General features: G+C 43.5%; 1 protein-coding gene and 2 long non-coding RNA genes across 5 annotated transcripts in view; 2 read left to right on the forward strand and 1 right to left on the reverse strand.

Annotated features, from left to right (window-relative positions):
• The window catches only part of LOC108493239, a 7,059-nt gene extending 23 nt beyond the window's left edge, over window positions 1-7,036 (forward strand). The window contains exons 1-6 of one of the 2 annotated variants that reach the window (XR_001873416.1): window positions 1-361; window positions 1,234-2,502; window positions 3,166-3,246; window positions 3,891-3,984; window positions 4,065-4,280; window positions 6,790-7,036. The exon at window positions 1-361 is cut by the window's left edge and continues 23 nt beyond it. This is a non-coding gene — a long non-coding RNA (uncharacterized LOC108493239). The other variant, XR_001873415.1, reaches the window with a different exon arrangement.
• A 2,077-nt stretch (window positions 7,037-9,113) lies between these two features.
• On the forward strand, window positions 9,114-20,802 carry LOC108493241. Its single transcript, XR_001873417.1, has 3 exons — window positions 9,114-9,272; window positions 12,207-12,437; window positions 17,234-20,802. It is a non-coding gene; the product is annotated as an uncharacterized LOC108493241 (long non-coding RNA).
• A 12,436-nt stretch (window positions 20,803-33,238) lies between these two features.
• Window positions 33,239-59,723, reverse strand: YWHAZ (tyrosine 3-monooxygenase/tryptophan 5-monooxygenase activation protein zeta). 2 transcript variants are annotated; one of them, XM_017806410.1, is made up of 6 exons: window positions 59,605-59,723; window positions 57,084-57,387; window positions 41,682-41,805; window positions 37,911-38,074; window positions 37,726-37,821; window positions 33,239-34,296 (listed from the first exon to the last, which is right to left on the reverse strand). In XM_017806410.1, exons 2-6 carry the CDS (start codon window positions 57,375-57,377, stop codon window positions 34,237-34,239), a joined length of 738 nt encoding a protein of 245 aa, XP_017661899.1. In that variant the 5' UTR covers window positions 57,378-57,387; window positions 59,605-59,723; the 3' UTR covers window positions 33,239-34,236. The 2 variants fall into 2 exon arrangements, with proteins under 2 accessions (XP_017661899.1, XP_017661900.1); XM_017806411.1 differs by lacking the exon at window positions 59,605-59,723 and adding an exon at window positions 58,480-58,611.
• Between the last annotated feature and the right edge of the window lie 2,519 nt (window positions 59,724-62,242).

A 62,242-nucleotide genomic window follows, 5' to 3' on the forward strand; every position in this document is an offset into this window, starting at 1 on the left:
TAAAGCAGATGGCCAGAGTCAGCAAGTTCTTATAGTGAGGTTTGATGTGTTAAAATTTAAACTGTGATTTTTATAGGAAAAAAACCTTCTCTAGTTTAAATACTGGTTTATAATGCCCTCCCTAGGATGTGTTGTGCATTGTTTCTGCTCTCTCCCTTCTTACATGGTTCTGCTCTTCAGCATGTCTCCTTTCCCCAGACTGTCCTTTTTCATACTGCTGTTTTCTCTGTCATTGGCACTTGGGCATATTCTTACATGTTTCTTCTTCTGTTGGCATGTTCCTGATCTTTCTTGAGAGTTAGGTTGCTCCATTTCTGCCCTCGGCACTCCTGGACAATGGCAAGATAGAGCCCAGAGCACGGTAAGGCATATCTCCTTCCTTACCCAACTTAATTCTTTAAATTTGCAAGTTCTGTTCAGCAGAAAGGGCCTTTCTGGTGATCTTGCAGTTAGCCTCTTAACACCGTATGACTTCAGAGTTCTCTAACACTGAATGCTAGTAAGGCAGTAAAAATGCAACCTCAGCCTTAGATGGATATCCAGGAAAGTTCAAGTTATTGTTCAGAAGCACTGGAACTTTCTAATTAATCATGTCCAATATTTGTTCTTTTGGCAAAATAGTACATGTGCATCTTGGGTCTTGTCCTCATAGATTGCACTGCTTTGGCTTTGACCTGAAGCAAGGATGTAACTGTTAGTTTTGATATCCACTCCCTCCCACCACCACCCTTATAATCTCAAAAGTATTAAATGGGGCTTTATTTATCCTTTATAAGAGAAAACCCTTTTGAAGTAGGAGATAGGTATAGTTAGCTGTGGTGCCCAAAACAATTATCTTGTCCTTCTCCTGTAGCAAACTTAGTTTTCAAGATGTGGCCTAAGTGTTTTAAGGCAACAAGAAGGGACGATTTTGTGGTCGAGGCACAAGGTCTTCATTAAACTTTAGATTCTGGTCCTGCAAAATTCTGCTAGTAATTTAGGATTAAATCCCGTAGAGGACTTGGATGCTTGTGCTCAGTTCTGCCAGTTGCCCACCCTGCAGTCCAGAGCCCCGATGAGATTTAGGGTCTGTGAGGGATCCTGGCAGGAGAGCCCTTATATTATCCGATATTTTCATCTGGGTCCCTCCAAGATCCACTGTAGCTCTGCTGCTCTCAAATTCCATATGGTGGCTGATAAAAGTTGCTGTAGCAAGCATGTCTCATCAGCCCAGTGCATGTCCTGTCGTTGCAGGTGTTACATGTGTGTGGCTGGGCCTGGAAGTTGTCCTTCTTAGCAGACACTGCTTCTTTGAAATGCCAGGTTTGAGGTTTAGCTGGAAGATATAACTCCGTGTTTCCTTTGGCAGCTTCAGGGAATCTAAGTCAAACAGGAATTGAATGAGGGGCAGTAACTGTTTAATTGTAAATCTTCAAAGTGTTTTTGCAATCAAGGTAAAAGTAGTTACCTGATGCATGTGTTGCCTCCTTTCAACTCAATATTCATAGAACTAACAAATAGGGAAAAGAATAATTTTTGCACAATATTTTTCACTGACAGCAATTGATTAATATTTCAGGCTACACAGGTACATGTTTTCTAAACATAAGCCCTACTAAAGTTAAATAAAGATCCTTTGTAACTTAAAGCTCTAGGCAGATACAAGATTTTTCTTTAGTGCCAGTGGTATTATGATTTGTGAATGCAATTATTTTTTTTATTCTAGGCTATCGTGGAAGTAGGGGAGTTATTGAAATTTGTTCAGACTTCAGTAAATTTTCTCTCTGTTGCCTAGGAATTATGACTTTTTGATACATGATAGATTGAACTAAACTGTTGAAAATTATACAAAACCAGCTTTATAGTTAGCCACAGGAAACATTTTTAAATTGTATCTGTCAAGTGCCAATATTGAAGATCAATTTTTTATTATTTAACACGGCTGATAGTTAATGTTAAAAACAAGGGTTTATTATTCAGAATACACAAACTGTTTCTGACTTCAGGAACTGCTTGATCATTTTCACATCTCAGCGTTTTCCTTTTCTGTTCAGCCACAGAGCAATGCCATGTGCTAAAATGACATTGTGAAAGCTAAAACCTTGATGGTGTGTGTTAAAGAGATAAGGAAGAACATGTACCTTTTGAAGGGGAGTGCCAGTTTCTTTAAACTGAGTGCCGGGCTGATAACACTGTTTGCTTTTGGTAGCCTACTTAGTCCAGATAGTCTTTTCAGTGCTAGATAATCTTTTCAGCCCAGCCAAACTCAAATTCTGAGTAATTTGTTTAATTAAAAAAATGAAAAAAAAAAGGAAAAACCCCACATCAAGACCTTAGAGCTTGGTAATTTGAGTTTTCTTGAATGTGGGCAAAAGCAATTTTGCTTTCTTATTTTTGGGACTATTCTTCATTCATACAAAGAACTGTATGTCTGTTTCCTTTACTGAACTTGTGAAGGAGAAATTACTTTGGCAACGAACAGGGAAAGAAGTGTCATTCTCAGGCAGTCATGACACGGGAAAGGTAACAGTTAATTACTTTATAATGTGCCTGAGGCAAACAAAGCAACAGGTTTGTGCAGTGGAATTGTTTTTTCCAATGCCAAGTGCAGTTGAGGAAATAGGAAGGTACTGAGCTAAGTTTGGTCAGGACTGTTGCAGCATTTTCCCCCTCATAACACTTGAAGAGTATACTCTGTTTCCCTCTCCTCTCTCTAAGAACTGGCTAATTATTAAGCCTTGGGAGATACTGTCAGGATTGGAAAGATGGATGTGCCGAGGAAGAGGTACCAGAGCCAAGGCTGGGCAAGGAGGTGCTCTGGGAAGACTGACTGAAGGAGAGAGACAGTGGAGAGCCAGAGCAGGGCAAGTCCATGCCCAGCTGTCACAGACTGCTCTGATGACAGGCTCAGCTGCTCTGGGCCTCCTGATGGTTGTCCTCTCTCACCCCTTCTTCTTTCCCAAGAGTGAGCTTTGTGCTGCTCCATCCGTGTCCCTAATACGGCCACCTCTGCTCAGCCACATCCTCTGCCAGACACAGCCCACCCCCCTCACTTAGAAAACCACCAAATCAAGGTTTTGTGAAAAACAGGTTTGTGTTTCCCTCTGCCCTTTACTAGCTAGAATCAGAATTGGTTAGCTCTGAGGCTTGCTCCCTTCATCAGTAGCTACATTATTTCTTCCTTAGGAGCCAGAGTAGTCCAATAAAAAAAAATATGAGTATCATGCTGCTGTTCCTGATTGTCCTCAAAGTTGCACATAGTGACTGGTAAGTGTTGTGTACTTGGGAAACAGTTATTGCCATATTTCTAAGCACCTAGACTGCAGACTGTTAAAGATAGAGAATTTGAGGGGGGAGATGGTAGGGAGTGCAAGGAAGAGACAAGAAAGAAGCGTGGTAGGTGTTCTAACTCCATTCCCTCCCCAAATGAGAACACTGTATCCTCCTGACTGAGATTTTTCAAGCTTTTTCGTAGAAATTCTCCAAGGATAGTAATTCAGTAATCTCAAAGGCAGTCTATTCCAGGGCTTTACTCTCCTTAACTTGGAAATTATTTTCTTAATCTCTGACCCAAGTTCCCATTTTTGCAGTTCCTTCTAATTCTATCCCCAGTAAAAGTGCAGGACATTTTTTCCCTTTTTTTTTTGGGTTTTGTTTGCTTGTTTGTTTTTTGTTTTGGGGTTGGTTTGTTTGTTTTTTGTTGTCTTTGGGGGATTGTTTGTTTGTTTATGGGGTTGTTTGGTTGGTTTTTTGTTTATTTTGTGGGTTTTTTTGGTTGGTTTTTTTTGGTTTTTTTTTTTGTTTGTTTGGGTTTTTTGTTTTTGTTTTTGGTGTTTTTTTTTTTTTTATTTGTTTGTTTGTTTTTCTTTTTGAAGTACCTTTATTCTAACAGAGACATGTCTGTCTTCCAGTATATGCATTTGAAAGTGTTCTGGTCTGTGGTGCTGGCTCAGGAAGCGGGTCAGACTGGAGTGAACTCTGGCATGAACAGATAGTCCGTTTCAGGTGGGCATTGCTGAATTAGCACGTCTATGGGATAGTGATTTTTGTGCCAGCATATGCCAACCTGTGATTCTCTATTTCAGAGGGAGCTGCTATTGCTGTGCTACTTGCGCACTGTGTGCATGATGAAGTGCCAGCCCTTTTGTGTTGTGGGAATTTTGTGTGTATATTCCCTTTACAAAAGGCTGATGGTGGTAGCATAAGAGCGTGTTACCTGAGAGAAAACATGGACCTTCACTGGACCAGCTGCAGTTCATTTGCTTACCATGAGAACCGAAAGGACCAAATAGCAAAATATGGTCAGTTTGGTCAGTTTACTCCTTTAGCTTATAAACTTATCTACTCCTTTAGTTTATAAACTTCTTTATCTGCTCACTATGACTTGAGATTTTCCTTATGCAGGACAAATTTCTGTGTTTCTTACAGATGATGCTTTGCCCCAAATTTTTCTCACAGGTCTCAGTCCAGGTTCTTTAACTATTTTATTGTGATCCTGCCACCTTTGAATTAGTAGCCTGTGATTTTCTAACCCAGATCCTGCCAATATTCTCTGTACCTCCTGTAGCGCAGTCCTGCAGGCCCTGACAGCCTGTAACTAATTATCTCTGTTCACATGGTGAGCCAAAGAAAACTGCAGGGACTGTCTGATAACGAGTTGCAGAGAGGAAAAGCAAAAGTCAAAACGAAACTGAGGTAGAATGGGATTCACAGACCTGAGTGAAACTGAGGGAGGACAGAGAGGCAGGGTGGATGGCAGGGCTGGGCTGTGTGTGGCCACACAGTGCCTCCTGCAGCCTGGTCTGAGCACTGGGGCTGGGTCCACGTTGGCAGCGTGGCATGGGAAGGATGTCTGCTGAGGAAGGAGTGTGGAGAGCATGGAGACACAGCTCATGCACAGCATGAGGAGTTGGCTGGTGACAATAAACCTTTATGGGACCCTCAAAATGAGAGTCATACGTGAATGAGCTTTCGTTGAGTCTGTGCTGGCTTGATTGAACTCTCACTTCTCACCTTGGTCAATACCTATTGGCTCCACAATGCTGCGCCCACCTAAGGATCTGCTTGCCAGGCTGCCTTCTCCCACTGCCAGCACAATATCTGTGCTGTGCTCACATTTCCTGAGTGAATTTGCATCAGTGGCAGGAGGATCTGGGCAAGCATTTCCTGGAGTTGGACACAAGACCTGAGATCTGAGGCAGGAGGAGACCTGCACATAGCAGAGAGAAGATGTGAACAGGATTGAAAGGATCTGTATTTGAAGGAAGCTGGTGACATGGAGAATAAAGGGGCAATTGGAGAACAAAAAGGAACAGATGACAAAACATCCAAGATCTTGTGCAGGGCCAGGAGTTGTACTTGATCTTTGTGGGTCCCCTTCCAACTCAGAGTGTTCTAAGGTTCTGTATATGAGTTGCCATGAAACCCTGACCCAGGCACAGATGACAGAACCTGCATAAAGCTTCTGCCTGTATGAGTAAAACTGACAATTGTTTGGGCAAAGTGTTCCACCATGAGGAGTTTATTTCAGTAAATACTTCATGTCACGCACTTTAACGCAGTTTTAGGACATTGCAGCCCAATGTACTGTATAGTCAAACTGTGGCCCTCACTTGTGAAAGGAGCCAGATTGCTTGCCCATAGCATGACATGGACTTTCTGGCCAAAGCTGACCCTGTTCCCCTCTCCATTACTGACACCACAGCAGTTTTCCTCTTGGTTCAAAGGGATTGTACTGGCCATCAATATCTGCCTTATCAGGCTGCTCTTACCTGTACGAGGTGGAAAGTAGGGTGCTGCCATTGTTACATATCATAATAACTGTTCTGTTGAGGTGAATTTTGTGGTGTCTCTGGCTTCCAAAGCATTTTGGGTTACAGTTGGGACCCATTATGGCCCCAACTGGTGTTTTTGCAGACTTGGGAGTGTGGCCCTCCCCAGCCATCCTTTAGAGGGCACTGACTGACATTTTGTGGTTCCACTGTTGGCTGAACATACCCAGGGACTGGTTGGCACTGAGAAGAGAAGGACCATTCCCTGTTCTTGCTCCCTTCTTCCCTTGTCCTCAGGGCTCTCTCCTGTTCTCCAGCCCATGAAATCCTGACCACTTCCCTCTTAAGGGCCAGTTGGTTGTGTGGTTGGATTTTGTTTTTTGCAGTGAGTTAGTTTGGGATGTTTTAGTGACTTAGATCTATTCCCAGAGTCAGAGCTGATACAAGATAGCAGCAGGGTGTGTGGCCCTGGGACAAAGGGAGTCTGTCCCTGTGCTGATAAAATGCTAACTGGCCTTATGGACTCCTGTGGAACTATGTCGTTTGCAGCACAGTTCTGGAGGAATAATTAACATTAATCTTTTGGTCACTCTGTTTTGCCCCCAAAAATGGGGAGAGTAGAAGCAAAGGAGAAAGATTAAAGGGCTGAGTGTTGGTGAAAGGACTGGAGAGATGATGTGTCAAGAGGGACTTGAGGTCCTGGGGCTGGGAAGCGGATTTCAATGACTGCCCAGAGGAGGGGGAGCAGACCCTCCAGAGCAAGGAGTATTTCACCAAGAGCTATAAGAGGTGCCTGGGGCAGGAATAAATGTCTAACATGTTTGGTGTGTGTCCTCTTTCGCCTCACAGAAGGGCAGGGCCCAACTGGTGTGGCAAACAGGTGGTGGGTCTCTGGCTAAGCACCGTGGTCTCTCTGAAGACCCAAATTCCCATCCCACTGCTGCCAAGTTATCAGTGTTAGATAAAACATTCTTAGTTTTTTTTGTTCTGTAAGGTCATCAGTTTAGACCCCTAGGGCTATCTCCATCTCTCTTTCCAGGTTTGCATCTTTCCCCTTGCGCTTCATATGAATCTGCAAGAAAGAAAGTGAGCAGAGGAAGAAGAGCTCTGGGCTGGAGGTGGAGCAAGAGCTCTCCTACCAACTAAGATAACCACAAAGCCAAAGTGCTCATCTGGAGGTGGTCCTTGGCTGGGGCTGTTCTTCTCCCAGCTGAGAGCGACTCTGCTCCCCCTGGCAAGGGAGTCAAACCTGTCCAGTCACCTGCAGCCCCAAGGGACAGGTAAAAAAATGCCAGGTAAAGCAAAAGTTAACAAATTATGTAACACTGAACAAATTCCTTATCTTTCCTAGGAAAGATGACACTTTGACACTGGGGAGCTGAAGCAAACAGACTTACTCTCAAGCATGTGTTGGACTAGGACTGCTTTAGTCCCAGTCATCCCAGCAGAGGAGCAGAGCAAAAGCACTGGATGCTGTAGCCTGTGGCACATGCTGCTTGCTTGTGGGTGGCTTAGAGGCATCTGAATGTTTTGGTGCTTTTCTGCTTCTAGAAATGTGCTCTGAGCATCCATACCTCAGTGTCCATCCATAACTTGCATGCACTGCCCAGCTTATGGGCGCTCTGGTAAGAAATCCCAAACCCTTAGTTGTGATGGTATGTTGTTCCCATGCAAGCTCACTGGGGAGCCTCCCAATAACTGCTTGGTGAGGGCTTCCTTCCTCAGGCTGACATGTTTGGTAGATGTCGTAAGAGAGCCAGACATGGGTGACTGGGCCCAGAGAAATGAATTACCAGCAGTCTATTCCAACACCAGCCTTGCTTAGCCTTGGCCAGAACTGGGTGCCTGCAGGTGTGATGTGGTGCAGCATGAGCTCTGTTCCACACTGAGCCAGGGGGCTGGGAGGAGAAGAGTAGGGCAAAGCATGTCATCAGGGCTGTTTGTAACTCATCCCAAAGGGGACAGGAAGAAAGGGAGCATGGAAGTGATTACATCTAGCCCAGCACTACAGACTAAACTCAAAATAAGAGCTTTAAAAACATCTCTGACACTCTCTTTGCTTGGTCTTCATAGTCTGGGAAGCGTCCTGAGTTGCTCTGAGGCAAACCCTTCCATCCTGGTTCCCATTACACTCACATGCAGCCTTGCCCCAGATCTGCACTTGCTCTGTCTGTACAAGTGACAGACCCCCCCTGAACAAGCACAGAATGTTAGCTGTCAGCCGCTGAGGATGTGGCCTACGGACAAGCAATATGCTAAACGCTAAACGTGTCTGCTTAAAGTGAAAGGCGAACCATTAAATGGCCAGTGATTCTTAACTGTGGTAGCATGAGTGCAGTTAAACCCAAAGAGAGAGGAAAATTAAATGGAAACAGCTACTAAAAATGTCATTGCAAAAGCAATTCAAAGAAATATACAAAGAAAAAGGAATTGTCTTTTCATGCGCTGCAAACTGCCGGTTTTTAAAAGCATCAGGAAACAAGCTGTTGAGTGGTGAGATGGATAAAACCAGGCTTCCAACCTCTGCTGAGCTGCCTGGCCCATGAAATCTCACTGCCAGCAATACTGCTGCTGTGCCAGAGGTGGTGGCATGGCCACCCCAGCTGTGCCTACGTGTTGAAGGGTGGCCCGTGCATGTGCTGAGTGGCACGTCATTTGAAACCAAACCCAGCTCCTACAAGGTGAGCTCGGCCTCCCTTCTGTGGACAGGGCTGCTGATGTGGGTCTCTCTTCTCTGCCCAGCCACCAATTTTCAGTAAATTTATCAGAACTCCAGTGTATCTGGGGCATCTTGGCCAAATTTGATCAAGGTTACCCTAGGGATACTGAGGACAAGAACAGGCAGTCAGGCCCCAGGATTATACAAGCCTCTTGCCTTTATGAAATGCAGATTAAAAAGCACTCAGAAAAGTGGTAAATGGCTCTGGCTGTTGCAGGGTGTCAGAGACTGAGCTGGGTGATGCACTTTGTGGCACAGAGGCACTCAACACTTTTGCCAAACATGACACTGAATTGGGCATGCAGCACTGGAGGGGATCCAGTCAGCACAGGGACAGCCATCCCAGTGCAGATCTTCACTGGGTGGGAATCTGCTGCTGCCGTCTTCCCCTCCTCTCAGCCTGGGTTATGCCTATTGCAAGGTGTAAAGGTGTTCCACGGGTCAAATGCCCCAGTGCTGAGAGCAGGATGCTCAGGTACTTCAGTGGTCTTGAGTGAGAAAGTCTTCAGGAACATGCACTTGGATTTGGATAGACAGAAATGCAAAGGCAAACAACAGGGCTTTGATAGTTACAAGAATCTGACTTAAACATGGATATAAACTGGTTTCTTCTAGTTGTTGGTTTGGGGTTTTTTCCCCATATATTTTTCTCCAAAAGAACAAGCCTCTTTCATCCAGCTGCACCTCTCGGCTCTGCTGCTGATGTTTTCATGCTCTCTGCCTGTGGTACATGCTGCATGGGCATGACCAAGCAAGTATCAGTACAGAGCACTGGCAAACTCCCAAGGGATCTGCAGTAAACAGTGAGTACGGAGATCCAAAATCATCTTCCATATCATGTTAGCCAAGAACAAAGCCCAATGGCACTGATGCTAGCTAGCATAGCTGAGCAGGGAGGGATGGGTGAGTTCTGACTCCTCCATGTCTTTTCTGACAGCACTGCTCTGTGGGGCTCATGCCTGGTTTTGTTCAGCAGTCCCTGTGCTCCTTTGTGTTGGAGCCAGCTTTGCATGGCAGCAACACAGCTTCCCTGGAGTGAAAAGGAGGTTAACAACAGCCTCTGCCTCCTGCAACAGTGCCACTGCAGTCATGATACTGGTCTTCAAAAACAAGTTGTCACTCTTTTGGCTGTTGTGCATAAAAGCAATCCCCCTCTCCGTCTTCACAAGAGCTGGCTGGGCAGTTCAGACTTAACAGCTTATTTTCTCCACAGGGGCACAGCCAGGATATTGCCAGATTGTAATTCAAAAACTCCCCAAATCCAGGTGGAAGTAATTGCAAAAATTGCCACACAAGCTAAGGAGAACAGCTCCTTAGGAGCACAGGCTGGAGGCCAACCAGCTAGAAAGCAGAAAGACCTGGGGGTCCTGGTGGGCAACAAGCTGTCGATGAGCCAGCAGTGTCCTTGTGGCCAAGAAGGCCAAAGGTACCCTGGGGTGCATTAGGAAAAGGATTGCCAGCAGGTCAAGGGAAGTGATCCTGCTCTTCTGCTCAGCCCCGGTGAGGCCTCACCTAGGGTGCTGTGGCCAGTAATGTTTTCCAGTTCAAGAAAGAGAAGGAAATACTGGAGAGAGTCCAGTGGAGGGCCATGGATGTGATTCACAGACTCACAGGTTTAGTTAGGGTTGGAAGTGGCCTCTGGAGATCATCTAGTCCAGTCAATTAGGAGTTTGGAGCACCTCACTTATGAGTAAAGGCTGAAGGAGCTGGGACTGTTTAGCCTGGGGAAGCTTGGGGAGACTGAGAGGGGACCTCATCAATGTTTATAAGTATCTGAAGGGAGGATGTCAGGATGATTGAGCCAGGTTCTTCTTGGCGCTGAACAATAGGATGAGAGGCAGAAACTTATGCAAAGGAAGTTCCACTTGAACATGAGGAAGAACTTCTTTACTGTGAGGGTGACAGAGCACTGGAACAGGCTGTCCAGAGATGTTGTGGACTCTCCTTCTTTGGAGAGATTCAAAAGCCACCTGGACACAATCCTGAGTAATGTGCTCTGGGGGATGTCTGAGCTGGAACTAGGTGTTCTCCAGTGGTCCTTTACAATTTTATCCATTCTGTGATTCTGTGAAGTATCCGCAGCTACCCCTGGGCTATGGGAATGTGGAGCTGAAAAACAGGACTGGCTTCCCATGGCTCTTCATTCTCACTTTCTGAATAATCCTGTCTATTTTGAGAGTAGAAACAATCCTGTGTTCTGCTCCAGAAGGATCAACACCAGGAAGGCATGATCATCCCAACATAGACAGCTCTACAGGAAGCTCTGCTGCTAATCAGCTTTGGCTTTTCTGATTTCCTGTATGACTTTATGTGTTTGCCCCACCTTTACTTCTTTGTGATAAATGAAGCCTTCTGCCACTGTAGCCAAATGGTGTGATTTGGGGGCTGGAGCATTGAAATAGAAGTCTTTCTCTTCTGCATTTTGTTACCTTGGAAAGGGGTTTGCCTTTACACTCCACCTGATGTTCAGTTACCTGTACCTGGCACCCATCTCAGCTCTTCAGTTTTCCGGCCTATCCCCTTTCTATCTTTGTTCTTATCACTGGGTCCACATGAAAGCCAGCATTTTTTATAGCCAGGATATACCACAAATTCCCACTGCCAGGGAGTGAACAAGAGCCCTGACATGTATTGCTTGGTTTATGAGAACATGGGGTTGTATGGTGAGAAACTGCAGCAGGCAGGTGTGCAACTCCCTTCCCTGAAGGAAGGAGTTTGCTGTTACCCTAAACAGAGCAAGTCTGAGCAGCCAGCATCCTGTGCTCCTTCCACACTGTCCCCCGGCTGTGCCATGGGGGAAGAAAACATGGTGGAAGATTTTCTGGATATGCTGAGTCCTGGCTAAGACAACAGACTGCCAGCACTTCGTGCAGGCAGGGCACAGATTTGCACCATTTCCGAGCACCTCTGAGCAACCTGCAGAGAGTACTCAATGCCAGCCAAAGGGTCCTGGGGAGAGCTGAACCCAGCTGCCCGTGTGGGTGAAACCCCTCGCTTCCCTCACTGCCAGTGCTTCCTGGTGGTGGGGCACTCTGCAGCCTCCCTTTCCACCCTTGCACTGCTTACACCACATGAATCTGCAAATTGCTTCTCTTCATCCCCCTTTTCCCCTTTGCAAGATGGTCAGAAGAAAAGCCCCACCCAACAATTTCCTGTTCTCTGAGTTACTTTTTTTTTTTTTAGTTTATTGTGTTGTTTTTCACTCAGCCTTCTGCCAGATCCCTAGCTGCTTGCCTGAACAGTTTGAAGCCCCTAGATTGCTGCCCCACTCCCTGCTGGCATAGAGGTTTGTGGCCAGGTTGTGGTTGCAGAACATGAATTACCAGCTCTCAAGAGCCCGGCACAGTTTCCCATGTCCCAGCCCTCCTCCTGCAAGCAGCTACCAGGCAGGTTGTTTTGAGCCACAGCCTACTTTTTAAGTGTTTCCTATTGTTATTGTGGAGATTCTGCCTTACTTTTTCTCAGTCACTGAGGAAATCAGCTTTAAAGACAAACTGGTAGCAGAGAGGTACAAGCTTGGTCTTATTTAGTGCAGAATATGCCATGTCCCATCAAGGGGCTGGAGCACATGCTGCCTCCGTGTGCTGGTCATGAACTGGATTGTGCCATGAATCTGCACCCAGGGATGATTTCCATACTGAACACCAGTAGCTATCACAACTAACATGTCAACAAGGGCATCGCTTGAAAAGAAGCTGTGTCCTGTATTTTTGGCACAGTAACCCTTTCTTTTCCAGAGTGGCAGGCAACCAGCCAGTGCTGTGATGGCCACGCTCTGCTGCGAGTGGGATTATGCTGTTGGAGTCCTGCTGAGAAGTGCAACTGATCTGTATGTCTGCAGCTGTGGTGGGCTGGAGGAGGTGTACTGAGCACTCTGTACTCAATCAACGAGATCAGGTCCTCATGCCTGTGCAGATGACCTTCACATCAGTGGTGGGATGAAGTTTGGCTTGGTAGTTAAACCAGGAGTGAGTATCTTGGCTAAATACAGATGTTAGGGTAGGGACACAGGATTTGAAGCAATCAAGTCAGCAAGTTAGAATAACAGAATAGAATCGAAGAACAGTTTGGATTAGAAGGAACCTTCTCTGGCCATGTCTTCCAATCCCATTGCCATGGTCAGGGACATCTTCAACTGTATCAGGTTTCTCAGAGCCCTATCCAAACTGACCTTGAATGTTTCCAGGGATGGGGCATCCGCTACCTCTCTGGGCAACCTGTTACAGTGTTTCACCACCCTCATCATACAAAAATCCATTCTATTTCAAATTTCATCCCATCTGCTGAGCTTGGCCTGACCCTAAACTAGGTAACACATTACCAGAGCTCCCTAATTGCTGTCCATCAGTTGTAACTGATGTGTTGCTTGTGCCACCAGCAATGTGTGTTAATCTGAAACCCAAAAGAAGGTGGGAACCCATTGCAACCACTTTGGAATACCAGGCTGAGTCTTTGTCCGTGTCTGTGTCTGTCCCATATCATGAGGATCTTGCAATGAAGTGCTCTTATACATCTGTGTCTCCCAACACCTTTGAGAAAATATGCAAGCAATAGAATGCTGCTCAGGCTGTTTCCTTCACTATCTTCTGTGAACACAGTTACACCCTTAATGAAGCAGTCCCAAGAGGAATGAATATATGGTACCCTCTGTTACCAGCTTTGGTGTAAGAGCCAGCCCATGGAGGCTCCTCTGGCTCTCCTGCCATTCTTTAGTCCAATATTGTAGTAGTGGCACAAGGACTTTCTCCCTGCTGTGAACAGGGATTATTGTAGCCAAGCTACATTATACATCATCATCTCAAGTGTCGGGAAACCAGTTAAAAACAATGACCTTCTCTATCTCCGGGCTCTTCCCCTGTGCCTTTTAGGTAGTTGCACCAGGAGAAACTGTGTTTCCTAAAAGAAGAGCCTTGTTCTCCACTGCTGTTTTGACCAGGATCGAGTGTCAGTGGTAGCCTGCCTGCTGTGTCCCTAGGGAGCGCTGTGCTTTGGGCCTTCCCTGCCTGAGCAGGGGGTCAGAGGGCTGCTGGGGATTTTCTGCCGTGCCCTGCCCTCCTATGTCACTCTGAACAGGAGCCAGGAAGAGCTGGCCAGAGGCATTGGTGCCAAGATGCAACTCCCAGGCACTAGTGGTGCTGCTATTTATAATTTCTCCTGCCTGTGCCATAGGATAGCTGTTCTGCTAGGCTAACTGTATTTTTTTTTTACCACTGATATCTCTTGCTTTGTCATTGTTTCCTTTCATAGGAAGCCTTTTTTTTTTTTTTTTTTTTTTTTTTTTTTTTTTTTTTTTTGTGAAATGCCTCACTAATTTCTATAAATAAGAAGGGTGAGGCACATACTGGAGCAACTTAAAATGTCTGCAGTGAAAACCAGTGTCACAGACCAGAGGTTTATGGACTGTGACTCACCACTTCATCCCTCTGAAGAACCATTTCCAGAGATGGCAGTATTTGTCACTTGATGGCTCCTCCTTTATGAGTTGCTCGTGGCCTGATCCGGAGGGTTCTGGCTGCTTACACTGACTTCTGTGGGAATCTTCATGTGCTTTATTGTCACTTTGCTGGAGCAAGGCTGGAGTGCTTGGTGTGTGGGGTGACAGAGCCTTCCAGGTGGACCTGTCTAGTCACTGTCAGTTTCTCTGACAGCAACAAGGATCAAAACATTTCTCTGAAATCCAGTAACAATCCAGGAGGGAATGAGATCCTATCTGCAGGAGCTTGCCTGGAGAGCTGAATGGAAAATGATAGTCCTATGACACCATTTACAGAAGGCTGGTGCAAGAGCTTTATGGCTAATTAACACTTCCTGCCTTCTTTTTTGAAAAACAGAATTATAAATTACAGGTGGGATTGATCCAGAAGATGGGATCCAGAAGCTGGGATCTCAGAAATTGCATATGTTTCTGGAAACATCTGATTCATGTCCAAAATTTGCTGTACATACAGCAATTTGAAATACATACATTTGAAATACACTTCACTGTATTTCAGGACTGAGTGTGGGAAAATGGGCTCAGATTCCCCCAAAGTTCAAGCTGTGTGGGTCTGGACACCTCTCTTGTTTCACCTGTACAACTACTACTTCAGGGGCAGGAACCTGTCTGGAGATGTCCTGAATATGTAAACCAAAGATATTTAATTATTAATAATAATTAATAATGAAAGAATCAGAAAGCAACTTGGTGTTTTTTCAGGTAATAGCTTTCATATCCCTTATATTAATTAACTTTCACAAGTGTACTTTGAGAGCCCTCTCTGAGTGGCTCTTTGCCATTGCCCGTAGCAGGATAGAGAGCTGCTCTGCAGGTGCACGTATGCCCATCAGCAGGCCCATTTGAAATTCCCTCAGATAAGTGAATGACTGCACATCAGAAGTCAGAGCAAGATCTAACTGATGTTTATTTGACAGACTGAATTCAAGCTGCTGGTTACAATACATCCTTAGAGGTCCTTTCTCCCAGCAGCTACAGAATCCTCCCTGAAGACCTGGGCACCTTATTCCTCCAAAACAACAATGTATGGTGGAAAGCCACATTTGGGGTGTGTTACTTAAAAGGGAGTTTAAGAAAGCTGTCTCTCCTAACTTGTCCTGTGATGTCACACATGTAGGTGACCACAGCAATCCGAGCAGCTTATTTTTCTGTGAAAAAGCTGATTGCTCCTTAGGCGAGCTCTCCTTCAGCCTCCACTTTTTAAACAGTTAGTTGCCATCCCTGTTTTCTGAGCAACAAATCCATGCAACACAGATGCCAGGTCACGGCTCCCCTGGCTTCCTCCCTGATGCTTCACACCCTTCAGAGGTTTTAGAAAGAAAGTAACAGCAGAACAGGGAAGGCTGTGCCGAACCGCTGATCTCGTTTTGCTGATCTCCAAATTGCCATGTCCTGCAACCTTCAGTGGCTAAAGGAAGCATGCCACTACGCCTTTTAACTCACTTTATTTTCCCGGCAGTGCTGCCCCTCTGCCCAGGGGAAGCTTAGGTCCCTTGGATCTCCTACCATCTCCACTTTCTTGTGGCACAAGGTGGGGACTTCCTTTTCTTTCTGTGTTAAAACGTGCAAAACGATGGTTCTCAAGGACAGCGTCACCTCTAAACCACGTGGTGCTCTGGAGGAATGTTCAAGATAACTCCCAATTGGATAGGAATAACTGAATCAAAAAGCTTCAGCCTGCTCCTACCAGCTCGGAGTCCATCCCCCCAGGCATGTCCCCAGGGCACAGCCCGTCTCTCTGCAGGCTGACAGTGTTGTGCAGGGCAGCTGTGCCTCTGGGCTGGACCTGGGCTGGGTGCAGGCAGAGGACAGGCTGGCATTGCTGCTGCCATGGCAGGCGAGGGAGGCTCAGCAGCAGGGTTCCTGGCTGGCTGGAGCTGCCTTTTGAGGGCCACCAGCTGCATATCCCCTGTACCACAGTGCTGGGGATGAGATGGAATGAGATGTGTGGGAGCAAAAGCAGCCTGTACTCCAAGCACTGTGCTGTGGGTGCTGGGTGATCACCATGTTCATGCTCGTAATCCCACTACCAGCTTGTGGACAGTGACTAAATAACCCCAGAGGCAATTTTTACCTTTCACAGCACACGAGCTCTTTTTCAGCAAGATGACGTGGCCCTTGGGAGGTTCCGGCACGGCTGCTGAAAACCACTGCTTCCTTCCCCTCTCCCCTCCAGCTCCACCCTGTCCCGTTCCCTGGGGCAGCCGGCTGATCTCCCCAGTGCTACCTCCAGCCCCTGATAAATATACCAAGTCTCCATTCCAATTTTGTGCTCCCAGTCCCTTGCACCCCCAGGTGAAGGACCTGGATGGAAAAATGTGGCCTGGATAATACCTGCTAAATGCACGGAGAGGTCTCAGTGTGGCATAAGGCTGGGGAGGAGTGTTTCAAGGCCCTTGACAGCACATGGTCATCACAGCTGAGCAGCACTTGGGCACGTCACTGTTGGTCCCACTCCAGGCAGAGGTGTTGGAGTAAAGGGCAGGGATGTGGCTACCCATCTCTCACGTGATGATTTCTTGTTATGCTGGGGAATGTACCTGGCTATTTTCCAAAGGATGCTGGAAGCTTTCTGAAAGCAAATACATGTGCTCCATCAAGAGTGATGCTACCTCTCTTCTTCCAAAGGGGAGAGAGGTGAGCCCCAATTAATCAATTAGCACTGATTAACCAGGAGGAAGAGGAAAGCTAGCTCAGATAACATATCCCTGCACACTGAGTAGCAGAGCAGAGGGTGGTTCAGGTCAGGGTGCTTCTCAGTGATAGCCTTAGACACATGGGGTAAACTGTTCCTGGCTGCTTTTAAGTAGAGTAAGCATGAAAGCATCAGGGCTGGGCAGGGTTGCCCTGGGGGAGGAAGGGATGGGGAGCAGGGGCAGAGGGCCAGGGTCAGTGAGGCACAGTCACCCCATGGGCTTGCAGATTGCAGGCAGCTTGCAGGGCTGCCTTTGGGACATACCTAAGTTCTCCCTTGTTCTCAGACATTTGTACTTTATCACTTTGATTCCTGGTTTTCAGCATTCTGACCTGCAGAGTGGCAAAGGCAATGCTGCAGCCCCAGGTTTGCTTGGTTGTTTTCAATGCTGCATTGCAAACAGACCTCAGAGGTTCCTGTCTGTAGTGCAAAACCACAGGAGCTCCTCCAACCTCAGGTCCTCAGCCAAGCTCCCAGAAATCCGAGTTGCCTCTGCAGGTCTGGCCCCATTTGTTGGGATGTATCAGATCCACTTCCTTACAGACTAACAGCTGGGATGCACTTCTCTTCGGCAGGGAACTCTGCTGTATTTTGTCCAGTTGAAATTGATGCCATTGCTGGAGGAAGGTGATGGCTGCGTGGGTGAATGGGACCTGACTGCACTCCTGAAGAGACTCATGAAGGAATATGGGCAAATCCACTGCCTGCCCAGACTGAGACACCTCTGAGAGCCAAATTTTTATCCTTCACAACCTGAGCTTTGAGTGCAGCTGTGGCCCTCAGGTCCTTGGCTAAAGTCTTATTTTGCAAGGGAACGGCAGAGACAGACCTAGTGAAAGTGTCTTTCCTGTAATGGGGGAATCTTAAGGTGAGTTCAGCATTTGCTGAAAGGAATAACCTGGTATCTCTTCTACACTGCCTTATGAACAGCACAGAAGTGCTTACTAATTTTAATACAGTATTTTGTCACGTCATTATTAGTGGGAGCAAAACTTACAGCTGTCAGTGAACTCTTGAGACACTTGTAATCCCTCGTACCTCCAGCAGAAGTTGCCCGTACCCAGCACCTCGGCAGAGGCAGCCTGAGACAGCCCTGTGCAGCCCTTCCTTCCCCAGCGTGCCGGGCTAAGGCTGCTCGGGAAACCTGGGAAGAATAACACGGTGTATTTGCTGCAGTATTTTAAGCACAAAGACATACCAGGCTATGATTATCTTCCATGTGGATGTGAACACATGGAACATAGTGTAATTTATGGTTATGTTAACACTGCAATGCATGAGCTGCTAAGGTGGCTGAGGATTGAATGTCAGCAGCAGCCTGCAGGTTGGATTGCAGCAGGCATTGAAGTTTGAGGGATGCTCAAGGGCAGGTTCCTCTTGATCCTTTGATCTGCATGGCATTTGGTGAGGTCTATGTGGAGATGGTCATCTCACCCTCTGTTTTCAGCGGGATAGATTGCCCTGGGCTTCCCCAGGAGTGTAATAGGCAGGAGTGGGTGGGGACTGAGAGCAAGTCACAGGAACAGTCCTTGCAGTGCTGTGTGTGCCTCAGCCTAATGAAAGCCTGATAATTAGGATTGCCATTCTCTTTATTTTTAATTATGAGGTAGCACTTTATTGTGGAGGGCAAAAGTAACCCTGTAATTAGCCTGTGTGATTACTCAGTGATTAGCCAGTCTCTGATGCTGCAGACACTCAGGAGAACCCTTGGCAGGCTGTCACAGGTCTATGTGGGTTGGACGGGACCCTTGGCAAAATTTCCCCATCCTCCTGCTGAGGCCAGGCACAGACCAGGCAGGGATGAGGACAGCATGAGGCTCCAAGCACAAGTGGATGACCTCTGGCAGTGAGGTACAGCCATCCAAGAGACTCTGGCTCAGCTTCTGTGGGCTGCTGAAGCCTCATCACCCCACATCCCCAGTGCACTGAATCCAGCTTCTTTCACCGCACAGGCAGAGGCTGGGTCTGCCAGCTCCAAGCCCCAGCCACACTGACACCCCACGCTCACTGGGAGCAGCCTCCTAGGGCATTGCTGAGCACTGCAGTGACAGCAACATCCAAATGGTTGAGGGCATCAGCCGAGAAACTAATGTGTTTATAAAACAAATTGTTTAAGAAAGAAAGAATCGAGGGGTGCAGAAGGCTGCTGTGAGCAGCCCTGTGCTTCTCAGCCATCTGGCCCTAGTCCATGTTGGTCCCTGGGGTTGTTCCTCCCCAGGAGCAGAAGATGGCATCGCCTCTGCCCGGGCAGGTTGCAGCCTTGCCTGCCTCGCTTGGATCTGAAGGACCAAAAAGTTTACGTGGTCACTGCAGCGAGAGCCAAAGGGGCTTCACTGGGCACGAGGGAGGAGAGCTGTCCATTGGTGAAGGGAGTGGCTTGGCATCAAGTGGCTGCCCAGTGCCCTGCAGGCTCATAGCTGGGCTTAAAACATGCTGAATGGGTTAATTTTTCCTTCTGCTGACAAGCCCATGGCAGGTGGAAACCCTGTTCTCAGCTCAGCCTCCACTGCTGCCTGCACCCCACACTCTGCTGGGCTCGCGTGGGGGTTTCTCGTCCCCTTCTCTCACCCCCGCCACGTTTGCTTCTTTAGCTGAGCCATTCTGGGGGCTGGCTGGTATTTCAGTCACTGAAGAAATTAGTAACTGATTTATGTAACATCTCGCGTGACTGACTGCAGGGTCTTCACAGAGATGCAACCGCGAACAAGTACGCTATGGGCAGAGTAAGAAAAAGCGGCCCAGAACCTCCCCCACAGTGAACCGTGGGCCAGGCCAGATGCCACTCCACTGTCTCGCAGTGGCACCTGTACCTGTGCACCGTGGCTGTGTCCTGTTTCACCACAGCTCAGCTCTGCAGGTGAGGGCCAGCAGCCACGTTACCGTGTCCTTCCCAGGGCCAGCCAGAGCAATTTCCTGCCTTGAAAAAGTGCTTCTTGTCCCCTGTTTGTACAGGTCTCAGGCCAGGCCCCATCCCAGCAGCTCAGCACTCAGCACCGAGTTGTCTCACCCAGGGCCCATTCAGGCTGGCGTCACCTGCCAGCAGCACCTCTCCTGCCACCTCTGCTCGGGTGCATCGATGCCCAGCAGACGGAGGAGGCTGCATGCTGCCAGGCAAGCTGCATTTCAGCAGCAGCTGGGTGCTGTCAGCTCTTGCTCCTCCTGGCTCCCTGCTGAGACTTTGGTGTCTGTCTCTTACCTCCAGTCATTGGTGCTCATGGTGGGGCAGGAGAGATGGTCACCCCACACATGTATGGGGAAACCTTGGCAGAGCAGTGATGGGACACTGGATCTCAGTGTTCCCTGACTCTCCAGGGGTTGAAGCTTTCAGCTTGGATGGTCCAGGGGCTATTTTGAGCATGTGTGTGTCTCTGGACTGCTGGTGGCAGACCTGACATCCCCGTGCAGGAATGGAAACTCCACTGGTTCAGCAGGGGTGGGCAGGAAGGCTGAGCAATGTGCCAGCATCCCTCTCAGCAGCTGTGATTCAGTAGTGAAGTCTAAGCAGGAAATAACAAAGAAATGCTTGCAAATTAAAAGTGCTTTTGATGTGAATAGAAACGGTTATAACAATCTGGATTTTTTTCATGTAAATAAGGCTCAGAAAATGTGTTTTTTCAAACTGACATGCAGCCAGCTCTAGTAGGTGTACCCATCTCAGGATAAAAGGAACAGAAGCCGCTCACTTGATGAACCTGAAAGCTTTCTTAGAATTACAAAAGGAATAAATGATCTTAATAATATTAACTCCTGGGTGGTCACCTGAGTCTTTGTGAGCAGTATTCATCACATCCCAGACAGTGTAGTTTTAAGCTTGCACAAAAGACAACTTCAGATGTTCTCATGATCTCCTTTTCAGCAGTGTAAGTTATTGCTAATACTCAAATTTAATTCCACCATGAGCATGTCCATTTCAGTAATCCTTGGTGTGGGAAGACAACCACTGCCCTCGCCAGTGAAGGAGCGCCCTGTGGCAGCTTCCCTTGGCCTCTGCCGCAGCCTCAGCCCAGGAGCATCCTCCCCACCGGTGTCTTGGAGGGGGTCTGGTGGACAACAGCTGGTGAGAGGAGAGGAGAGGAGGGGCTGCAGGAGCTGGGACACTCACCTTTGCCACAGAAACAGCTGGACAGGAGACGTGGCCCTTCCTCGTGCCTCCTGCTGGTACCAGTCACGACAGTGCTACTTAGAGTGGCTCTCGCCCAAAGTCACGGCAGCTTAGCATGGCATAGGCCAAGCAGCTGCAATCCTAATGTCAGCTGTTGAAGCTGCTGTATGATCATGTTTATAAACAATGAAAAACAAAGTCTGGATTGTACTTTTCCTTCCAGAAGCGTGTTTTCAAAGGCAATTTCGCAGACTGTCTTTTGATCTCAGGTGAGGGATGCCACTAAATTTTGCCATACTGACATTGGTTCAGCAGCTGTTGCCAGTCTTCTTGATTCAGGAAATCATGGTTCTTCACCAAAGGACTTATTAAAATGCAAAATGATTTAGGCTTTTTTTATCTTACTGCACATGTACTTCAGGAATTTAGGAATATTAAGAACCCCCAGAGACTACTTTCTTCTCTCTGGTTACTATGGTTCATCTTGACAAGCAGCAACACCCCCACTTGCAGGCACCTGCTGGCAATGCCAGAGTTTTGGGGAGCGACCATGGCAAGTGGCAACAGCCCTGTGTTGTTTCTGGAAAAGGTGGTGGAGTCAGAGCACTGCAGTGGGGTTGTGGTGGGTGAAGTGTTTTAAGAAAAAACATCACATGGCAATAGAAACTGAATTAATTCCCCACTGTCCCTTTCCCATTCCCTCTCCTCCAACTGAGCTGGTAGGAGACAGCAAATGCTAGAAACTGTAAAATTCAGTTTATTCACCCTGGATCCTAGCCATGTACTGTGGAAAGATTCTCAAGTGAAAATGCAACAAGAAACACTGTGCCCAACATTCATAATCTAAACATATTGGTTGTCTCTGTACAAACCTTGCAAGGCCTCTGTCTCCAGCTTATCCTAGTTATCTCAGCACGCCCCTAAAATTATAATCCTGTGGCAAACATTAAGAGATCTCACCAGCACATTGTTTTCATCAAGTAACAATGCAACACAAGGATGAGATACATCCACTGATGAAAACCCTTTACATGTATTGTCTATGAACAGAAAGTTCACCTTCCTCTCTCCTTAGGGGAAAGCTAGATTTAGAAAAGTGCTTTTCTACTCCCTAACCTAGTTTCTTTTCAGGTATAGAAAAAACTGTAAACATTTTTAGGCTTAATAACTATTTATATCTTATACAGGAGTAGAGACTGTGGAGGGCAGGATCCAGCACTGTATGACCTCTGCTTCACACAGGAGTGGCTCATGGATGAATCAGCCCAGTTTAGGTCATAAATGCTCGCACAAAATACACCTTTGCTCCATGCGATGGAGAAGCATGTGGCTGTTGCAAGTCTGCAGGCTCAAGCTCTGCATGAAGGTTGTGGTTTCCTAATGGGCTGTGATCAGAAAGGGTGGTCCTGCACACTCCTGTTGCTGACACTGGTGTCTTTGTGCATAGGTGATCAGGGGCTCCATCCAGTAGAAAATACAGCTTGGTTTTCAGCTGCATCAGCTTTCTGATTGTGAAACCACACAAAGAGGTGCATAGGATAGCCCAGTCCTCCTGGGAAAGAAACACAGTAGAACTGTAAATCTTTCTCTCCAGTGTAAACTACAACTTTTGCCACGATGCTTTTGCTCTCCAAGTGCAGCTGCATGAGCTTCCTGCCTTGTCAAGCTTCCAATCCAGTTTCTCTGAAAGACACCAGCAAGGCCCCTACTGATTTCAGAAACAGCCAATTCCCCACTGGGGATGAAGCACATCACAGCAGCAAGGACCAGTCTCTCTGTGCCTGGCCTATCCCTGCTCCGATGGGCAGCTGCACAGGGGGACCACGGCTCCTTTTGCCTCACAGGGGAGAGGAGGTCAGTGTCCTGACATGCACCACTCCGAGCAGGTAGCATCAACATGCTGCAGACAGCTTTGAATTAACAAGAAAAACAAGCCCAGGTCCCATTTGCAGATTTTCTAAATGCTTTTTCTGCTTGAATACTTACTCTCCGCAGCATTTGGCTTTGCACGTGTGATAGGTTGAAATATCAAAGGTTTATTATCTGCACAGCTCCTCTGTTTATTCAGAGAGTATGATTTTGGTGAAAAACAGCTTTCTGAGGCCCTGGGGTGTCTGCAAGCACAGGGGCTGCCCTGCTCTGCTGCCCTCCTACCCCAGCCACATAAGCACAGAACTGAGAGAAAACTGCTTTCCCCACTGCTTGGCAGCAAGGGAACTTGTTATAAAAACAACAGGGTTAGGAATCTCCCTGCTCCTCAGACTGTCATATCCAGCCATGCAGAGGGTGCCCTTTCTGGGAGCTCCTTGTGCACACCAGCTCGGGAGTGCTGACAGAGCTGCCTGCTCCCAGGGACAGGGACCTTTAAACACATGGAGCCTGGCATTGGCATGGGGACAAAGGGCAGTGAACAAGGCTGCACGCAGGAAACAGAGCAGGCATGTGTAAGACACAGAGGGGCAGCTCCTCTGACTTCATCAAAAACATGAGTTCACTTGCCCACCAAAGGAGAGAAAGGCATCTCCAGGAAATCCCTGTGTCTGTTCCAAACAGGGTTAGTCACCCAGGTAAAATATCCCATTCTTTTGTGATGACTTTAGAGGGGGCCACAAGGACTTTTACCACCCTGCACATTAAAGCCTGCTCCTGGAGGCAGGTGAAGGGGACACTCCGCTTTCTCCATCTACAGTACCAAGTCCAAAGGTTATATGCTTTACAGTTTGTCACCGTGGCCTCTTTTATGCTTTGATGCTGAGGATACTGTCCAAGGGTCTTTGGGCTCAAAAATGCTCCATTAGGCTGGATGTGATGTTGAAATTGGGGAGCATGACATCTTTCTAGTATGTGACCTGCTACACCAGACACTTGCTGTCATGAGACAGATGATGATGCTGTCCTAATAAGCATGGCAAAACCAAAGATTACAGGTATTCTGGACAGAAAACATGTTGCTGCTCTTCTAAAAGAGATGGAGTTCATTATTTACTACAGATTCTACAGATGCACTGAACAACAGCTGAGAGCATAAACCCCCAGGGCATGTGTTTGCTATGCCCCCTCATAGAGCCCAGCACAGCATTTGCAGCCATTATCAACAGCACAAACATCTCCTGAGAGATTTCTCCTTTTCTCTCAGATAATTCTGCATCTTCTGGCAGTTCTGAGAAGCAACACACCCTTCTCTCAGTGCTCCTTCTGCAGCTACAGAATAGTCAGACTTCTGCCAAGCATCCTCAGGCTCTCCGCAGAGATGCAGCTGAAGGTGGGTGTCAGATACTTTCAGCAGTAGCTCTTAAGTAACTACAAAAATACTCGGGTTTTCACCAGCAACATAAGCAACATTTTCATTTTTTGAAAGCTAGATATTATTCTTGCTGTAATACACCACTGAAATTGCATTAAAGTATCTGATAACTTCTTGATCTGTTGTTTAGGGGTTTTTTGTGTTTTATCATCAGATGCATATGGTCTTAGCATAAGGAGTTTCAGCCTGTGACACAACTGGAAACCTTAGCACATGCCATATGATAGGAAAGATGTAATTAAAGAGGATCTTGTCACAAAAAATTCTATCAGAGTCCATTCTGTAGAGCTTGCAAGTAAAAGAAAAACGTATCATCAGAGCATAACAGACATTTCTTGAATCAAGAAAAGGTCATCTGGCTCATCCCTCTTGGACATCTCATGTTCTTGTGAAGGATACTTAACTGGTTTTTTAATTTGTTCCAGGAACCTTGTTAGGGAGTGTGATATAGCTTTTGCTCAGTATGTGGCATGAAGTCTGCTCCAAACTCAGCTTACCTTTCCTCAAAAATATCTATGATTTTGTTTAAGGTTTTAATCACATCTTGAAGTTTCTTGTTTGAATAATAAACATTTTAATCAAACATTTCAATTAAAAGATCTCTTACATGAATTTAAGTCAAATCTGGCAGCCCTGAAGACTGAATTCCATTCTTTAGCCAGGGAACAGGAGCAAGGCAGAATTTCTCTGCCAATGTCTCAGGTGTGACCTTTAGGGACAGCTTTCAGGGACAGAGAGAGTTTGGGCTTCTTTATTATCCTTCCAAGAAAATGTGAATTCCTACTATCAGCCAACAAAACCTGGAGAGCACCAGTGACAGTGTGACTGCAGCACAGAGAGAGGGTCCCCTTGGCTGGCCTTTAATGGGTGACCTGTGCCATCACCAGTCTGCACTGGACACCTGCAGGGAATCTTCAGCTCCTTGCAGGTTTATCCCTTGCAATGCCCTCCCAAGTGGAGGAAGAGCTCACAGGCAGGGGAAGGAGGTTGGTCACATCATCATCCCTGGTTCAAACAAACTGAATTCCTGGGGAACCATTTTGGAATATTGCATTACTAATGACAAAGATAGTCATAAACTTACACTCTCTCCCGACAGCTCAGAACTGGCTCTCCATTCCCCTGGTTGCTTTGTCATTCACACCATCAGCTGGGATGTTCATGTTCCAAAGCTTTAATGACCATAATGCCTTAACTGACTAATCTGCAAAAATGACCCGGGCGTTCCACTGTGCTAGCCTGCTGGGAAGGGAACTTTATGGCTTTGCTGAAATTTGCTCTGTGTTTCAGAGAAGCGAATCACAGACAGGGATGGAGCCCTGGGAGTACTTCTGTGGGCAGCAGCAGGTGCTGAACATGCCCATGGCCAGTCGAGGTGCTCGTGGAGACAGGAAAGCAGCACAGCTTAGGCCAGGTACAGAACCAAGAGAATGAGCTCTTGAACTTCTCCAGGGAAGAAAATTCCTTATCATTTTGCAACAAAATACCATGTATACAGTATTACCAGAAGAAAGTGAGCAGGCAATTCAGTAACTGGCTGCCTTGTTTCATCCACTTGATAAAGGAAAGGGAAGAAAAACACTGAAACTCAGAGATAAAAAATCCAGATTTTTTTTAGTCTGAGTAAAGTTTCTTCTTAAGACAACTTCTTAGCACAGCATAGCAACTTATTTTTCTCTTCTCGTTGTTATCAATCCCAAGTAGGATAAAGGAGAACGTGCCTCATGAATCACTGTGGCTCTTTAGAGGTATGAGGCACAGACTGGGGAGGCTGCAAACTCATTGAAAACTTTACCACTGTGATCATTAGAAGCCACCCTCCTCTTCCACACATATATTTTCTGACACCACCAAATGGTCATCTAGGCATCAATTTTAGCCTTTTACCAGACTTTCAGGGATTTCCCTAAGTAAAACCAGTTTGACTAGAAAGCATCTTGGATCCATCTTTTACATTTCCATGGGTTTGGAACATGAGATACTACAAAAATATTTAACCAGGGACTTCTTTGGAGATTTTTTCCTATTATCAAGCTTATCCCATCATAGGAAAACTCTCCACTGTACCCCAACCATCAGAGGTATTTCCTTCCCCTTCTTGAAAATCCATCAGTTTCTGCTTTCCTAATTCCACACTTCTCTCCCAATCTGCTGACACTCCGGGGAAGCCTCAGGGCTTCCTTAGGCAGTTTGTCTGTCATGGCAGTTGCTCCTGACAGCAGGAGCTGGGGAAAGGAGCTAGGATGCAGCCAGGTGGGGAGCAGGCAGGTAGCTCCAACATGATGGCTGGAGATTGATCTTGGCTTGTACATGCTGCAATTGGGAATTTCAAGTCTGATTTTCATTTTATTTTGCAAGCCTATTCAAAACCTTGGGCCCTCCTCTCCAGAGCATGGAAGAATTGTTTCCGGTGGATATTATACCACTGTACCAGTCACTGAAGCAAAAACTCCCTTTGCTGACCAACATGGATAACAATTTGGAGGCCTTGCAGTAATGGAAAAGGAAAGACTGTTGAGTCTGTGATGATATGTCCAGCACTCATCAGGCACTGACAGGTTTTTTTAGTAAAGAAAACTCAAAATCAGTAAGGCACTCCCTTTAAAACTCTTATCTGCACAGCATTTGATATCTTCATTCTGATGATGATGTCATTTTACAGGCACCCCTAGGATCTTAATTATGTCCTGAATTTCTACTGGGGATAGCAGTACAACCAAAACCAGATTTTCATCAACATCTCATCACAGTTTTGTCAGTAACATAAGCCTGATACATGCTTAACATATAAATTCTTAATTTAGACAAAGGCGGGGAAAAAAGTAAAAAAATATACAAATTAACTCTGCTTCTCTCTGAAGGTCACATTTAATGAACTGATCCCATTTTGCAGTAAGTCCCAAGCATTTTTCTAGGTCATGTTCCATCTAAAAATTCTCATGTGTCAAGTCCACATGTGAACAGTTTGTTGAACACCTCCCAGTCCTACAACACAGCAGGGTCCCACTGCACATGCTACTTGAACTATCCCAGCTCAGAGGGTCGGCTCAGAAGTTGGGTGTAATTTCCTAAGTGCTTTGAGGTCAGTTCTTGCTACCTCGCTTCCCTATCTCTCTCAGCACATCTTCTTACTTCCTTTTGTTTAAGTATTGCTGTCAGCATTTTCTCTGCTTACCTCACCAAAGTGCTTGTTTGCATTCTTTGTAAAAAAACTATTTATCTTCCCAAATTCATAACACCACAGACTTTTTTTCCCAAACATTTAAGAAACATAAGCTGTTTCTATAACCCAGCTGTGCAACCCGCTGTTTTGTTGCGGGTTTAGCACACAACGAATTTCAAGCCTGACAAAATAGACTGGAAACAGATGGATAGTCCACAAAATTTGCTATGCAAAAGTTAGACTTCTTTAATACTACTGATGGGCAGCAGGAAGTAAAACCCATCCTTCTGCCTTGGCAGATAAAGCTATGCTAAAATGGTCGAATGACTGTCAACCTGCTTCATCTTGGAGGAGGAAATTGCTAATTGCTGATGTTTGCTGCTCTAGGTAATAGACCTACACTTCTGTTTTCTGCTATTACAGGGTAGGCACTTTGCTTCAGTACTTTTTCGCTCTAGTGTAAGAGCCTGTCACCCCTCCATGGTCACTGCTCATTGACACATGGCAGGATGAGAACGTGGATGTGAATGGTCTGGATTCACATTGCAACACCTGACATCATCTAACTTGGGTGAGACCTCAGCTATAAGAGTGAGGAGCTAACCTTCCTCTACCTTGAATAGAACTGTGAAGCCGTGTACAGAAACGCTGCTAGGTCTCAAAACATGCTCACAGATGTTTTGCTGAAGTTCAGTGTTTTCTCTCCAAAGCTTCCTGCTGTCCCCTCTGGTAACCCCAGGACACATTAAGCAACGGTGCATCCGCTGAGAAAAATGCTCACTCATGAAATGCCACTTGCTGGCAATCCAGGGACAACTTCACTGACCTAGAAGGGTTCTCCAGCTCCTTTTGGCAGTAGGAGTTGGAATTAGACATGCTGATGCTAAATGGCTTAGCATTAACAGCAGAACAGCTTAAATACCCCGCCCCAGAAGGTTAAACTGCAATGAGCCTCTTAGAAAACAGTGTAATGCAACAAGCACCAGGCTCCACAGCATAAGGTTGTGGGGATTGGTCTTCCTCTCTCCTCACTGTGTGGCTATATACCAGCAGAAAGTGTCAATCCAGAGGAAACCATTTCCATTTACTTTTAACACGTAAAGAAATAAAACCATCACATTTAGACACAAAGAAATAATCTGATGGGATTAAATTTGACAATAATCTAAGAATAAGGATATTTTACTGTGATAAGGATTTATATTTAAACAACTCTTTCTTCTTTAAGGAACCTAAAAAATTTAGCAGCTTGGGACTTGGCTTTGCAAATTCACACATGTTAAGAAGCTGTTGTCTGCCCCTCCTGTCACCTGGGGTCCACGCATGTGTGTCAGCCTGCTGGGATGGCAGTTCAGGTGTATGATATTTAGATTTTATGTAGCTGGCACTCTAATCTACAGAAAAATGGCACTGTCAATGAATGCTTCCAGTATGCAGATACCACTTTACTCACCAGAAATGTAGATTCCTGATGAAATGCTCCAGCTTTAAAGCACTACAGCACAGTTTATATGAGGGGTCAGGATTAAAAGCAAGAAGAAAGAACAGACCTAACAAACAGTAAGGGAATAATCCCTCCCACCCAAACCAATGTTTCTTATCAGGCAAGAAATGTCTGGTCAACAAAAATAAATTGCTAAGTTGCTTCAGAGAAACACATCTCCAGTAAGAAAAAAACTACAAAACACACTCACTCTAAGAAAGAACAAAACAAAGGGAAGGTAGTCTATGGTTAAAAATGCTTATTTTCTTCAAATCCCTTTTAAAGACAAGCCCCAGACATGTAATCCAGGGTATGACATATTTGAAGTTCTGTCTTTGAAACCTTTTCTTTTCGCCTTCTTCCTCCCAGTCAGGAGGAATGGGTCTGCAATGAATTACAGCATTCCAGATCTTCCATCAAGTAGCTGAGTTAGGGAGGCCCTATATGTTTCAGCTTCTTTCAAGGCTACTTTCAGCCACTACAGTCTGGTAACGTCTGGAGGCTTTGCCAGGAGGGCAAAGCAACCACCTGAGCAGCTGCCTTAGAAAGTTTCTGTAAAAAAATAATTTTCTGCAGAACAGCTCTGCCAGAAAGTTCTCCAAATGTATCTAAAACTGCCCTGCTCACTACAGGAACCTTGGATGTTCCAAAAATACAGGTTCCTGAGAGGCCAAGAAAAACTGCATAGCTTGCACAGTGAACCTCCAAAACCCCTAGGAACTCCTACTTCCAAGCCGTAATTGTTGCTGTATTTTGCCTGGGAACATAATCTGAAGTTGTCATTTTCTCTCTAGTTCTAAAAAAGCAATTTGGCACGTAGCATGATTGACTTGGCTCTACCCTGTATGTATTTCACTGCTAATAACTGTTAGCCCACTGGAAAACCAGCAGGTGCATCCCTCATCTAAATGGTGGAGATAAGGGATGCCTAGTTATGGTCTCACCCCAGGATCCAGGAGTCCTCCCACACCAGCCAGTGCTAATGGGATGACTAATGCCCCTCATGTCCCTGCTCATCTGCAAAGCAAATCTACACCTCCAAAATAGTTCATTCTGCTTCAAGCACCCAGTTAAAGATGGATATGCTTTGCATCTACTGAAGCTACAATTCAGCCTTGCTGAGCAGATAATTTGACCCTCCACTCAAAGAACGAGTGATAATGCAAAGTGCTGACTCCAGCAAAATCACACCAACCCTGAGACCAAACCAGGAGAGCTGCCTTAGCTTTTCTGCTTTCAGCTGGAAACTGAATTACACAGGACAGAAAGTCTTCAGAGCACTTTTCTGTCACTTATCTGTCAAAAGCAGAGCTTGGGGACAGCAGGACACAGTGTAAAGAACATTGAATTGAGCTTAATTATCTGGATTCATATTGAAGTCATCTCTTATCATAAATACTTCTGATTTTTTTAAAAAGCACGTAGTTGTTATGGCAATTAGCACTTGGTAGGTTTTAGAAATTTTGTTGTTGTTATTTCAGACCCAGCTACAAGAGGATAGAAAAAAAAAAAAAAGGAAAAAAAAACCCTTTGGACAAACAGTTTTGTTACAGAAGAATAAAGCAACCTTTACTGTATAGTTTGCAACCTAAGGTACTCAAAAAGCATGCCAGGGTTTTACTTATCACAACTAGCAGCTCCTACTACTATAGGTAATGTCAATTTTTCCACGGGTGGGGTAGGCAAAAAATTATTTTCAGTTATATCCACAAGATTAATGCAAGGTCTCTGAATACAACTCAAATCTGATACCAATTGTTTAGAACAGTTCCCTCAACAGGTTCCTCACATGAGCTTTGAGGCACCTTAAAACCACACCAGCAGCGAACACTTTCTCCTGTTTGAAAGGGTACTTTGAGTAACCATTTTCAGAAAGGCTGGGGTTTCCCATCTTCCAACAAATTTCAACTGCACTTTGGAAGAAAATAAAGCTACTTACCATAAAAACAAAATCCCAAGAGAGAGTTGGAAAAAGAGGCTGCATCTTGACTTCCAATACATTTTCTTATCCACAGGGCTGTCCTTCCTTCCTTCCTTCCTTCCTTCCTTCCTTTCTTTCTTCCCTCCTCTGTCCAGAATCTGGAAAGCCTGCCAGGATCTTGCTGAGCTCTAAGTTGCTGGAAATGAGGAAGCATACCCTGTTACACACTGCCCACTGCACAGACACCTCACCAGCAGAAGGTAACTGAGCTACCTGCCCTTCCAAAGTAAAAGGCAAGTAAAAGGTAGATGCTACCTGAGCTGCCAGAGGCTGCTTCCACAGCACCTTGAACTTGCATCTTTTAACATTCTGTATGGCCACACTGTCATCCTGAAAGGTTTCCTCTCCAGCAGGGGCATGAGGCTGCAAGGAGAACACTCCCAACCCCTCCTTGTTTTGCCTGTTCAAACTGTGCTGCCCATCCATCATTTGTAGCTCCATGCAGATCCTGCAGGAATGGCATTCTACAAGCAGCATGTGCAGTGCCAGTTCTGCACTCAAAGCTCAAAGCGTTTGAGGCCCCTGAAAGCATTTTTTGCTCAGTAAAGCAGGAGGCTCTGCTGCAGGCTGGGGTATGTGCTGTGTGCGGAGCAACACCACTGCACTTCAGAACAAGGACTCAACATACATAAAAACATGCTTGTAATAAGAGCAGGCTGATTGCTCAACACAGAACACTTTTCCCATCATCAAATACTGTAGAGCACTCAAGTGGAAGAATGGGGGAAATAAAGACTCCAGGTGAACCTTCTGTGGTATTTAAAAGATCAGCCTAGCTCTTGAGATCAAAGAAGACTTTCTTAAACAAAACTCACCACACCATCCAGTGACATACTATGTAAAGATACCTTCAGAATTTGTGTTTAAAGACACAAGGGTAATATATTTTTTCTGCTGTATTCCACTCACTTGATTATATATTTCAGGAATACCTTGATTTCTTCACAAAACCTGATTACTCAAAACTTTCTGGAACAGTTGGATAAAGGTGAAAAAAAAAAAGGCATTTTTCAGGTCACATTGTTTCATACAGCTAAAATTTAAACGTTTACCATGCAAGTTGAAAGTCAAGCCCTTTCAGTAAGAGAAGAAGACAATGTCTTCATTAAAGCCTCTCTAAGAAGCAGAACTCAACATTTGCTATAGAGTGAGCTGTGGTCTTTCTTTTTCTAAAAGTGGAGCAAATATCCCCAAAGGAATTTTTTTAGTCACGGTCTGCCAACTTGCCTCTCTTCCAGACTGGAATGCAGCCCTTTGTTTTGTAAATGTATTTGAATACTGCTTTTTGCTTTTGACAAGTGCTTTTATGCATTAAAGAAGTCACTGTTACTTTTTTCAGTGGTGACTGAGGGATGTACCAAGATTGCCCTTAGAAAGCCTCCTTAACCTCTGCCCTCCATACTCTTCCCTTCTGTTCTTAATCAGATTCTAATTTTTATTATCTACTGTAAAACTCTCAATTCTAGGAATGGTGACTAGTGTCCCTAACTAGCTTTTTAAAGGTTTCAGATTATACTAACCACCTTTTCTACCAATCTTGATGCTTATATACCAGGAAAAAGGGCTCGGATGCTTCTGGAAATGGAACATCGCAATCTGAAAGCAATGATGTATTTAAACTTTTTGTTAAATACAACAAAAAGGCTATACTGAATCTGTAAAAAGTAAGACTTGTAACTTGCTTAAGTCAACTGCATTTGCAAAGGGGTAAGGCCATGGAGTTTACATTCAGTGAGTTGGTTCATCTTATTCTTCCAGGTATCAGATTAACCCAGTAACACAGAGGTAACTTTTCACCCAAATAAACATTATCTAAAACTAGAAGATACTTACACTGTGCTTACAGGTGTAGCTCAATCAAGAAAAAGGCCACTCAACCTTCCCTCATGTTGACTACATAACATTAATATTTTAATACAGTTCAATTCTTTTCTAAGATACTCACTACATGACAGAGATGTGACATTGTTTGAAAATTAGTCTCCATTTCTCTGTAATTATTTCATTTTCAAACCAAGTATCTACAAATGCTGTAGTTATTCTGTGAATACCACCAGTGCAGACCTCCCTGGGGATGAGGAAAGGAAGAGCATCGTTATTTCAGTACTCTAGGGAGCCTTCGCACAAACTGTAGTGTCTGAATCTTCTGGACAACAGAGAGGCTCCTGCTCAGTTCTCCTTTAAAGAGCCAACAGCAGCACAACATGGGTTTCCATATAAATAGACCTATTCCAAAAGGTCAGCCCTTAAAGAACTTTGTGTGCCTTTTGCTGTAAGTCTGGGGACCATTCATGTCTGTTAAGGTATCTCCAGAGTTTCAGCTGTTCAATCAGAAGGTTGTAGGCATCTAAAAGTTGTAAACCACTTAGAATAACCTTAAAACCAGGTATGAAGCATTCAATCTCAACTTCCCTGGAATTAACTAAATGCCTAAATGTGTATTCAGATTTTCCATAGTAAAAATATTTCCGTACTGAATTTGTGTATAATATTGTCATTACTCTAAAGGGTGTGGGAAGACAGATGACATGAAATCTACACCAAAGGTAGTTGAAAAGTCCATTCATAAAACTTTTATTCCACTTACATCAACTTAATACACATGTTCTGAACAGTTATGCTTGGATTGTTCATGAAAATTTTATAAGACATTAAACAAAGCTAGCCATCATCTCAAGTTATTTCCCTGTTAACTATTTTTACAGCACATGCATGTTAGGCAAGTATCAAAAAAAAAAAAAATCACAAAAGCAAAAAACCTAAAAAAGTTAAATACATGGGTTTTTGTTTTACTGCTGTGCTCGATATACAGTGTCATTATGAATATCAAGCAATTCATTTTTACTGCATCTTTACTTGTACATTTGTTCTTAGGTTGCTTAAACCATTTAAATACAAATAAAATGTGTAGCAAAAATAATGAAAGCAACAGCAGGTAACTTTACAAATAATGGAATGTGAACCGTTTCTCTGTCCTTCTCTAGAGAAAGCTGACTGGGTTATCAAACTGTCTTAAGGAACACTTCAGCTGCAATCAAAGATGTACACTTGATTGGAATATTCCACAGATGTCACATGTTCACTTAACATGCAATATCTATGGGACATCAGTTTATTCACAGCCATTGTGTGCTCCAGCTTGAATATTCATGCTAACTACACCTGTGGCTGCAACATTGATTATCCCTTTTTTCCATCATGACAGACCAATATGCAAGCAGTCATCTTTGCCTGACATAGAAAGCTGTTTTAACACTGGCCTTGTGGGAAGCCACAATGTACCAAAAGTACTATGCCAAACATGTAAAACTTGTATAAAAATTTCACAACCCTATATTGGCCACCTCAGATGAAAACATTCCCCAAATGTTAACTGGCTCTATTCCCCTAATATTAAACAAAACCACATGGGAAATATAGAAATCCAAATAGAAGTAACATAAACCTGTCAAATCGTAAACAAAAACTATTTGTGGGACAGCATGGATGACAAATGGTCTACTGTTTAAATTTCAGAATGAGGCAGACGGAAGTTGGAAGGCTGGTTAATTCTCCCCTCCTTCTCCTGCTTCGGCTTCATCTCCTTGGGTATCCGATGTCCACAACTGTTTGGGGAAAAAAAACAGAGTAAAATATGTAAGATATTAACACTTATGACTAAAAATTAATAAGGAATTGTTAGAATGAAGGCCTACGTCTTAAGTAAGTTCTCACAGGTCCTATTAAGCACTGTGGAAAAAGAAAAAGCACACACTAACATGAATGTGTTTCTTGGCTATTACAAAATGGAAATCCAATCCTACGTAACACAACCCTATGCTGTACTTAATGAGCAAGTTCATGAACAGTCAAAATCAGTCTCACACCCACAAGGCTCACTAAAATACAACTACAAGCAGGCAAGAATCAGACCTACAGAACAGATAAATGCGAATCAGGAAGTAATGTAACTGGTTTCCCCTCAAGCAAGTTTTACACATCTTTCTGAAGGAAGAGCTTTGGTAAAGGTGTCTCTCCATGCCCAGTGCTACAGTGATTGTTACCTTTTCTTTAGAACAGGCATCTGAAGGTTTTTTCTGCTTTTTAAACAAAAACCACTTCACCAAAATCTCTATCCCTTGGCTCTGTTCAGTTAGTTGTGCTCCCCTTTAGTGACTTTCAGAACACTGAGCTTCCAAACTTGGTGGGCAGGGCGAGGAGGGGAAAAAAAAAATCAGGCTAAGCATGCAGTATGCAAAAAATGTTATTTTCAGCTCCATAAAATCACACTAAGGAGCCATATATCAAGATTAAGTACCAAGTAAGGAAACTAAGCATCAGTTCCAGAGCAACACCCAGGGCAAAGAAATTATTTTGTGAAGCAAGTATCTAGCCATGCTGGCTGCTTCCAAACTATTACCAGTCCAGTATCATTTGTAATCTCTCACTTTATGGAGTTATAGCATCATTAACTGAATCATTCACTCTCTACAGTATAAGGTGGTAAGACATAAAACCAACTAATTCTCTCTCCACCTACAGTGCTATGCCACTAAGGTCTCACAAGACGCTTTCTTTTAAAAAAATCCACCATCAGAAGCATTTTATCTTTTCCAGGACTAGAAGGCAATAGAGAAACCCGCACAAGACCAGTAGTCTTGTTCTTGCTCTGAACATGCACTCAATCTTCCTTGCTGAAGCCTTAAGCAACAAGTTCTTCTACTGGAGACAACAGCACACCAGTAGTCTGGTTCTAGTCCTGCACTACATTCTATACTACATTACTACATTAGTCCCAATTTCAGTGCTATTCTTATAAGGAACTGCTAGTAAGAGCAGTTTTATCAGCATTTTATCAGAAGCTTCTATCCTAAATCCTCACCTCTAGAAAACAGAATCACAGAGTCATTTAGGATGGAAAAGACCTCCAAGATCATTGAGTCCAACCATTAACACTGCCAAGTCCACCATTAAACCATGTCCCCAGGTGCCACATCTACATGACATTCAAATACCTCCAGGGATGGTAACTCGACCATGGCCCAGAGCAGCCTGTTCCAATGCCTGACAACCCTTTTGGTGAAGAAAATTTTCCTCATGTCCAATCTAAACATACACATACCTTTATTCATAAAAAAAAAGGGCCTGACTGCTATGAAAGACGGATTACCAATTTTACCAATTGAAAGCACAGTTTAACAAATCTGCTAGGAAAAAAACCAACCTCTTTGGAGGAAGGGATGCCTTTTATTTAATTAAAAAAATGCCCCAAACAATTTTGTAGCAGAGCAAAGAAATTATCTCGCAATTCCAGTAAAACAGACTTTCACGTGCTACGTTAAACAGCCCTTTGAACGCTCCTCTGCCTTCAGTCCCCACTGAGAATGAACCTAGACTCTTCTTCAGCCATACAAGACTCAAGGAAAAACAGAATCAACAATTGAAGAAAGCGCTCCTGCACTGAACTGATCAACATGCTGAATCACTGTCAAAAGCCCACCTACCTCACAGACTGCAAGACTTGTGTAACTACAAAAACAGACCTTTTTTACATTTATGAAATTCATTGCAATCTTTGTCAGTCACACACATAATTAAAAGTTATTTTCTACCTCAAAAGTTGTGGAAACACATGGAACCAGTACACTCATACAGATCACGATAAGCATTTAAGGCAAGACACATAATTCATTCAAGAATATAGAATCTTGCATCTCTTTACAGCTCTCTCCCTTATAATGGAAAGCTCACATAAACTATCAGACCTACTACCGTAACTCACACGCTATGGGAGCTCAGTCCAACTTGTGTGAAACAATTTGCTTTCCAACCGCTACAACAAGCTTTACATTATTTTTACTGAGAAGCCAGCAATTAAAGTCAGCCTCTATTCTCTGTTTCAATACTACTCATTCAGAGGACAGCTCTTGAGCAATCCCACTCAAGGGGACAGTACACACAGACATTGAGAGCGGTGCCAGCCCTGTATCTGTCTCCAATATAGAGGTTGAGAAATCACTTCCATTTGTTTTGTAAGCAAGAACTGGAATAATCACAAGTAGTTTTTGCAGCAGTGTTAGGTTGGCACTCCAGTGGAAAAGGATCCAAGAAACAGGGAAATTAAATGTTAGACACAAAAGCAGAAAATATGGCAACTTCAATTTTAAGCAACAGTACAATTTCTAGTTATGGTAAAAGCAGTGTCACTATTCTGTAAAGTTATCTCTGATGTAAAGATATCTCTGATATCAGCTGCACAGTGTTAACAAGGGGCTGCACAAGAGGTGCTTATTTTTTCAGTTCTTGCTTGCAGCTCTTCCCCCCACAGACTGTGAACAATGCCAATAATTTCACGATTGCATGTTTGCTTACACTTAGTTTCATTTGCTTTAGATATTTATCTTAGCCAGTCTTAAAGTTCTAAGTAGGTTAAAAAATCCTGCACACAGGATGAAGATTTTGATTACTGACAACTACAGACAGCTGTGAGTCCAAGGGGAAAAAAGGACTTAAGACAATTGTTTTACAACTGCCATGGAAAAAGCCTGCTAGCATCACTTTCCATTTCATCTCTACCAAAATTAAAACCAAACAAAAAAGCTCAAACAACAGGTTCTTAAATGGACTTGTTAGCTTTGTTTGCAGTTTTCAGGTAGGATCTACTCCTTGCACATGCAATCACGTAGAAAAAGCTGTATGAAATTTGACATAAGTTTTGAAGAGGCAAATGCAAGTGCATTCTCAACTGCTGTTTAACATTAGTTAGTAGGTTTGCTAGTCACAGTCCAGATTGTATCACTTAAACATGCTAGATTCCTCGAATAAAATAACCTGAAAAATGTAGTAAGTTTGCTATCCGTCAGAAAACCATTTTAGCAGGTAGACAAAAATCCCAAAAAACTAAGCAGGAGAGAGACTTAGCTCAGAATCATGATGTACTGTAAACTCATTTGTGAGTGATAAGACACAGCTCCAGAGCCGTGAACAAAAAGGACAACTCTGAGTGCCACTAAGACCAATCCCACCATCAATATGCAAACTTTGATGATACTCACTGTCAAGTTGTCTCTCAGTAACTGCATTATTAGCGTGCTGTCTTTGTATGACTCTTCACTTAATGTATCAAGTTCAGCAATTGCTTCGTCAAAAGCCTAGTGTTATAAAAACAAACAACTCCATTAGCCATGCCACAAAAGGTTATGCAAATACTTTATATGCAATTTCCCCCTCTTAGACCTACCGTTTTTGCAAGGGAACAGGCCTTCTCCGGGGAATTGAGAATCTCATAATAAAACACGGAGAAGTTCAGAGCCAGACCTAATCTGATAGGATGTGTTGGTTGCATCTCCTTTTTACTGATTTCAAAAGCTTCTTGATATGCCTGTTGTGATTGCTCCACTATCCCTTTGGGGAAAAAACAAACACACACAAAAACCACAACAAGTAAGTAATTCACATACTGTATCCAGACATACAATCAGGACTGTGTTCATGCTTGCATGAACAAAGTGTATTAAGACTGAACGCCTGTTAATGAGCATTTTACCTAACAAGTTGCTATTTTATGAAGATTCTACTAAATTACATTTTCAAATTATTAAAAAAAGGCAAGTTGTCATTGACCAATTCACAGGTTTGAGTCTTTCCCTGCCACCCTGGGACCACTTATATTTTAGGAATGTTTGCAGCAGTTTTGTAGCACTTAAGCAAGATAAAACCCACCACCTACGTGAAAATGTACAAACCCAAAGTTTTAACTACATACAGGTTTGACACAGTACCACAATTCCAATGTGTTTAAATACTGCCATGCATTAGATCCAAATTTTAGTCATGGGAAACATTGGTGACCTTTGCTTATCATGCTGAACCCTTTCAGTAAGCCATCTATGAGCTTCCATTCAAACTGTTTGGCAAAGACAGTGTGGCATACGTCAACCCAAATTAAATACATATTTAAAAGCTTCCAACATAGTTCTATTTCCAGTGCAGATATGGAGAGCATTTTCACCTCACTTAGAAGTTCTAGTGCTTTGAAAGGAATAGAACTTTGAAGGGAGAAAAATTAACAATTTGGCTGCCTTTTTTTTGGAGATTAATCTTTTGTTACTCTTAATTGGTTCAGCTGTACAAGTTATAAACACTTGGCAAAAAACAGCAACTACAATGTGTACCCCAAGATTGAAGAACTCAACAGTTTCCATTCTCACTGAAGGCACGTGAACTTAGGAGCAAGCTCTGCCTGCACAAGTCAGAGATCAGGGCCCAACACAGCCTACAAGCTGGACTGTGCCCTTGATAGCTGCAGAGGCAAGGGAAGGGCTGGATGCTGAGCACAAAGGCACAGTTGTTCCTGTGTGCTCACCATTGTTAACAGTATGTGAGAAAAAGGTGGGCAGAAGTCATTCAATTCAGATGCAAAAGGACTCCAGTCCTAACATTTCTGGATCAAACCAGCATCATCTCTGCAAGAGTGCCAGTCACATGTATGCAAAAATAAAAAAACTTTAGGCTAAGGACTCAAATATACATCAGTATTGAAGTCAGCAGTACTCAAACTCTGAGAACAACTGATTACCAATACTCAGGATGTCTATGCAATCTTTATTTGTTTGCCTTTACATATTCACAAAAATTACAGCATCATACTGTTCTCTTCCATATGAAGAGTGAGGACATTCACTGGACAGTTATTCAACACTTTGTCCTCTCTACACTCATCACTAATAATGCGGCGCTGCAGACCAGCTGCTGTAGTACCTTGAAAGTGAGGAGCAGTTAGTATGTTACAGCTGAGAACAAACAGGTCTACTGCAAGTTAAATTCATAAACAGTGAGAAATGTTTAACTCTTCTCATAAGGGTAAAGCCTTAGAAAATGGTGCTGTTTAAGAAAGGCAAACAAGGCAGCATGAAAAACAAGTAACTTCATGGAATGAAGCCGAGTTTTATTTTTCAGTAATTTCTGGCATATTTTCAAAACAAAAAGTGCATTTTTTCTCCTTATTTGAGAAAATAGCTACTTTTTGAGCAATGATTCAGGTAACTTAGCGCAAAATTTGATGTATTCTGTTCATCTTTAAATCAGTCACACAGTATAAAGAAGTTTTTAACCTTGAATTCTTTAGGAAGTGCAGCTCCAAAGTTCAAGGCTAAAACAGGCTGAGGTACCTGCTTGACATCCCCGTCTGCTAGACTGCCAGAAGAAAACCCCAGTAGATAAAATAAATGATGTGGTTTATGAGGATAAAATTCCAACTCCTAGAGTTGGGAGCTTTATATTGTTGCTGTATTTACTGTAAAAGCTGAAAGAATACTGTTCAATTCAACAGCCACTATTTCATAAACAATACTTATTAACTGCTCTTCTTCAAGGTCACAGACAGCATACAGGAAAAGCCTGTAAGATGGAACACTGAGGCTGAGAGGGATAAATAAAAAAATGGAAACCCACTAAAAAGTGCTCAGCCAGGAGATTAGGTTAAATAAAAACAAAATTCAAAACCACTTTAAACAAGGATTTTCACAGTCTAATTTTAGAGCCTGTAACTTGATCCTCAACAGAAACAGAAACTTTGGACTCAAAAAATTGTATCTGCTATGCATGTGAATAGAATGCACCGAAATTACTAAAAGGAAAACATAGTAACTCTGTAGCAGATCTAAAGTAGTGGTAAGGCATGAAATTCTGTAGTCACCTGGACTGGGTCAGTTTGCACACAGTAGCACAAGTCAAATCGAGCCCTATATACTATGTATCAGTATCTTTATGCAACACTATTATTCAGCATTCTGGGGAAACTGGGCTTCACCACGGGATGTGGATATAACACATATGCCACTAAAGCACACACATCTATCCCCTTGAAATTATTCCACAACTGTTTCCCCTCCACGTCCACTCAATCCAGTCTCTGACGTTGTGCAGACATCTTTCTGTGTCATACTGGGAGAGTTTATGAGCTTGGGAGCAGTGCAAGGCCACAGGGGCACCACATGTCCAACAGTTCCACCAGGAGCTGAGCAGATCGGGCACACGGCCAGAATGGAACAGCAACAGCTACACAGCTCGATGGCTCTCCAAAAACCCTGAGGGTCCCAAGTCTGCAAATTCAGACTGTCCACACTATCCCAAGCATCCTGGATTTCTGCAAATTGAGGGCAGACCCAACAGAGTCTGTGAGATACCAGGCTGGGCTCTGTGCTGGAGTGTGCTGCTCTTCAGGGCACACTGCCACCAGCCCCAAACTGGCTCCAGGAAACAGCCTGGCACTGTTGGCAGCAGGCTGTATCTATGTGTTGTTCTGAACTGAAGGTAACTCCGCATGGAGTCAGCATGCTGTTAGGGTATCTCCAACTACAGCAGTTAAGCCACTCAAAATGTTAAGTGCCTTATATTAACTTTTCTAACTAAACTTAGGTGAAGGCAACTTACCTGCCATTATGGCACGCTGCTTACATGAAAATACAAGAAACTTGAGGAAATGGAAGACTTTTGGATATCAAACTACCATGGTTACAGAAGAAATTTTCCTAATAGTAAGATTAGTTTTATTAATAATTTTCTCCTACAGTTGTTTCTAGTCTCTTTGATCACTGAACCTATGCAGACTTTTTTAATTCTGTAGAAATGCCGGAGAAATGGCACAGATAAGTCTTCAAAAAGCTACAAGATTACAAAGAGGTAAAAAACCCCAATACTCAGCCAGAGAGAAGCAGTATAAACCTGTACTTTAGTGACAAACAAGATGTCCACATGCGTTAAGTTGGAGTCAATAACAAAATTTTGTGACTAAACACCCATTCCCTGCTTTGAACAGCAGGTAGATGAAAATCTTTTTAATCTTTCATTTGAAAGCTAGCAGCTTATGATTTTTCTTCAGAAATCATGAAGCCTATTACTAAAGAGATTTACATCCAAATCAGAATTATTCTAATTTTAGAGATGTGTCACTGCCCTGCCATATGCAATCTAATTAGACAATATTTATCCACAAGATGACATACAATACCTTTCTTGTCATCTCCAGCAGCAACCTCAGCCAAGTAACGGTAGTAGTCTCCTTTCATTTTCAAATAGAAAACTTTACTTTCTGCTTGCGAAGCATTAGGGATCAAGAACTTTTCCAACAGAGACTAAAAGAGAAACAAAGAACACAGTGTTTTGAACATACATACTTTTACAGCATGCTGAACAAACAATTCAATTATATTTCAATCTATTTCAAAGTCAAGACAGCTTTACTTTTTGCTTATTTTCTTCACACCCTACATAACATATTCAGCTAGAGAATGTGTTCTGGATCCCAATTCTAGATATAAAAATGAATGCTGCAGGCTGTGACTTGATGGGGAGAAGGCGGCTGTGTCAGTTTAGCAGAGGAGTCTTGTATGACCAAAGGAAGGGTTTTTATAAGCCATTATACAGAACCCTGACAAAAATAAGGTAGTCAAAAGACTCTAGGTAGAGAGTGTAACATGGAAGAAAGTCTGCATCCACAAAAGACAATACAAGGATCTGAAGTATCAGCTGCCAAATCAGAGACCTGAGTATTTTACATACACAGGCAATAAATAAGCCTCCTCAGCCCAGTTCCCATTAACTGGAATGCTGTACTGGCATCACCAGCAAGAAACGGCAAGTGAACCCATTATTCTTGAATTTCCAGACAGCTGACAATCTGACATTCAGCTCTGTAGCACCTCTACTTGACTTTATGTGCTGTCCTAACAGGTATCTCCTCCATCTTCCAAAGCTCTCTGGAGTCACTCCACCAAATCCTCCCTGTGGGCTGACAGTTAAGATCAGGTTTTTCTAGATTATTCTAACTGCTTATTAACACAGCAAGTTCCTAGATGAGGCAGTCATGTAATTTAGCAGGAGTGCTATTATGATGAAAAGAAAAAAAAATGAAAGAATATCACTAGCTCCAACACATTTAGTCAAATTAAGATACAAACTGGTCAAACTTTGTGATATTGAGTGCTTGAAGTCAGAAAGAAAAGTAATTATTTGAAAATCAAAAATAGGTAGAGAAGCACTCCTGAACAGTCAGAATTAAATCAGAAGCTGTTACATTTACTTTGCTAAGGCTATGCAGAAAGTAATTTTTTTAAAGATGTTTTAGTAGGACTTTTTGGGCATCTTCTTTTTCCTATAAATTAGATGACTGATGTTTCAGTTTTGCTTCACTTTTTTTAGCTCATATTTCCAGTGATGCCACAGAAAGGGACAAACTAATTCAGCTTCAACTGGAATGATGGTTGCTTTACGGTACTTTCCTCTCAACAGCACCCAGCAAGTTAAATGAACATCTTACAAGACATACTCCTGGGATAGGCACACCCTGGATATGATAGACTACCACTATTCCACTGTGACACAGGCACATGTGGTACCTGCTCTGCTTAACAGGCCAACTATTAAGCTACAGAAAGCTACAGAAAACTGTAACTCACAGAAAGAGCAAGAAGATTAAGTTTGGTCTTCATTTTTGTTGCTTTTTTTCCCTCAATAAAAGCACTAATTTATTATATAAATAATGCTACAATAAAATAAAAATCTATAAGTCTACATTCTTTATTGGCTTTAACATAGTGGATTTATTCAATCATCTTTAATATCAGACATTTGCAGTACTGTGGGTGTTGGTATATAACTTCATTTTATAACCAGAGACACTGAAAAATACTGCATGTCCTTGCTTCTCACCCAAATGACAGCAGAGACAATCCTTTGGCAACAGAAAGAACACAACATAAGCAAGTCATCAGAAGTATTTTTATGGAGCCACTCAAACGGGTTGCCGTGCTACCTGATGCCAAAGGCACCCTTCTGGAGGTTGTACCACTATGCCAGGAGGAGGGTTCAGAGCCACCTCTGCCCCCGCGAGGCTGGGACACAGCAGAAGGACAGAAGGAACATGGGTCACGCGCCTCAGCTCTCTGAAACTACTTACACACTCTCTCCTCACCATTAGAGAACTTCAAGGTTTGCAGCTATGATATTTTCATGAGTGTCAAGGAACTCCAACTTCAGTGACAATTGAAGGTTACCAGCTACTGAGAAGAAGGCTCCGTATTAGTTTTTCTCTGTAAGACTGCAATTAAACCAGGTGTGTCAGTCTGCACCTACCCTTCTGGCACCATAGGGAGTTGCCCTCCTTTTGTACCCTCCATTAATTGGTCAGACCAAAATATTTTCAGTGATTCTAGAGACAGAAGTTAATCATCACCTTTATTGAAGGTCATTTGATTAAAAAGTACAGCTCTACTCGCTCCCACATCAGCAACCAAACTCCAGACTTAAATTTCATTTAGGCCACAAATGAGGTGAAGTTGCACCAGTAGACAGAGAAGAGGAAAGACCAAATTGTCTTCCTAATCAGACAGATACTAGCAGGGCAACAGCAGCTTGAACACTGTAAATCTTGTACTGAAAAAAGTCCTAAAGCCATGTCAAATTTCAAAGACTGATGAACTGAGAAAATCCCTTTGAACAGCTATTCATCAAATATAACCGACTATTTGAGCTCCAACTCAAACTGCGCTGGTAGCTTGCTCATATCTGGATGAAAGAGTCTATTCTATACAAGTAACACGTAGGATTGGTAGGCCACATACCTTTGGAAGAATTTTATTTATGCCAAATACTTCATAAACAGCAACAATAAAACCTGAAAGCAGATGAACATTTAAAAGCTAGCACGGGAAATTACTGAAATGAGAGCTCTACCTATCATTTATCTAGTATTATACATTCAGCTTCTCCTATTTGAATTAGTCCATTTATTTCAGGATATATTTTCTTTTACTGGCATAAGTAAACACAGACCACTTGTTTAAGGTTAACCTGAAGATTCAGGGTACAATGATTTATCCTAGAGAGCGGCTGTGAAAGTGCAACCTGCATGGAGGTGGTGTGGCTACAGAAAACCAGACAGATAAGACCAATGAAACTACTAACCTTTTAGAGTTCAATTACAGAAGATAGCATAATCAAAGGCATAACCAATCTAACACTTTTTTATCTGCCAACACATCAGCTTATGGGCAATACTGTTTATCATGTGGGTTTTTTAATAGCTTTAACTGCAAAGCTTCTCTGGAGGATACAATTGTTTTCACAAGAAGGAATATCTTGGTATTTAAGTTCTATTGATAGGCTGTTTGTCCAAACCTTCCTTCTCCCTCCTTGACCAGTTGATATGATAGTGTTTAGCAGCATTGTGATCACCCCACAGGACACTGAAGTGCTCACATCTACTCCAAGACCTGACTAGTAAGTGATCTGTATTTACTAAGGTGATCTCCAGCACTGCAATGCATGCAACACCCTAACAACTGTGCTCCATACAGCACATGTATATTATAGCTACATGGTATGTAGTTAAGCCCTAATACTCGTTCATGACATTCCTGCTATCATGCAAAATTCTCATCCAATTTTTATATATACTAATATGCACTAAGTACAACTCTGCAGGTAGTTAATTACAGTGCCCTGATCAGCATCTGGTAGAAACAGTTTTTTAAACAAAACTAAACCACCACTCCCAGCCCCTGAGCCCCCCCAGCTACACAAAAGCAGTTGTCAGAGCTTTTAATTTGACAGCAAGAATCTAACTGCTGTGAAACAAACCATACTATTGTAGTCAACTAGGCAGATACAGCAGCATCTTAGTGCATTTTTCAGCCAAAATCTGTAACAGCTTGTACAAGTGCTTCTAGCACCTCTTGTAAGTCTTTTCAGAAAGACTTACTGGAAAATTATTACTCTGTTTAAAAAAAAAAAACAAAAAAAAGCATGTACTAAACCTGAATATCAACCCTTACAAATATTCTGGCTGTTCAAAGATCAGGCTTCAACACTTCACATCTGCAATTGTGGTCAGGACTAATTTAACAACTTTCTGGTACTCTGAACTGACAAACAAACACATCTGAAGTCAGGAGATGTCGGCTATGCTCACACATACCATTGACAAGAAATCTCACCCATGTGGTATGTTCCCTCACCCCCGGCAACTATGTACTAGATAGAAGTCTGTGTCTCCAAAGGCACAACAGAAGCTGCCTGCACGCAATTTCTATTATTCTACCAGAGAACTTCAATCCTGGCTATTTTAAACACTGAAGTGGAGATTCACTTTCTTCATTCTTACACACGTTCTACTGACAGAACAGGACACAGTCAGTGTGAAGCACAACACGTTTTGAGCCTGTTTTGATGAAAGTCTCTATGTACTTGTACCTGTGGTTTTGCAAGATAAAGTCTGAAAGGTAAGAGTTATCAGACTTAGTGAGGAGTGAGAAGGAGGCCTATCAAGTGGTAACAGAAAAACCCAACATCCAACCCTCTCCTAGAAGCCTGTCTGCTTCTCTCTGCAAGTGGACATGCTTCAGTTTGTCAAATTTTGGTGAGGACTTCAGCTGAAGACAGAAAGCCAACGCAAAGACTTGAACAGTCCTTTCCTGACACCTGAAGCCTAAACTACCCTCTTTCAAAAGCATTCGCATGTTTGGCAAATGACTTGTGTGGTAACAGAAATCTACTCCAAAATTCGTCATAAGAGCATTAAAATAAGTGTCTCAGTTTTGCCTTATTGCTTCTAGTTCTGTGCTTATTTCCCTTTATTAAAGGCTTGGTTTCAGTACATGTTATTGCCTAGAAGCTTTAGTTAATTACTAATGCACTTGAGGATTGCATCAACAGCTCAAGTTTCTATATTTCCCTCCTGACAAACACGAGCAAAAGAATAGTCACCAGACTCTAGGAAAAGTGGCAGTAAATGAGCGGGTAGTACACAATAAAGTACTGAGAACAAGAAACTTTGTTTTTAAACACAAAAAAATTAATTATTAAGATACCTAATTGAGTAAAAACTCTTGAACTATTGGAGAAACATAAAGATACTGCTCTTGCTCAAAAGAGCCAAGCTTCAGAATGGCAAAAATCCAAAAGAATACACTGATAAGCATTAGGTAATTTAAACAGTATGAGTTTCTCAGAGATGACAAGGCAGGTCTTTTGTTTTCATGCAGTATCGAAAGACACCTGACATAGTAATGACATTATTTCTAGTTTTGAGAATAAATTACACATGAGTATCAGCTGCACTTCAACTTACTTGTCATCCATCCATGGTATACAACATAGGGATGAAAACCACATGGAAGAACTCTTGGTTTCTAAATTCATGAAAGACATCAAAGAAACAGTGTATCTTTTTTTAAAGCTCACTCTGAAATCAATTTCACACTTAATGAAAACAGCCTAATATTTTCATGATAGGAACAGCATGCCACTGTCTTTCTCCAAAATATTTTAAGAACACAAGAAGAACCATACTGGCTGAGAGGATTCTTCTGTCTGCTAACCTACCTGCAACATGTCCAAAAGAGGATGCCACTACAAAAATATATTAACAAAGCAAGAAAGTATCATGCTTCCCTTAGCCTCAATTAATGCCCAGGACTTCTGGAGCCAGATGTGATTTCTCTGAATGTAGTAACCTTTAACAGCCTTCTTGTCCACATTCCACACATTGTTCAACCTCCCACTACATCAACATAACCTTAATGCCCATAATACACTGGAGAAGAAGCTGCAGATACCTGACTGCCACATGAGAGAATCTTTCTTTTGCCTTAAATCTACTTCTCAGCTTCCTTAAAAAAAAAAAGTTTAGCTTATAAAAGCACTGGTACTCAAGTCTGCGTTTCTTTTAGAAGACTATCGGATAACTTCACATTATTTGAAGACTTTCAGTACCATTTCCAAACGGGAATCAAAAGCCTCTGTTTCACTTTCACAGTATCCAGGTAGCTATTTACCTTGTTCTCTACAACTGAAGAAGGTGAGCAGGGGATTAGGAAAAGAAAAATAAGTAATATGTGACGGACACAAAGAAAAGGGACATTGAGCTGAAGAACTGTTAGAACAAGCAATAAAATTACATTCTATTGAATCTTAAGATTCAGCTTTCCAGATGCATAAAGATACACTTACCATCTGCAACCCAGAGTACCCACCTCCCCTTGTGTGCAAGGGCAACAACCCTTCCTTTGTGAGATGAAACACAAAACTACCAGACTACCATTACAAAGTTGACTTGCTGTTTTATGACTACCTGTGAAGCTGTGCATGTGTATTTGAAAGAATTACAGGTATAAAGCATCAGGTGTACTGAGGTAGACGTTCAAATTACTGACTTGGATCAGTGTTTTCAGGTACATACTTTGTGGGAAGAGCTACATGTACCTGGTTACAATGGAACCCACTAACCAACCGGCACAGTAACTGCAGCATGCTTCATTAAGCTACACTTTGTTACAGACTTCTGTTTTGATGACAAAGTTATTCAGGCAGGCCATCCGTGTCAGACAAGTTCAAGACACCTATTATTCCCATAAAAAGCTAGTGAGTGATTTTCCAGGCATGTGTTTTTTGCCTTGGCACAACAGTTAGGAAAGTTACTCAGGCTATAAAACACATGCAATTAGCTGCACTGCACAGAGTGACACACTCACTACTAAGGGTTTAACCAAACCATTTGTGGCCAGTAATTTTATTTACACACTCTATCTGAATTGTTGGAGAGAAGTGACAAAAATTTGTATTTTTAAGAGGAATATTTTTAGACAATCCTTTCCCAAACCCTGTTTTGAGACAAGCTTACTATGCTGCTCCTGATTATAGTTCCACCCAGAGCTTGGGATAAGGGCTCTGCAGCTGCTACCTTGTGGGTGATCTCCAACCCCCTTGGGGGAAAACCAAAAGGACTGCTGTCAGCCTTCTACTCCAGCCAAATGCAAAGCCTCCTGTTAGAAGTTAGCTACAGAAGTCCTCTACTCATTTGCTTACTAGAACAGGAATACAAGAAAATCTGTCAATATTGGCAGCTGCTGAGGCAGGGGAGATCTCATTGGTAGAACATCTGCTGAAGAAGGAAACAAGGCTGCTGCCTGTTTTCAGTACCAGTTCATTCTTCCAAACGAATTAGCTGCCCACAGAAACAGCAGCAGAAGTTTGAGAAAGGTGACAAGGTTGGCTGGAAGAAATGAGGCAAGAAGGATGAGCCTCAGCAGGGGAGGCATTCAGAATTTGGGACAAAGAACCTTCAGGGGGCAGGCAGGAATTTGATTGTGGCATTTTTGCAACAGTGGGAGATGTGACATCCATGGGGACATGGGATCGGTAAGAGCAGAAAAGAGATACACTTGATTAGCAGTTTTTCTGTAGTCAATCTGGTGAAGATCAGAAAGGAAAAAAATAGAGGAAATTAGGTCTAACTAATAAGAGGAAAACTGAAAAAAGGACTAAAATGACTAATGGACAAAAGGGAATACTGCATAACAGAAAGAATGCCAAGAAATTTTAGCTTATATATAAAAATACCACTAAAACAATGTAAATGTGTTTCTTTAGAAAAGAGAACAAAAGCAGTGTCACATATGGGCAGGCGGAAGAACACATGGAAGTAGGACACACTGAAAAATCATCTTCATGCTGACACATATGCTGGGGGATAGATACAAGTCAGTAAGAAGTTGGTGTATGCACAAAAATGTCTATAGGGCAGATGGAGGGAAGATAGGGCACGGACACACCACTGGTGTGCAAAAAAAGAGGACAGCAATTGAGGCAATGAGGAGCAGTATATCAGTTCACACTTTTACAGCCATACATATAGCACTCCTTGCAGATCTGCCTTCCCCAACTACCATGTCCTTTATTAGCTTGTTCCTTCTACCACTTTGCTTTCCAACTGGTATTTATGGCAAGGGAGGCAAATGTGCTTAATATCAGGATATACTCTTTGAGATTATTCAAAAGACTTTTCAAGTGTTTCATACCAATCATTACAGGTTTTTACCGAAGTATGCTTAACAAACATGACAGTGAAGGAACCAAATTCTGAAGCACAGGCAAAAATACCTCTCCAGTTTAGTAATCAGCTCTGAGGAATCCTATACAAAAGGCAGCAGCCAATAGGACACTTAACAGAAAAATATTAGGATTAAAGTCTTTAATTTGTGGAGGCATTGCTATAAACAATGTCTGCTGAGGATCCAAGTCAATATGCAATTTTTACCTGTGCCTTTTTTCATTCATTTAACTGTTTCTTGAATATTGTGGACTTACAACAAAATAGAATGGTGCCAGATGCATTGATCGTTATTCTTTTCAGAACATCCTCCGAGAAACTTGAGATAATACAAAATGGAAACCAACTGAGTTAGACGAGAATTCCTGCTTGGGAGGTAGGTCTAAGCAACAGCTACTGTGGCTGTACTCCGAACCAGAACACATTCTAGCTGTCTGAAGACTCTATAGTTTCGGTCTCTGAAGAAATACTAATAAAACTACCCATGAATACGGTGTAACACTTTTATTTCTGCTAAGAAATAGAAGCAGGAACCATTTATCTTTAGCACCTTGCACTATGAGCAGATTTAAAACCTCCTGAAGCTAAACATGTATCTGTTAGGGATTCGCTATAGCACACAATGTTAATAAAAGCATTTTATTAGGAAAAATGCCATTTTAGCAATGTAAACCTATTCTGCACTAGGAGAAACCAATCAGTTAAGAGATCAGATTACTTTTGTTAAATCTTTTGTAACCTGAATAATCACAAAGGGCAATATGCAGGAAAAAACCCAACCACAACAAAAAGCAACCCACAACTGTTCTCTTCCTCATGAGCTGCACTACAGAATCACAGAATCAATGAGAATTGGAAAAGACCTCTGAGATCATCGAGTCCAACCTACAAACCATAGAGTCCAACCCACTATATCTGACAAAAAAATTTAAGAATTTACTGTTCATCTCAGTAGCAACATGACTTATTATTACTTCTCATTTGAAGAGACACTGCCAATCTTCTGTCAGATTTCAAGAAAAATTAGTAACTACATAAAACCTGACATTCATTAAAAAAAAATCTCCAAATTTAAGAAATAATCACAATCTTAATTATCTTCCATCAATTTTAATAGCACAAGCTTTCTCAAACTATTTCAAAATGGCAGTCAACTACTGCCTGAACGGACAACCAGCTTCAGAGAGCAGCTGTCTTCTGCTCCCAGGAAAGAACAAGTAAAGTGTTTGAGAACCTGTTTCAGAAACATGAACTTCTGCCATGTGCTCGGTAACAAGATAGAAGTTTCCAGATAAAACCAGAGATAGTGCGGCACACTGCACATCTGTTTGTGCAGATGCACAGAGATAATGCACTAACTCTGCTCATACCCTAAATTTTATATTTCTACCACTCGTGGCTTCCATAGGCACCAGTAGAAGCTGATATCTTAACAATGCAGTGTTTCTGCTCTTAACAGTCTAGTAACCAACAAGTGAAACAAATACACTTATCAGTTCACAAAATTACAATGACGTTCTTCCTTCAACAGTACAGAAGGAGAATAGTATCTGTCATCGGTGACTAAACTGATCAACTGATTTTATTTTGCTGTTTAGAAGTGCCTATCAGCAGTAGGTACATAAAGTACTTGAACAATGAAGGCTGCTGTCAAATAAAGCAAGTTGTCACTTCAGTGCTTCTGAACAGTATAAGCATTATGTATTTTTTTATTGTAAATCAAAGCCAATTATTAAACATTAATGCCAAACAAAATTAATACAGTAGGTTAGTGGTTATAAAAGATTTTTTTCTATTTCCAATAAATGCAAGAGGATGTAGATATATGTATATATGCGTATACACATGTGTCAGCCCAGCTAATGTACGAATCAGAGGTAACTGTATTTATGCAGAGCACCTTAGCTGGTTTTATGATAAACAGGCGCAGTAAACACAGGTAGCGACACTATGGATGACCTTCCTGCTAAGATTAGAATAAATAAAAAAAAATATAAGTCATCTCATATTTCAACTGATCATGAACGACATTTTAATTACCAAAGATTCAACATTTTTTCAACAGTCTAACAGCCTAAAAAACGTAAAGGAAATTGCTCTAACTTAGGCAGTGCTTTCACTGTAGGAAAGAAAAAAAACCAAAACCAACAACCCAAACCAAACTAAAAACCCAACAGTCAAAAAAAAACCCTGAAGGGTGTAGCTACAACTAGGGAAGTGATTAAAGGATTAACAAAGTGAAATCATGAGGTTGATGCAAATTGCCTCAGCCTCCTACCTTCTATATATGTGAGCAATTATACCAACCAAACTCTAACTGAAAAAGCCAGACTTGGGAGAGTTAATCAAAAGCTTAAAGGATTAATTTTTTTCTTTTAATAATAAATATGACCAAATATTACGACAGGCTGCCCAGAGAGGCTGTGGAATATCCATACTTGAAGGTATTAAAAATTTGACTGACAAGGCCTTGAGCAAAGTGATCAAACTGGAGCTGTTCTGAGCAGAGTCAAACTTAATGACCTCCCTTTCAACCTAAATTATTTTGGGCACCTAACTCTTAGATTTCAACAAAATAACCACCCTTCTTCTGTGATTGACATTTTGTGAATAGAAATTTATACAAATGCCTCCTCTTCTTTTCTGAAAAAAGGACACAGATCTCAAAGAGAGAAACAAAGTGCAGTCAAAAATAAAAAATTAAGCAAGTCTGAAAGAGTCACAGAACTGAAGGTAGCAATTTTCAGTCAGAACACTGAATTTTCTGTTAGTATCAGATACTGTCCTAGCAAGAAGGTTGTATGGTATGGTCAGTCACTCAAGCTCATAAACAAGCTATTCACCTGCCCATTAGCACCATTCTACAGATCAGCTCTTTAACCATGAGGAGGGCACAATGAACATACAATGGTAGAATCTTAAGAAAACAATTCACACATGTGCATGTCAAAATGCTTATTACTTCCTATAGGAGAAAACTAGATTTTCTAACCCTGTCATTAAGAATTATTAGACAGGTTTTATAGATGTTAACATAGTAACTTATTAAGTGCTTGCAGCAACTCGAAAGAAGTCCCACAGTAATTCGAGAATGATGGCAATAGGCATTAATTCTGTGGTATGTTCTTTAAAAAGCCATTTAGATGCATTCTGAATGGAATTACACTCCCTTCCCCCAGCGAATTGCAGCCCCATGGCAGGTTACTAAACCTTCTCCTACTCCCCCCCTCTGGACAACAGGCATAAGAAAGAAATGCAAACCTCAAATCACTGATCTGAGATATAACTGCAACTTCTCACAATTACCACTTCTAACAAGTGAAGCATCCATAACAAGCACAAAGAAAACTCAAGAGCATCAGCACACAAGGAGTACCATTTCATGCTTCTAAGCATGAAATTCAGAAGAAATAATACAGTGAAGAAAGTAATAATTTCATCTTATTGGAGGGTCCTGAGCAACACCATTAATCTGCAGCTTTTCTGGCAGGGAGGGAGTGGGGAAGAGGTGCTGAGTAGCACCTGCATGCAACAGTAACTCCATAACTGAAGGGCAGTCAAGGTTTCAGGAACCTAAATAACTAAAAAGGTAAAGAAACAGCGAAAGAGAGTGCTTGGGCACTGCTGGTGAAGAAATTTACTCAGAATATGACTGTGGTGGAACCTAGGGGAGGAAGTGAGCTCACCCAAAGACTGGGTGTGGGGTAAGAACACGGGAACTGCCACATACCATGCACTTGGACATGCAGGGACTGCTGAGGTATGTGCCAGCCTAGGGAAGAGAGTGCAACTGTCCAGAATTGCATTCCTACTAAAGTGAAGATAGCCAGTCATGTTTTCCATTATTAGTTTATGTTTAACTCATGTCAGAGACTACCTGAAAGCTACTAGACCTCCTGAGAACTTCTAACATGCAAGCAATATCGGGTGTTAGCTATTTAAAGACCTTTCCATGCATTCTTCTCTGTATTTCAGAACCCTCATTAGCTGAAAAATTCATCTTACTACAGATTTAATTTGAATCACTTCAGTTCCAGGTCAGTTTGCTACTAACAGTAAAAAGCATTTTTAAGAAAATCCACACCTGTTATACTAATGATGATTTTTATTATGGAAATGACAAATAAAATATGATTATAGATCCTTATACTGGTACTTTAGACAGACCCTCCCTTCTAATATAGAAACTGAAACAGGATGTAAAGCACACACTTCGCTAACATGAGAAAAAGTACTTAATTAAAGCTTTATTTCCTCTATCAATTAGAAATTTCTGAAGCTGGAAAATTTTTATAATACTCAAGTACTGTTAAGATGCTCAAGTATGGCAATGTACTTCCTTACACACACTATATTACTCCTGAAGAACTTGAAAATTAAGTCTTTATTGCTACAGTGCGAGGACCTTGTACTATGTACAACGTCACAATTATTTGCAGTTTGCCAGCACCACCAGACCAACTCCAGACTAGAGCTGTTATATTACATCTTAATATACTTCTACATGTATTTGACAGAATCAGTACTGGAACACGAGATTTTAGGTGTCTCTTCTTTGTACAGCAGCACTCTGAGGCTGCAGCAAACAAGAGGACAAGTCCAGCACTTTGTAGAGCTGTAGAGGTGTTCCACAGCAGATTCAAGAGATGGAAGATTTAGGAAATGGCAAGGATGCAGATACTGGCTTTTCCTGTTGCAAAGTCAGTGTAAAGGAGAAAAATAAATGGTCAGGCCTGACCCAACTAATCACTAAAACTTTTATCATTGGGCCCAATAGTGATGAAGCAAGAACAGTTAAGTCCATCATTAACTGCTCTTATTCACTCTGGAGATTAGTAGAAGAGCTGGAAACAGAACCCAGGCAGAACTGAGTATACTCAGCATCTATGGGATTAGAGGAGCTATTTCTTCCAATACACTAGTGATTTGATTCCAACAAATCACAGAGGGAAAAGAATGAGAAGCTGCAGAGGAGCCAGCTTCGGCCACACTTCTAGTCACAAACACATTCTCTTAATTGGTGTCCTCCCTTCAACACTGAAGTTAGAACTCCAGTCACACTCAGCTATGAGGTAACACCCCAGAGTGTTAAATATTACTTAAGAGCCTAGCAGACAACTGAAGACACAACAACAGCTCCAACAGATTCACAGCCTCAATAAAAGATACAAAAGTTGACAAGATGCTTTTGTACTCTAATTGATAAGGCTAAAAGCTCTGAAAGTTTAACACTTCAGGTCTTATTAATTAATGGCATACTTCACACCAATCAAGATTTGGTAAGCCTTGTTTTTCACTTCTCTAAACAGTTATAGACTAGATTACCCTGCACAAGACTTACAGAAATCTTCTAAAACAAAATAAAAAAAAAAACACAAAACCAAACCCTAGCTGAACATTTGCATGTAGCATTGTGTTCATAATAAACAACAAAATGTTACCAGAGTTCTTTTTTCTCTGTTAAAGCAAAGTGGATGTTAAATAAAGCAATATGGTCAGTCATGTTTCTAGGTGAGTAAGAATGTATGTAAACAAGATACTAAAAGAAAGAAAATGAGAACACATTTTTAAATATAAATCTGATTTTTCAATGTAGTTGGCAACATCTCAGGTAGCACATGCTATTTGAAAGCATTTTTAAATCCTCTCCTTTGAATACAAAAGTTTTAATTTTTTTTTTCTTTTTAAACTAAAGTCTAAAAAAGTAGTTTTATTACTGCTAATCACTGCCTAAGACATTGTTTCTTCTGGACAGTAATTTTTCCTTATCCTATTAAAAAAATTGGACTGGTAACATTAAAGATCGGTCAGTCATTAGTTTCCTAAAAATAGTAACATGTCCAAGAACAATAACTTCTTTGAATAATGTATGTATCTCTCAATAACATAAAGAGAAATTCAAGTCCATTTTGAGATTCAGAAGATTTAACAAGATTCCCCACCCATATGCCTTCTCTCCCAGACGCTCTAGTTGCTGTGGCAAACTCAAAAGCTGGGTTTTTGGTTTAGTTTTTGAATTAAGCAAGCACAACAAAGCCAGTTTCACCTCAATCTGGTTTCCATTATCAGATGGAGTTAATTGTAAACACTAAGTTCTTATAAAGTTTTTAAGACCACAGACTTAATTAAAATGATTTCTTAAACCCAAACGTAGCTTACGAAAGAACTTCAGGTAACTCTGAACTGAAAGCATCCACCCCCCAGGACTTTCGCATTAATAAAATAATTAAAGAAATAACAAACAATTAGAATGCCAGATTTGGATCCTTATTTCCTTGCCTTGAATAGATGAGCCACCACTTTAAACACAAGAACCAGTAAATCAGTTCTTTCCCATGAGTAAGTTTGGCATTTCTATTTTCATAGTGGAAGTTTAAGAATTATCCTTAGACAAGGTAACATAACATACAAAATCCAGTGTGTTACAATAACCACAGCAACCAGCCTAAAGTGGAAGCCAAGACTCAGTTATCCATGCTGATTCTTCCACACTCTGGGAGAACCAATGTCCTAGAAACTATCACTGTCCATGCCATTTAGTTATCTCACGCATCAAGCAAAATTTATGCTACTCATTGATCTTAATTTTCATTTGACATCAGATCTTCAAGCACACTACTTGGCTATTTAACACTTCCCTCGTATCACATGACATTCTGTCCCCTCCAGGTACATGATCCCTTGTCACACATGGGGTGACACACCAGCAGGGTCCACAGTCCAGTGGACAACTCTATTGCTAACAGTAACCTCTACCTCATGAGTGGTCGCAGGACTGAACAGCTGCTCACTGAGCACTCACTGAAGCATCACAGGCATATGCAGTTAGAAAAACCCGACAATCTGGAATAAGCATTTGGAAGAGGTTTGGATTTCATAAACCAGTCTCTCAATGAAAATACAGGGTTGCTTTCTAGGTACATGCACATTTTAAAATAACTACAAGCCACAGAAAATGTCTAACTTGAACACCCTTTTAGTTTGGTACTAAAAATTAAGTTTAAGAGGGTATCACAGCATTTCTACTGCCTCTTCCTGCAGACAATTTTCTGCATGGCTGAGTCATAACTAACATTACATCATCTTACCCAGGGAGGGGCACAATTTCCGTAGAGTAAAAACTACCTCTTACAACTAGAGCAGCATATTAAAGTAGCAGAAATCAAAGTGACCTAGGATACAAATACTGCATTGAGGGGGAAGGGTGGAGGAGAAAACCCCAAAATAAACCTATATCCAGTTCAATCTCAGCGAAATATATTGACTTTTCATAACTATTACTTTCCATACAATAATGTTTCAACATGTCTCCAAATTCATTAGCATTCATAACTATAACTTGTATATAAATAATCAGTACATTTAGAGGGAAAGACAAGTCTGACTTTTTTTAAACCCTGTCCTTCAGAAATAGCATAGGAGACCACAGCTTTACTGACAGAGCAGAAATAGTCCCAGAGGGCCCGGCACCATGTACTCTGTAACTCTAAGTAAAAATGGATCAACAGTTTCATTATTTCTCACCAGCACATCATTGCAGATGTCTCTTAGCTCAGTCTCAATTTTCTCTCTGTATTCTCGAGCCATCTGCTGTTTTTTCTCAGCGCCTTCCGTCTTTTGTTCAATACTTGAGACGACTCTCCAAGATGACCTACGGGCTCCTACAACATTTTTATAGGCAACAGAGAGAAGATTCCTCTCTTCGTTGGACAACTCAGCTCCTTGCTCAGTCACAGACTTCATGCAACTTGCCATGTCATCATATCTTTCAGCCTGCTCAGCCAGTTTGGCTTTCTGCACCAGCTCATTTTTATCCATGGTGATATTTCTGAAGAGGAAAAATAGTGAGGCATTATTCAGACATTGATCAAGCACAAAGGTATTTTAACTTCATATGCAGAGTAGTTTGGAACTGTAAGAGGTACAACTGAAATCCAGAACACAAGGCATACAAGCAGCACTCAATGCTCAAACACGTGGATATATGGATTGAAGAGTTAAATGTCACTGCTTTGTCCTGAAAAACCATTAACTTCTAAAAGTATGTTATTTTAATAAACACAAGCAAAAACATCCAAAGGTGATCTGAAAGCAAATCATTCCTATCTTATGCACACAAAATAATCCTAAGTATTTGCTAATCCTAATTATATCACTCTCTCATAAGACTACATTCCAGCTGCAGTATCAACTGCTTTAAATTATCAATAAAACAAAATTGACACAGAAAATATCCAATAGTAAGCTTTTCACAGGAGAACACCAAATAAAGGTTGGACAAACAGTACCAGGCAACATTCTAAGCCTTAACAGATTCATACAGTTACAGGCACAAAGACGTGGTACAGAGATCTGCAAACCAAATCCCATACTGCATGTTCAAAAGTCAGAATGCACCAAATATCTAAATTTCAAGGTGTACACCCTTCCATGATGTTAACTCCCTTTCCCAAAATGGGAATCCCCATTATAGGATGTTCTGTGCCAGGTACTGCTGCTCTGTCTGAGAGACTGTGCTTTTAGAGACAAAAAAAAATTTTACTATTTAAAAATATTACTTCAACATTAGTATTTCAGATAGCACAATGTGGCTGAGATGCTTCATAACCTGCATCTTACCACCACTTAAAAAACCAAAAATCAAACTGCTGAACAGAGGTATCGGGAAATTTCTCTTGGTACAGCAGGAAAAATATACTCCTCTCTCACCCCCCATACTTCTGTGTATCCTGACTTAAATCATTTTGAGGAACTGGCAATATGCTTTAGGATACACCATCCTTTAAAGTTTGACATGATTATTAAAACATGAACCAATTTCGGTCATGAACGCTTAACTTATTTCTATATGTTCCACATCCCCCAACCCTGCACCTTCATCTTTAACCATTAACATTTTTGCCATTTCACGTGACGTTACCAGAAACAATAGCAAGTCTATCCCGTCTTTGGAAATAAATGAAGCACAATTTAGTATTCCAGGTGACTTCAAGTTTTAGTAGATCCCGCTCCCGACATGGGGGCACAAACCCGGGATTCGATTGCAAGCGCGCGTCGACAACTTGCTGGCACCGCGCACGGCGGGGTTAAGGAGCCATTTTAAAAGCAGGGTTTTGGCGATAGTTATTTATCACTCGGCGTGACCGGGGCGAGCGCGGTCAGAACGCCGGCCCCGCTATCAGCCCCCGGGGCACCGCAGGCTGCCGGGCAGCATCCCCGGGCGGCCGCGTCCGGGGCCGCCCCCGCGGGCTGGGCGCTGCCGCGGCCCCGGCACAGCGAGCGCAGTGACAGCAGAAAATGGAGCGGCCCGGGGGCGGGCGGAGCGGAGGGCGGGGCAGGCGGGCGGGCGGCCCTGGGGCGCTGCGGCCGCCCCTCCTTCCCTCCCTCCCCGCGCCGCGCCCGCCGCCTTTGTCACGGCGGGTGGGCGCCGGAGCCCGGCCCGCCCCAATCCCGCTCCCCTCCGCCCCGCGCCCCCGGGGGGAGGATGCCGCGTCCCCGCCCCGGGCGAGGGGAAGCCCACAGGTCTAGCCCCGGGGGACTCGGGAGGGGGTGGGGGAGGAGGAGCCCCCTCCAGTCCCAGGGGAGCCGCCGCTCCCGCCCGGACCCCTCGGCCGGACTGGGGGAAGATGGGCGGGGGCGGGGGGGGCTGGGCGGAGGCAGGGAAGCGAACGCTGCCGGGGGGCGGCCGCGGTTCTTCCGCGCCCGGGCAGCGTTCCCGGCGGGAGACCACACCCGGCAGCGTCCGCCGCCCGCACCGGCCCCCGCCCGGCGGGGGCGGCGCTCCCTTACCCTCCCCGCGGGGCCGACACGAGCGGGGGCCTCACCTGCCGCCCCCTCCGCCCTTTCTTCCTCCCGCTTCCTCCCCCTCCATCCCCGGTGCGGACAGGCCCCGCGCAGCGGCCCCCACGCCCCGCTCCCTCCCCGCGAAGCCGCCCGGGGGGGGGGGGTAGCAGGGCGGGCTGGGCGCTGCCCGCCGGCCGCCCCGCTCGGCGTCCCCGTCCCGCCATGTGCGGGAGGGGCCGTTCCCGGGCAGCGGCCCCGTTACCTGTGCACGGCGGGCGGGCAGGCGGGAGCGCGGCGGGCGCGGGTGTGTCGGAGCGGGCGGGCGGCCGGCGCGGACTGTGCGGCTCTGGCGCTCGCGGCGCTGCAGCCTCGCTCCCTCCCTCCCTCCGCCGGCGCCGCGCACGGGGCGTCTCCGCCAATCACCGCGCCGCACCGCGCGGGCCGCGCGCCGCCCGTGACGTCAAGCGGCGCCATGGCAACGGCGCGCGAGGGCGCGCGCGAACCTCCTCCCTCCTCGTCTCCTTTCTCCCCCCCGCGCGGACACGCCCAGAGCCACCGGCGGCCCCGCCCGCGCCCCCCTTACGAGCCGAGCCGGGGGTCGCGGGGGGGTCTTGGCGCCGCCGCCCGTCCGGGGCCGTGTCCCGCCCCCGCCCTCCCTCAGCACCGGCCCGCGGGGCCCGCGCCGGCGGCGCAGAGCGGGACCGGCAGCACCGCCTCGTGCGGCCGCGGGGTGTGCGCGGGTGTCGCCCCGGGCGGGCTCTCCCGGCTTTGTGCCGCCCAGAGTCCCCAATAACCCTCGCCGAGCCCCGCGGGCGGGTGGGTGCGTGAGTCCCGGGATGCGCAAGGAGCGGAACTGTCCCAGCACACGCGGGACGGCCCCGCATCGAACCGCGCCCCGGGAGCCTCATCCTACCCTATGGGTTGGAAAGGAAAGCTCCAGAAGAGGATGGGAGCCCGGGCATGGCGGCGGGGCCCTGGGAGACCCTCCTGGGGCTGGCGGGTGGGCAGGCGCAGGGCGGTCCCTTTGGGAAGCCTCTGCCTTGGAAATGCCAACGGGCATTTCGGACAGCATCACGCAAACGTTGATGAGAACGTGCTGACAGGAGGAGGAAGAGTATTAATAAACATTGCTGATGTTGGAAATGCTCTTTCTGAAAGAAAATAGCGTTCCCCAAAGGTATTGGAGGCTGGCATTCGCTTGTCCCCTGTCTGAACAGCACGCCCGAGCTTGAATCCCTGTCTCAAGTATGCGGTGTCCTGACCTCTCCCGCTTTCTCCTGGGCTCTGGGGTCAGCACTGTCTCATGGGATTAGAAATAAAATGGAGAATAATAAGATGGAGAAAGCACCTCGACATGCTTTTTGAAAAGGGTCAGGTAGGCTAAAGGTTTCCTTCTAGACTCGTGTATCTCGTAATCCATGGGACAGGAGCACCTCCAGAGTGGGAGGGGGATTCCCTCCCGGGGGCTTGCTCCAGGCTGTCATGGCTCCGGGAGACTCTGGTGGTCTCTCCGCCCTGTTCCTGTTCGGTGCAAGGTCTCGTATAAAACCTCGGGCTAAAGTCACGTGGCCGGTTACTGTATCCCGGCTGTGGAGTCGCCACTGGAAATCAAGCGGCAGCAGCTTCCCGAGCGACTCTTGCTCGGATCACAAGTATTTGCTTGACTGTCCGAAACAACTCACGCAGAAAGAGCCCCAGCGCAGGACGGGCCTGGATTGATGTTGACATCAAAATCTGTTGATGGGGCAGCGTGTGGGAATAGCACAGGAAGAGTGAGGTGCTTGCTTCTGGGAAAGCAAGAGGAAGTTATTTGTGTTCTAGACAAGTGACTGGCCGGGAGCAGGTTAGTGCAGTACCAGAGAAAACAGCATCAACAGGTTCTCCCGCAGATGCACTGCCTTCTGCTTCATGGCTCCTGGTCTTGCCTCTCTGCTCTCTCTCTTTTCCAGGCAGTTCCAGGGCAGCTTCCCGGCATATTCCTCGTCTTCCTTCCACCCTGCAGTGCCCAAGTGACTGTAGACCTGAGAGTGCAATAAAATAACCAGAGTGGGGAGTATATTTCTACATCTCCAGAACAGTGATCCTGCAGTTTGACTGAGTATCAGGAAGATGCTATTTTAAGCTCTGCATGACAAAGTCGAATTTTTAAGAACAGGGCTTTTTTTATTATATCACATGAAGAGCAGTTAGTACTTCTGCAGTGGCATTTTACCTGCAGGGTTTGTTTTCCGATCTCTTACTACCCTTTCTCGTGGTTTAAGATGTGTGTGGGGGTTTCTCATAATGTACATTTTACTCCGTGTAAGTTTTGTCCAGCAACCTCTGTTATCTTAGGCATTGATTTAACAGTGGGATATTCTTTAAATTATTTCTCATCAGTTCTAGTTCCTTCCATTAACTCCAAGGTTTAATGAATTTCATTCACGTTCTTACAGAATGTTGTTGGAAAGCTTGCAAAGAGAACTAAAAAAAGCAAAATGGGCAATATTGTGTAGAGTGAAGCTCACCAAAATTTACTAGCTGTGTCAGGTGAGAACATCACCGTTGCTTAATTTAAATGTGAAGAAATACATAACCTTCCTCTTTGGTTCCCCCAAGATGCTTTGTTGCAGTTTACAGGTACAGATGGGTTCATTTTTTGAAGCAAGCATCGTAAGACTCAGGTTCATAATGTATTCCAATACACAATGCTTCTTCATCTTATCTGTTTTTATTTTTTATCATTAATTTCCACTTTAGGAAGCAATAGGAGTAGAGCTTTAGAGCTGTAATTGAACACAGATGGTATGATGGCACAGCATTTGCTGCAACTTGTTTCAAGTTATGTTACAGAGTTCATTTTTAACATAAGCTTTAAACCTTTATTTTGTAGAGAAGTCTCATTGAAATGGCAACCACCC

This window comes from Lepidothrix coronata, unplaced genomic scaffold, assembly GCF_001604755.1.
Source record: "Lepidothrix coronata isolate B3197 unplaced genomic scaffold, Lepidothrix_coronata-1.0 Scaffold15, whole genome shotgun sequence".
Classification (NCBI taxonomy): Eukaryota; Metazoa; Chordata; class Aves; order Passeriformes; family Pipridae; genus Lepidothrix; species Lepidothrix coronata.

Coding starts and splice junctions, on each gene's coding strand:
- YWHAZ (XM_017806410.1), bottom strand. CDS start 57,377: ATGGATAAAAATGAGCTGGTGCAGAAAGCCAAACTGGCTGAGCAGGCT. Junction 38,075..41,681: donor TGCTGGAGATGACAAGAAAG/GTATTGTATGTC, acceptor TTTTCCCCAAAG/GGATAGTGGAGCAATCACAA. Junction 34,297..37,725: donor TACTGAGAGACAACTTGACA/GTGAGTATCATC, acceptor TTCCCCAAACAG/TTGTGGACATCGGATACCCA.